Source organism: Tamandua tetradactyla, chromosome X (genome assembly GCF_023851605.1).
Source record: "Tamandua tetradactyla isolate mTamTet1 chromosome X, mTamTet1.pri, whole genome shotgun sequence".
Taxonomy (NCBI): domain Eukaryota; kingdom Metazoa; phylum Chordata; class Mammalia; order Pilosa; family Myrmecophagidae; genus Tamandua; species Tamandua tetradactyla.
In genome coordinates this window covers 147,899,393-147,971,481 of record NC_135353.1, presented here as the reverse complement: position 1 = coordinate 147,971,481, position 72,089 = coordinate 147,899,393, and the positions used below count along the sequence as shown (strand labels likewise).

The 72,089-nt window shown below is 39.9% G+C and overlaps 1 protein-coding gene and 1 pseudogene across 4 annotated transcripts; both read left to right on the top strand.

Moving 5' to 3' along the window:
- The first annotated feature begins 40,146 nt into the window (after nt 1-40,146).
- On the top strand, nt 40,147-40,498 carry LOC143672116 (large ribosomal subunit protein eL33 pseudogene; annotated as a pseudogene).
- Nucleotides 40,499-53,980: 13,482 nt separating this feature from the next.
- LOC143672203 (melanoma-associated antigen B1-like) lies at nt 53,981-56,582 on the top strand. 4 transcript variants are annotated; one of them, XM_077147093.1, is made up of 3 exons: nt 53,981-54,087; nt 54,845-54,944; nt 55,052-56,582. In XM_077147093.1, exon 3 carries the CDS (start codon nt 55,059-55,061, stop codon nt 56,091-56,093), a length of 1,035 nt encoding a protein of 344 aa, XP_077003208.1. In that variant the 5' UTR covers nt 53,981-54,087; nt 54,845-54,944; nt 55,052-55,058; the 3' UTR covers nt 56,094-56,582. The 4 variants fall into 4 exon arrangements, with proteins under 4 accessions (XP_077003208.1, XP_077003207.1, XP_077003209.1 ...); XM_077147092.1 differs by having other exon boundaries at nt 53,991-54,094; XM_077147094.1 differs by having other exon boundaries at nt 53,991-54,094; nt 54,845-54,965.
- Nucleotides 56,583-72,089: the final 15,507 nt, after the last annotated feature.

The window sequence follows — 72,089 nt, the reverse complement described above, 5'->3', positions numbered from 1 at the left end:
GTAATGATATATAAATACACCTAAAGTGAAAGCTTACAGAAATATACAAGATCTTTATGGAGGCAAATATAAAAATTTAATTACTGACATAGGTAAAAGAAGCCTCAAATAGAAGAGTATACATTGTTTATTCATTAAGAACAGAATATTGTAAAGCTGTCAATTTCATGTTTGTTTATAGATTTAGTACATTATCTGTAGCTGCCACGATGACATGACAACCAAAGCCAGGCTGCTGTTTTCTGAGCCCAGAATCAACCCTGGGAAAACTAAAGAAGGAACAACAAAGAACAATATCAACAGCAAAATGACAAAAATGAGAAACCTTGGAGAGACCCTAATTCTGTGTTGAACTGGCACCTGTGTATAGTCAGTTAGGGTCGCAGTCTGAGTTGGGACAGATCTGTAGCCAGCAACAGACAGCAGATGACAGGATTAGCTGGAGAAATGCTTTTAAATTTCTGCCCTTGTTTCATCCCAGTGTGTTTCCAGACAGTGGATTTTTGTGTGCATGTGTGTGTGCGATTTTTCTTTATTGTGAAATATAACACTATACAAAAAAAGCAACAAATTTCCAAGTACATTTTGACAAGTAGTTATAGAATAGATTTTAAAGTTTGGTATGGGTTACAGTTCTACAATTTTTTTTCCTTCTAGCTGCTCCAAGACACTGGAGACCAACAGAAATATCAATACAATGATTCAGCAGTCATACCCATTTGCTAAATCCCATCTCTGTTATTCTCCTCCTCCTCTTTAAATAACAAACATATACATCTGAGCAATAAATGTCAAAGTACATTGCAACAATTAGTTGTAGGACAGATTTCAGAGTTTGGTATGGGTTACAATTCCACAATTTTAGGTTTTTATTTCTAGTTGCTCTAAGGTGCTGGAGGCTAAAAGAAATATCAGCGTATGATTCAGCAATCATACTCATTTGTTAAACCTGACATTCTCTGTATAACTCCACCATCCCCTTTGATCTTTCTCCCTCTCTTTAAGGGTATTTGGGCTATGACCATTCTAACATTTTCATGTTGGAAGGGGCTGTTGATAATATGGGATAGGGGGATGGAACTGGTTGACGTTTTACAGAGTGTGGTCCCTCTGGGTTTCAGGACTTATCTGGCCCAGGGACCCATCTGGAAGTTGTAGGTACACATCTCTTTTTAGCTGAATCAAATGAGAAAGCAGATTTTACATCATCTACTGATAGTTGGCTGGATGTGAAATAGAAATGTCAGGTATTTAAAAGGAAACATAAAAAGACTTTTAAAGCATTCAAAAAATCAGTAATTTGAGGCTCCTTTTAAAATAAATGCACACAGCAACTATTCTATGTTCTGAAAAACTTATCTGGTCTAGTGACCCATCTGGAGGTTGTAGGTTTTGGAAAGTTATCCTAGTGCATGGAACCTTTGTAGAATGTGATATAATCCTCTAAATATTCTTTAGATTGGCAGGAATGGTTTTGGATGGGGTTTGGCAAGTTATGATAGGTAGCAATGTCTAACTGAAGCATGTGTAAGAGTGACCTCCAGTGTAGCCTCTTGACTCTATTTGAACTCTCTCAGCCACTGATACCTTATTGGTTACACTTCTTGTCCCTTTTTGTCAGGATGGCATTGTTGATCCCACAGTGCCAAGGCCAGGCTCATCCCTGGGAGTCATCTCCCATGCTGCCAGGGAGACTTTCTTCCCTGGGTGTCATGTCCCAAGTAGGGGAGAGGGCAATGGTTTCACTTGCACAGTTGGGCTTAGAGACAGAGATGGCTACATCTGAATGGACAGTGAATTTTGACACCTTCACTACAGAAAGCTGAGGCAGCATCTCAGAATATGAGTGCCCACACCATGGGGTAATATGACAACATAAAAGTTTGGAATAGATAAGGCAGTATGTCTCCAGAGACTGTCTGAAACCTCTTTAGAGGGTGAAGACTTGCCTTTTAATTTATTATTTTAATATAATATAATAAATAGACTAAACCAGAATAGCACCTCATTTCCTCCTTGGTCATTGCAGAGAGTAAGAGCTCTGTTCTGAGAGGACTAGTAACAGGGAAGAACTTAAGCCCTGATGAAGAGGCAAACTTTGGGCCTTGAGTGAGGAATGATGGAACCATCCATCACAGGGCTTCACCCTTCCTGTCACAGCATTCAGGCTTGTGAGCACCCGAACAGGTGTGGCCATATAAGGTGACCTTCACTTCCTCTTAATGGAGCTCATGAAGGGACAGGCCTTAGTGTGAAGAGATATGCCTCAGGTCAAGAGATAAAGGACTGAATCTACCTTCACTTCTTCATATCAGGTTTAAGGGATGTGAAATCCTTGGTATGAAGGAGAAACCACTAATCAACAGACAGCATCATTCCAGTAACTACATGGAACCAAGGTGAGGATGCTGAATCAAGCTGAGGACCCAAGAAGCCCAGAACTGGGAGAAATGCACAGAGGCGTTAGGAATGGGTGCCTCTGCTAGGGGTGGTGGACTGAGGTGCTCCCTTTCTTCCTCATGGTTAGCAGGAAGGTTTGAACTACCAACTTCAAAGCAGCAGACTGGAGGGGCCCAGGCCCTGTCAACATTCAGGATATAATGGTTCTCAATATGAACTGAGAAGCACCCCTTTCACCAATCCCAGAACTGTGTGCTTCCATTTCTAGCCTCTGCTGTCACCCCAGTAAGCCCAAGGCAGTGCTGGCAGGCTGCAGTTAAAGGCTGGATCTTAATTTTCTCTACAGCGTTCTCAGGAAACCGACTAACCAGAAAAGGAACTTTGTGGGCCTCTACAGAAGTGCCATTCAAGAAACCTGCAAAAGCAGTCTTTTTAAAGGCCAAAATAGTATCTTCTTGCTGAAGGTGTGTGTACCCTCTCATCCTCCCTCCTCAAGTGGGTAGACTTCACCTGTCCTCTTGCCTGCTGTCCCTGAACAGAGTCATCATGCATCAGGTCAGAAGAGTAAGTTCCATACACAAGAGAAATGCCAGCATAGCCGCGGTGAAACCAGAGACTTGGGGATACTCAGACCACTAAAGCAGAGAAAGAAGAGGCCCTCTCTGCCTCCTTTCCTGTTTTAGGGGGTATGCCCCAGGACTCCCCTGCTGCTGATGCTCCCCAGGGGCCTCAGAGAGCCCCATCCCCTACCACTCCCATGAAAGCTCTTTCATTCCCAAGATCTTAGAAAGGTGCCAAGTGCCAAAATGAGAAAAGTCCAAGTTCCTCTCAGGCTGCATGTTCCACTGAAATCTCTCACAAAGATCCTCTCACCAGGAGGGCAGGTATGTTGGTGGAGTTTCTGACAGAGAAGTATAAAACAAAAGGGTCATCTCAAAGACAATCATGCTGAAGACTGTCAAAAAGAAATACCAGAATCAATTCCCTGAGATCCTCAAGAAAACCTTTGAGCTCAAGGAGCTGGTCTTTGGCCTTGAGTTGAAGGAAGTGAATTCCAGTAGTTAGTCCTATTTTCTTGTCAGCAAATTGGACCATATCAAGGAAGGTTGTCGGGGTGCTGGACGTGGGATGGGGTGGGGGGGCTTGGCTTGCCCAGGATGGATCTTTTGATGACCCTCCTGGGCATATCTTCATGAAGGGCAACCATGACACTGAGAAGGAGATATGGGAATTCTTGAATGTATTGTAGGAGGAAGCACTTAATCTTTGGGGAGCCCAAGAAGCTCCTCACTAAAGATTTGGTACAGGAAAAGTACCTGGAGTATAGCAGGTATCTCATAGTGATCCTCCGTGCTACGAATTCCTGTGGGGATCATGGGTCCATGCTGAAACTAGCAAGATGAAATTCTTAGAGGGTTTGGCCAAGATCAGTGATACCATCCCCAGGTCCTTCCATGAAGAGGCACTGAGAAAGGAGTGGGAGAAGACTGGAGCCATAATTGCAGGCAGGGCTGGCAGGTCTGGCATGATGACCTTGGACAGGACACAACCCAGGGCCTTGCCCAGCAGCTTCTTCTGCATCAAGTGAAGTCTGAGGCATGTTCTTTTTTTTTGTAATGCCATTTTATTGAGATATATTCACACACCATATAATCCATCTGAAATATACAACCAATGGCTCATGGCATCATCATATAGTTGTGCATTCATCACCACAAGCAATTTTTAACATTTTCATTACTCCAAAAAAAGAAAAAGAAAAAGAAAACCCAAAACATCCCATATCCCTTATCCCCCCCGTTATTTATTTATTTTATCTATATTTTATTATTCATGCCCATATAATGGATAAAGGGAGTGTCAGTCACAAGGTTTTCACAATCATACAGTCATACCATAAAAGCTATGTAGTTATACAATCATCAAGAATCAAGGCTACTGGATTACAGTTCAACAGTTTCTGTTTTAGAGACTAAAAAGGAATATCTAAATACTGCATAAGAATAACCTCCAGAATGACTTCTCAACTCAATTTGAAATCTCTCAGCCACTGAAACTTTATTTGGTTTCATTTCTTTTTCCCCTTTTGGTCAAGAAGGCCTTTTTCAGTCCATGATGCCAGGGCCAGGCTCATTACTGGGAGTCATGTCCCACGTTGCCAGGGAGACTTACACCCCTGGGACTCAAATTCCACATAGCAGGGAGGGTAGTGAATTTATTTGCAGAATTGACTTAGAGAGAGGGGGCACATCTGAGTCACAAAAGAAGCTCTCTGGGGATGACTTCTAGGCATAATTATAAGGAGGTTTAGCTTCTCCTTTGCAGGAATAAGTTTCATAAGGGCAAACCACAAGATCAAGGGCTTTGCTTATTAAATTGGGAGTCCCTGCTGCTTGAGAGAATATCAGGAATTCCCCAGGTGGGGAAGTTTAATATTTCCACATTTCCCCCCAGTCCTTCAAGGGGACTTTCTGACGTATGTCCTTCCATTTGAGGTTGAAAAGGGCTGTCAAAATTCTGAGGAGCGGTGGTTGAGCAGGGCTGGTGGGAACAAACTGTATATCTACTTTGTGTTCCTGTTCTACATGAGTAACTTTTCTCTCTCCATATATGTATAGATAGATAGATAGATAGACAGACAGACAGACAGACAGACACACAGATAGATCTGGCATGTTTCAAATGTGATTCCTTCAAATATAGGTTTATTTTGCTTCAAAATATAAGTTTATGAATGACAATGTTCTCATATTCATTGCTGTTTATTAGGTTTAAGATTTAGAGTTTTGGTGTGTATGCAAAAAAAAATTTAAACCTTCATTATTTTTTTTATGATCCTGGACTAGATAACATGGCATGGACTAGGGATTTTGTTGAAAATATTTAAGAACCTCACAGTAAAATAGTTGTGATCATGAAATGAAAAAAAAAAAAAACAGTTTTAAAAAAAATAAAGGTGGTCAGTTCCTGATTTGCCTTATTTCTTTTATTCTTTCTTTACGTGCTATTAAATACTATATGTGTGGACCTGCTTACTTTATTCAGGATTGTTTGTCTAGAACATTTCATATCCTTTGATATGAACTGGATTGAAAAATAAAAACAATATCAAAATTAACTCCACTGGGAAGGCGGTATTTCCTGAGGTCCAAATTACCACATGCTAGCTACCATCCACTAAAGACCAAATATATGTCAGTCACAGTTCCAGGTGCTTTACATGCATCACATATATTCCAACAGCCCTACAACATAGGGCTTACCAGGGTCACTTTTCTTGTCACTACTCCAGAATGCATCTCAGGGAATAAAAGGTAATCTGTGCTGGGAAGGCCACGGGGGCTTAGTGGCAGAGTTCTCGCCTGCCATGCCGGAGACCCAGGTTCAATTCCCAGTGCCTGCCCATAAAAAAAAAAAAAAAAAGAAGTAATCTGTGCCAAAGCCACTGGATTAGAATTGAGAGCCAGAGCCATGAGAAGACCAAAATACCTGAGACATATAAATAAAGAAAGAGGTACTATTCAGTGATGATATGATCATCTATATATGTATTGGCAAATAACTCGAGGAATTCTAGGTACTGCCAGGAGAGAAGATGAGGACCCTAAGGACTGAGGGGACCACCCACTGAATCTCTCCCCTCACATCAGCCTTAGGAGAACAAGGGCATTTGTGGCCAGATGAGCAACTGTCACTTTCCTCCTAGAGTGTCTTAGCACAGGGGGATAAGCCCTAGGGCAAGGGAGGGAGGATTTGCTGCTCGAGGGATGAGTGAAGATTGAGAGGAACCCCTACCTGAAAGAAGGGGGACCTCACCAAATCCCATCACCCTCTCATCCCTGGGGAGCGCCAAGCAGGGCTAGCCAGATGTGGTTATCACTTTGTTTCTAGTCCTGCTACTCAGGCAGATGAGGGGACCTGGCTGAAGCTGGCAGACTCAGGTAAGCTGAGAGAGGAATCTCAGAAATGACCGGAGTGAGAACTAAAGGACTTGCTAACCACAGAATGGTGGGGTCCCATAGAGCTCCACCTGACTGTCAGCTCTCAGAGGCCCCTGTGGGTACTCAGGGTGGTATGGGTCCAAGGCTGGCTAACTAAATTAGGGAGAATTTCCAGGTTGTGGCAGGGGCCAGGGTAAGGACATTGAGGTCTGAGGGAAACTCGATTCCCATAATAATGTGGGCAATACATAATATCTCTCTTTTGTCAACCATAGGAGGTCCCAGCCATAGAAGTTAAGACAGAGGTACTTGGGTTCCCAGAGATGTCAGGACCTTGTTCTAAGAGGAATGGTCACAGGTCAGAACAGGGAGGAAATGTAGGCCCTTGTAGGGGTGAAAATGAAGAATCTGGGTGAGGACTAGTGGAAACACCCACCATATAGCCTCAGTCAGCCTGCTAGAGGTTTCACTTTGGGAGAATGCTGGCAGATATGGTCTTTTGGGTCTCGGGAAGTTGTGGGACTATGAGATAAGTCTCAGTTCAAAAAAAACCCTTATTAGGAGTCAAAACAGGACCTGAATGAGGACTTCAGGGAGAAGTGAACCCTGAATTGACTGGAGAGTCAAACTTGAAGAGGTTGTTAGGAAAGTCTTAGACACCTGCTAAGTGGACCTTGCCCAGCCCTCACCTTCCCCTGCCTCCTCTGAGGAAGACATAAACACAGGATAAACAGCCACCCTCTGGCCTTCTGCTATACCCACCTCCTTTTCTATTGTGAGTCATTCCACAACCTGGGGGAGATGCTAAGTCTAATGAAAAGGCCCAGCCAAACATTAAACCTGGAAACTGGGAATAAACAGCCCCAGATACTTACCAGAGCAGGATTTCTCAGTGGCAGGGACACCTACCCCTTGAGGTGGATACAAGCCATGCTCAAACACTATAGATTGGCCTTTCTTCTGGCTTATATGTACACCAGGTGGCAAATTTGGTTCGGTAATGATTTTGGCAAATCTGGCAGGACTGGAGAAAACTAACTGCCCAGAGCAGCTGAGCCGTGGCTGGATGGGTAAACATAATAATTGAGTCTAAGCAGCTACCTAAACCTGTTAGTCTAAAGGCTCAGTGGCCAGGCCTGCCCTGCCGGCACCCCAAACTCATTAGCACTTTGAATTTTCAAAGGCAGAGGCAGCTCCAAGTCCAATTGCCTGAGTGGGTGAGTAGGTCATCAAGGCAAAAGTATATTAGGAAGATAGTGTGGGGTTCAAGGCCCTAGGTCCCGCTTCCAGAACAAATCTCCCTTGCTCTGACCACTACACCTTTCTATTTCCCTTCATGGAGCAGTCTGTAATAAAACTTTTTCTCTCTTTGAAACTCCAGTGCCATAGATTGGCTTACATGCCCATCAGGCAGAGAATCCAATTCAGTAACAATTTTGGCAACTATTCTGTACAAGTTAAGTGTAATACCCTGATACTTTTCAGATTGTTTTGAGCATAAAATGAAAAATATAAAGTTCCTTGAGGGAAAACATAGAACTGCCAACTTCCCCACAAGGGGAAATTCCTACTATTCTCTCAAGCAATAGGGTCTCCCATTTTACTGATACTGCAATTAAAGAACTTTACGAAGTCTAAATTTTAGATCCAGTCCTTTTAGAAAACATAAATTATCCCCATTTAAACTTATAACAGGGGAGACCTATGAAAATAAACTCTGAAATATATGAATCCTGCCTAATAAAAGGAAATATGCCAGTAAGCCAAGCCTAATTATAATTAATGCCCAAGAGTCACCCACTGAAAACTTCCTAGTTGCTCAGATGTGCTCCCTTCCAAGCCAAACTTTGCAAATAAACTCATTAATGTCCCCCTGCCCCCATGTGGGACATGGCTCCCAGGGACAGGCACCTGGCACCGAGGGACTGATAACCAAACATTAATCAGCAATATTTTCGGAGAAAAATCTTGATCAAAATTGGGAAAAGAAACAAAATAAAATAAAGTTTACCAGGCAAAGAAATTTCAAATAGAGCTGGGAGGTCATTCTGGAGGTTAATATTATGCAGGTCTCAGCCATATTTTGCAACACTGCTACAGTATGGAAAGACCCAAGCCAAAATGTTCCTGAAAACCCTAGAGACATCTGGACACCATATATAAGCCACATGGCTACATAAAATTAACACCCTGGTTTCTCTCTGGGAATCTATGGAAACTTATTTCCCCAATGTGACATAGTTATATTCACTTGTAAATATCTTTCTACTCCTTTTATTTAAACCAATAATTTTCAATTTAGTTACTAACCTCATTTCTCAGAGACTTTAATAAAGCCTCCAAATCATTCCTATGACAGTTAAGCCCTGAAACCCAGGGGTGTTAGTTTCTCCAAGAAGGACAACCAGGAACTCATGACAATCAGGAACTTATGAATATCTTCAATTGCAAGTAAAACCTTTCTACTCCACATTATCTACACACCTTTTCATTATGAAGCAGTCAGAATAGTCATTACCTGAATCCCTCAAGACAGAGGAATAAACAAGAAAATGGGGGATTGTAACCCTGTAGTTGCTATTATCAGCAATTAGCCCATTTCCATGTGCAAGATTTTAATTGTCAACATAATTTTAGTTTACTTCCACTCCCTTATTTGTTATCTTATGTTTCAGAATACTGCTGAAACAGGTAACAATCTATTTGCCCCAGCCAGTCTTTTTTTTTGGTCAGTCCTTTGTCAACTTAGTCTCTTTACTCATTATCTTATGTTAAACTATTTCGAACACAACTGTAAATTGTAACTTACCCTAGTTCTTCAAAGAACTTCTTAGACTTAAGTTAATTTAACTGATTAAAATGCTGCTGTAAATTGTAAACTAATGCTTATCCCAGCTCTTCAAAGAATTTCTTAGACTTATGTTAATTATGTAAACTATTTACCCTTGCTCTTATCAGTCTTCAAACCCTTGCTTACAGACTTCCAATTAATGGTAACCAATCAGTGAACATATCAGCATTACTAACTCCACCATCCTTTGCCTAATTTCATAAAAATCTCCAAATCCTTATGACTTGGGGAGACAAATCTGAGGGCTTTTTGCCTCCTGTTTTCCTAAAGAGTGCACTCTGTTATAAAACTTTTTCTCTCTTTGAAACCCCTGTGTCATAGACTGGCTTACATGTGCATGGGACAATGAATCCTGTTTAGTAACATTGGGACTTCCTACCCTGCTCTTTTGGACTATGTAAGGACAAGGAGATTGCCCTTTCTGCACTCTTTATTCTATCTAACAAAGGGATCATTGGTTAAAAGTTTCTATTGTGCACTGAACCTGTGTTCCCACAATGCACCATCACAGTAATCTGCTCCACAGAGGAGGTCTTTGTTAAAGCCAAGGTGGTATCTCCCTTCTGAAGGGATGCCCATTTTCTCAACCTCCCTCCTCTGGTGGGACCGCAACCCTGGCCCTCCTGCCTACTGTCCCTAAGCAGAGTCATTAATCCTCATGGTCTGAAGAGTAAGTTCTGTGCCTGAGAAATGCCACCAGGCCTGAGGTGAGACCCAGAGTCTTGAGGGTGCTCAGGCTGTAACTGAGAAAGCAGGATTGAGGGGATGATTTTGATTACTGAATCATATAGATATTCCTTTTTGCTTTCTGGTATTTGGGAATAGACAGAAATCTGTACATTGTAACCCAGCTGCCTTGATCTCTGATAATGATTGTATGGCCTTTAACATCTGCCCCTGTGACTGTAAAAACCTTGTGACTAACCTTTATTTGTACCCAATTATCCAGTTTTACAACTTTAGAGTCTTGTAATCACTAAAGACAGCCCCTAATGTTTATTAATGAAGGGTCTCAGGTCAGCCCAGAACTAACCCACCCCAAGTCCAAATTTGTCTTGATAACTGAGACTGGACCTAACCAAAATGGGCCTGCCTGACATGTGCAGTAGCTAAGATTTTAATCTACAAGTCACCTATACCTCATTCTGCCATTTTCTTACATATGTTCTGTGACTAAGTATTAATCAATCTGCACATGCTCAATAATTAGATCACCTCTATATTATCTCAGGCCGTTGTGCTCATTATCTGAAATCTGTCCATCTTTTTCTCTAATAAAACTATTAGAATTACTGCAGTTCAGGGAGACAGATTTTGGGCCAATCGGCCATCTGGTCTCCTACTACATGCCTAGTAATTAACTTTTTCTCTTTTGGAAAATCCAGTGTCTCAAGAATTGATTATTGAGTGCATCAGGCAAAAGAGTTTAAAGCCTTTGTCCTGTAACAAGGCCACTGCAGCAGAGGAAGAAGAGTCTTCTCCTTCCTCCTCTCCCAGTTTGCAGACTACTCCCCAGAGCTCCTCTGCTCCTGCCATTTCCCAGGGACCTCAGAATGCTCCATCCACCATCACCCCTGCTATAGCTCACTCAATGCCCAAGATCTGATGTAGGTGTCAAGCGTCAAAATGAGTCCAACTCCTTCCTCTAGTTCCTTCTGGTTTAGGAAAAGTGCATAGAGTACTGGCAGATACAGTTACCCTGTTCACTATGAATTCCTATGGGGTCTAACAGCCTGTGCTAAAACCAGACAGATGAAAGCCCTGGAGGTTTGGGGTAGCACAAATGTTACTGTCTTCAGTTCCTTCCATCCTAGTAGGAAGAGGGCATGGAAGATGAAGAAGAAAGAGTCTGAGTCAAAGTTTCAGCCAGGGTTTACTTTGGGCAGGGATGAGGCTGTGGAGGTGGTAAGCAGGGGCCAGACATTCAGATGGAATGTCTCCGGGTTGAAAAACTAAGCTAAGAATGGAATCATTTTTTAAATATTCCATCAGTATTGTGGGTAAAGCACACCTGGGACACTAGTGGAAGGTGTCCTGTGCTTTGTCCTTATACAGTTGAACACTGCCCAAACTAGGTGATTAACGCATGTCATGCCAATGTTCGTTTTTTTTTTTTTAATAAATTAGGGTGTTACTATCTTGAAGTGAGATACGAAGAAGCTTTGCTAGTGCTGACAGATCTATGACATTAAAAGGACATTTTATTTTTGTTATCTTACATGGAATTTGCAAACTCTGGGGACTAGGTTTCAGTGACAGTGGAATGAATGCAAATAGGGATAGTTTGGATGGAAAGGCAGCTGGGGGGGGGGAAGTTGTTGGTCCCTGAAACAAATTCTAGGACCTCTATGCTCCATCCAGCTGCAGAAGACTCCCCCACTTCCAAATTTAAAACCATGCTCAAATGGGGGCGAAAATTTACTTAGTTTTACTTTCTGAGCATCATTTTGGTTGATTTGGTGTTTTTTTCTAGAGTGCTGCATATTCTCTGACATCTCCTGGATTATGAAACAATCCCAAAGTAGTTGATGAAAGTTTCTGGGGTCAAAATAATCATAGCAATAACTGCCATTAATTAATTAACTGCCATTAATTAAAGGCCCTATACTTGCCAGTCACTGTTCCAAGTACTTTACCTAACACTGTGTATGTTCCAACAGTCTTCAAACACATGACTTATCAGACTCACTTGGTAAAGACCTGTGATTATGTCAAATACATTTGGCTGGACGAGACCCAGATTTGAATTCATCTAGAATCCACAAGGTTCTACTCCTACCAGCCTGAGGCTGACCTTGTGTCTCTTGCTTCACACTGATTCTTGCTATTCCAAGACATAGTTCAAGACATACAAACAAGACCTTGTAGCCAAGTACTAAAAGCAGTCCTAACAAAGGAATGTTAATATGAGAATAAAGCATTCTCCAAGGATTGTCTGTGGGTTTCATTTATCGAGGGTCCTCCTGTCCCTACCCCCAGGGTTCCATTATAGCTGACTGCCCAGGGGTTGGCACTTTGTCCAGCTTCAGATCTATCCCACATTCCCTCACCCCTCCCCTAGGTCTTGTCCAGTGTGCCCTCCTGTCCAAACTTAATCCTGAGCTGCTGGCACACTTAGAGCATTCAACCTCCCTGATGGGCACTTCCTTCACCCTGGAAGCCCTCTTAAAACACAGACCTTTCCATACAAAAGGTCACGTTGGAAAGTTCCAGGAAGATGGTGGAAAAGGACAGGTCCAGTTCAACCCTGCTCCAAAGAACAGCTAGAGAAGGGATGGGAGGGCAATTCCAGGGTGTAAGTGATCTGGAAGAGTCTTCTACACCACACAGGGCAGCTCTGGTTGCAAATGCTGAAGAACTGAGAAGCAGAGAACCAAAGACCATCTGACTGGTGCAAACAGCCTAGCACAGAAGCCCAGAGCACTCAGGAGTACAAGACGGGTAGATATGGAATAGGAAGTAAGCCAAGCCACATTCCTTGAACGTGCTTCCCTCACCAGCACAGCCCCATGACCCGCGACTCATCCCATATCTCACGCATCTGAACCCCATTACCCACACCCCCCTCCCAGCGCACAAGTGTAGTCTCACCCCATGCATCCCGAGCCCTACCTCCCAATCCCTGCCAGCTGTTACCAGCACATAAAGGCTGTCAGGAATTACCTCCATATTCAGGCTACACCTGCCCCCAGCCCAAATAGACCCACAGCTCCACCCCGCCTAACTTGAGCTCTGTACCCCCATATACATCAGTTTATGGCACTCCCAGAACAATGCATGCACATTCACCCCAGCTCTGGGAAAGCACTGACCTGTGCAATCAGGCCACATCTACCCCTAGCCCATGCAGGCACAACACGGACCCACTGCCCTAGCTCTGCACATGTACACAAAGGGCCCCCATGCCCTATACCAGTGCACACCAGGGCCCAGTCCCCCAGACCCACGCATCCGTACAGTCACATCCTCCCCCACTGCTGGGAGCCCATGCTCACAGGCACCAGTGTAGTGTCCCCAACCTGCACCTATACCTGCCCTGCAACACATCACCACACTGTTGTGCCCCACCCCAGGCCCTGCATCCTGCTCCACCTCCATCCTGCCAATACAAGGCTTTAGACTACCGAAGGAAATCAACTTCTACATTAAACCAATCAAGAAATTTACATGCCACGAAGACAGTAGATCATTAAATTTATCATGATGCAGACAGAAATAGCTTCCTAACACCAGAGGAGAGACAGATGTTGGAACTAATCAAAGATGTTCATATAATTCTACTAAATAAAATTAATGGGATGGCTAATGACATAAAGAAGATCAAGAATTCACTAGAAGAGCATAAAGAGGAATTTGAAAGAATAAATAGAGAAATAGCAGATATCACAGAGATTAAAGATGCTGCAGACCAAATGAAAAACATACTAGAGACACACAATAGCAGATTTGAAGACACAGAAGAAAGAATGAGTGAACTAGAGGACGGGACCATTGGTTTTGAACACTCAAAACAGCAAATGGCAAAAATATGGAAAAATTTGAATTGGGTCTCAGGGAAATGATGGACAAACAAACAAGCTACACTGACTCAGGAAGAAATAGAAGATCTTAACAAACTAATCACAAATAAAGAGATTCAATCAGTCATCAAAAATCTTCCTGCAGGAAGATGGCCAAACAAAGCAGCTTGAGTTCAGCCCTGCTCCACAAAAAATTTAGAGAAGGGATGGGAGGGCAACTGTGACGGCGATTCAAGAGTGCAACTGGCCTGGGAGAGCCTTCTGCACCACATAGGGTGGCCCTGGTTGTAGAGGCCAAGGAACTGAGAAGCAGAAAGCTGGACTCTGGTGCAGAGGAGCGGAGCCCGTGAAAATGCACTGATGGGGAGCTGGGGACTAGGAAGTAAGCCAGGCCATGTTCCTTGAATGTGCCACCCTCACCAGCATGGCCCCAAGACCAGTGACTCACCCCACACCCCACGCACCTGAACCCCGTCACTGGCTTCCATTCCCAGTGCTCCAAGTGCCCCCAGCCCACAAGCCCCTAGCGCGTGTACCCACCCCCCACCCCCACCCCAAATGCAGCCCAACCCACCTCTCCTGCACCCCTCCAGAGCACTACTTTCCCCTCCCTGTTCCCTGCAGGCGGTTGCCAGTTCATAAAGGCTACCGGTGCTAACTTCCATACCCAGGCTACCTCTGCACCCCTGCCCATAGTGTCGCACAACCTCACCCCAACCGCCCTGAGCTCTGCGTATCAGTTTATGGCACTCCTATATCCTCATATGCACAGGGGCCCCCAATCACGTCCTTCAGCTCTGGTAACGTCAGTTTATGGCAATCCTAAAACAACGCATGTGCACAGCCCTCAGTCACACTTCCCAGCTCTGAGAAAGTGCCGACCTGCACTGCCAGGTCACATCTGCCCCCAATCCATGAAGGTGTAACGCCAACCTGTTGCCATGGCTCTACGCATGCGCACAAATGGTCCATGCCCTAGACCAGCACACACCAGGGATATACCCCTCAGACAGGTGCATCCACACAGCTACATCCTCCCTGGCCACTGGGCACCCACGTTCACAGGCACCAGCCTAATATCCCCAATCTGTGCCTATATGTGCGCTGCAATGAATCACTGCACTCTTGTACCCCTCCCTGTACCCTGATCCTTACGGCACATCCATCCAGCAAACACAAGGCCATAGACTCCTAAAAGAAATCAGCTCCCAAAGAAAATCAATCAAGATATTTACATGTGGCGAAAACAACAAAAGAGCACTAAGCATATCACAATGAAGAGAGATACAGCCCTGCCTAATGACCAAATTAGAAAGCCAGAGGAGACACAGACATTAGAACACCTAATCAAAGATGTTCATATAACTCTACTTAATAAAATAAGTGGGTTGGCAAATGACATAAAGGAGATCAAGAAGACACTGGAAGAGCATAAAGAGGAATTTGAAATAATAAACAGAAAAATAGTAGATATCACAGAGATTAAAGACGCTGTAGATCAAATAAAAAGCATAATAGAGGCATACAACAGCAGATTTGAAGAGACAGAAGAAAGAATAAGTGATATAGAGGACAGGATAACTGACTTTGAACACTCAAAACAACAAATGGCGAAAAAGACAGAAACATTTGAACTGGATCTCAGGGAAATGATACATAAAACAAAGCACGCATATATAAGAATCATTGGTGTCCCAGAAGGAGAAAAGAGGAGTAAAGGGCTAGGAAAGAGTAATTGAGGATATAATGGGGGAAAACTTCCCAACCCTTATAAAGGAAATAAACATACAAGTCAAAGAAGCCCAACAAACTCCAAATAGAATAAATCCAAATAGGCCATCCCCAAGACATGTAGTACTCTGTCAAATGTTGAAAAGAAGCAGAAAATTCTGGAAGTGGCAAGAGAAAAACAATCTACTACACATAAAGGAAACCATATAAGACAGAGTTTAGACTACTCAACTAGTAACATGAAGGTGAGAAGGCAGTGTATGGTATCTTTATGATTCTGAAAGAGAAAGATGTCCAGCCAAGAATTCTGAATCCAGTCAAATTGTCCTTCAGAACTGAGGGAGAGATTAAAGTTTTCACAGACAAACAAGTCCTGAAAGAATTTGTCAACAATGAGACCAGCCCTACAAGAAATACTAAAGGGAGTTCCGCCAGTTGAAAAAAGAAGACAGGAGAGGGAGGTCTGGAGGAGGGCACAGAATTGAAGAGTACTAGCAAGGGTAACATAAAGAATAAAAAGAGATAGAGGGAAAAGAATATATAGATCTGACAAATAAAATAAAAGATATAGGATGGCAGATTCAAAAAAAAGTCTTTTTAGTAATAACCGTCAACGTTAAAGGACTAAACTTACCGATTAAAATATACAAAGTGGCAGAATGGATCAAGAAATATAATGCAGCTCTATGCTGCTTACAAGAGACTCAATCTTAGACACAAGGATGCAAATAAATTGAAGGTGAAGGGATGGAAAAAGATGTTCTATGCAAGTTGTAACCAAAAGAAAACAGCAGTAGCTATACTAATATCAGACAAAATAGACTTTAAATGGAAAGACATCATAAGAGACAAAGAAGAACACTATATATTAATAAAAGGGACAATTCATCAAGAGGAAATAATAATCATAAATGTTTATGCTCCCAATTAAGGAGCTCCTAAGTACATGAGACAGACATTGGCAAAACTGAAGGAAGTAATAGATGTTTCAACAATAATAGCAGATTTCAATACACCACTTTCCTCTATAGACAGAGCAACCAGACAGAAGATCAAAAAGGAAACAGAGAAGTTAAATAACTTAATAAATGAATTAGACTTAACAGACATATATAGGTCATTGCACCCCATAACAAAAGGATATACATTCTTCTCTAGCACTCATGGAACATTCTCCAGGATAGATCATATGCTGGGGCACAAAACAGGTCTTTATAAATTTAAAAACATAGAAATTATTCAACGCACTTTCTCTGATCACAATGGAATGAAGCTGGATCTCCATAACCACCAAAGAACAAGAACTTTCACAAATACATGGAGATTAAATAACACACTCTTAAACAACCAATGGGTCAAAGAAGAAATTAATGGAGAAATCAGTAACTATCTGGAGATGAATGAAAATGAGAATAAAATGTATCAGAACTTACGGGATGCAGCAAAGGCTGTACTGAGAGGGAAATTTATTGCTCTCAACGTGTGTATTAAAAAACAAGAAAGAGCAAATATCAATGACTTAACTGCTTACCTGGAGGAACTTGAGAAAGAACCACAAACTAATCACAAAGCAAACAGAAGAAGAAAAATAACAAAGATTAAAGCAGAGATAAATGAATGGGAGAACAAAAGACCTATAGAACGAATCAATAAAACCAAAAGTTGGTTCTTTGAGAAAATCAATAAAATCGATGGGCCATTAGCAAGACTGACAAAGGAAAACAGAGAGAGGATGCAAATAAACAAAATCAGAAATGAGAAGGGGTGCGTAACAACAGACCCTGAAGAAATAAAAGAAATCATAAGAGGATACTATGAATAACTATGTGCCAACAAATCAGACAATTTAGATGAAATGGACAAATTCCTGGAAACACACAAACCAGCTACATTGACTTAGGAAGAAATAGAAGATCTCAACAAACCAATCAATAGCAAAGAGATTCAGTCACCAAAAATCTTCCTATAAAGAAAAGCCCAGGGCCAGATGGCTTCACAGGGGAATTTTACCAAACACTTCAAAAAGAACTAACACCAATCCTGCTCAAACTTTTCCAAAAAATTGAGGGAAAAGGAACTCTACATAACTCATTTTATGAAGCTAATATCATTTTTTTTAACTTTTTAAATTGTATAGTATAACATATATACAAATCAAAGAAATAAAAAGCAATAGATTGCAAAGCGCTCTTCAAAAAGTGGTTACATGACAGATCCCAGAGTTTGTCATGAGCTACCATACCATCCTCTCATATTTTTCCTTCTAGCTGCTCCAGAATACAGGAGGTTAGAGGGCCTAAATACTTTTTTATCATCACAATTGACTTTTTTTCCTTCTTTTTTGTGAACAATAACATACATACAAAAAAGCTATAGACTTCAAAGCACAGTACCACAATTAGTTGTAGAACGTATTTCAGACTTTCACGTGGCTTACAATTTCACAATTTTAGGTTTTTACTTCTAGCTGCTCTAAAATACTGGAGACTGAAAGAGATATCAATTTAATGATTCAGCATTCATATTCATTTGTTAAGTCCTATCTTCTCTGTATAAGTCCACTATCTCCTTTGATCTTTCCATACCTCTCCTTAGGGTTGTTTGGGTTATGACAATTCTAAATTTTTGCTATTAGAAGGGCCTGTCACTAATATGGAATAGGGAGATGGAACTATCTGATGTTCTGGAGAGGCTGGGCTAGGTTTCAGGACTTATCTGGACCAGGGACCCATCTGGACGTTGTAGGTTTCTGCAAAGTTACTCTAGTGCATGGAACCTTTGTGGAATCTTATATATTGCCCTAGGTGTTCTTTAGGATTGGCTGGAATGGTCCTGGTTGGGAGTTGGCAGGTTATGATAGGTAGCAAGGTCTACCTGAAGCTTGCGTAAGAGCAACCTCCAGAGTAGCCTCTCAACTCTATTTGAACTCTCTCTGCCACTGATATTTTATTAATTACACTTCTTTTTGCCCTTTTGGTCAGGATATAATTGTTGATCCCACGGTGCCAGGTCTGGATTCGTCCCTGGGAGTCCTCTCCCATGTTGTCAAGGAGACTTTCACCCTGGATGTCATGTCCCATGTAGATGGGAGGGCAACAATTTCACCTGCAGAGTTGGGCTTAGAGAGACTGAGGCCACATCTGAGCAACAACATAGGTCCTTGAAGCTAATATCATTTTAATACCAAAACCAGGTAAAGATGCTATAAGAAAGGAAAACAACAGGCTAATCTCCCTAATGAACACAGATGCAAAATTTTCAACAAAATATTAGCAAACTGAATCCAACAACACATTAACAGAATTATACACCATGACCAAATGGGGTTTATACCGGGAACTAAGGGATGGTTTAACACAAGAAAACCAATCAATGTAATACAGCACATTAACAAATCAAAAGGGAAAAATCACGTGATCATCTCAATTGATGCTGAAAAAACATTCAACATAATTCAATATCCTTTTCTGATAAAAACACTCGAAAAAATAGGAATCAAAGGTAGCTACATGAATAGGATAAAGGGAATATACGAAAAACTGATAGCATCATATTCAGTGCAGAGAGACTGAAAGTTTCCCCCTAAGGTGAGGAAAGAGACAAGGATGCCACCTGTCACCACTACTATTAAAAATTGTGCTAGAAATTTTAGCTAGAGCAATCAGGGAAGACAAAGAAACAAGAGGTATCCAAATTGAAAAGGAAGAAATAAAACTTTCATTATTTGCAGATGACAAGATACTATACTTGGAAGGTTCTGAGAAATCTACAGCAAAGTTACTAGTGTTAATAAACAAATTCAGCAAGGTGGTGGAATATAAAATTAATGTGCAAAAATCAATAACGTTTCTATACACAAGCAATGACCTAACTGAGGAGTCAGTTAAGGAAAAAATTCCATTCAAAATAGCAACTAAAAGAATCAAGCACTTAGGAATGAACTTAACTAGGGACTAAAGGACTTGTACACAGAGAATTACATAACATTGTTAAAAGAAATCAAAGGACATCTAAATAGGTGGGAAGACATTCCCTACTCATGGACAGGAAGACTAAATACAGTTAAGATGTCAGTTCTACCCAAATTGATCTACAGATTCAACACAGTACAAATCAAAATTCCAACAACCTACTTTGAAGACTTGGTAAAGCTAGTTACCAAATTCATCTGGATGGGAAAGAGAGCCTGAATATTTAAAAGCATCCTAAAAGAGAAGAACAAAGTGGGAGGATTAACACTCTCTGACTTGAAAACCTATTATAAAGCCACAGTAGTCAAAACAGCATGGTACTGGCACAAAGAGAGAAGCACTGACCAATGGAATCGAATCGAAAGTGCAGAAATAGACCACCAAATCTATGGTCAGTTGATTTTTGACAAGGCTTCCAAATCCTCTGAACTGGGACAATGTAGTCTTTTCAATAACTGGGCATGGAAGAACTGGGTATCAATAGCCAAAAGAATGAAAGAGGCCCTTACCTTATACCCTATATAAAAATTAACTCAAAGTGGATCAAACACTTAAATATAAGAACTAGCACCATAAAGCTTCTAGAAGAAAATGTAGGGAAACATCTTCAAGACCTAGTAACAGGAGGTAACTTCCTAAACTTTACACCCAAGGCACAAGCAACAAAAGAAAAACAGATAAATGGAAACTCCTCAAAATCAAATGCCTCTGCACCTCAAAAGACTTTGTCAAAAAACTGAAGAGGCAGCCAGCTCAATGGGACAACATACTCGGAAATCACATGTTGGACAAAAGTTTGATACCCTGTATAGACAAAGAAATTATACAACTTAACAACAAAAGAACAAACAACCCATTTATAAAATGGGCTAAAGATACGAATGGACATTTTCTGAAGAGGAAATACAGATGGCTCAAAAGCACATGAAGAGATTCTCATTTTCATTGGCTATAAGGGAAATGAAGATCAAGACTACAATGAGATACCACCTCACACCTATAAGAATGGCTGCTATTAAACAAACAGGAAACTATAAATATTGGAGAAGTTGTGGAGAAATTGGGACACTTATGCACTGCTGGTGGGAATGTATAATGGTACAAGCCCTATGGAAGACTCTTTGGTAGTTCCTTAGGAAACTAAATATCGAGTTGCCCTATGACCCAGCCATAGCACTACTCGGTATATACCCAGAAGAGTTGAAAGCAGCGACACAAACAGACGTTTGCACACCAATGTTCATAGCAGCCATTATTCACAATCGCCAAAAGATGTAAATAAACCAACTGCCCATGAACAGACGAGTGGATTAACAAAATGTGGTATATATATATACGATGGAATATTATGCAGAAGTAAGATGAAATGATGTCCTAAAGCACATGACAAGATGGTTGAGCCTTGAGGACATAATGCTGAGTGAAATAAGCCAGACATAAAAGGATAGATACTGTATGATTTCACTTTTATGATCATGGTAAAGGTCAATAAGAAGCTTATAATACAGAATATAGGGGACTGAGAGATACATAGACGCTAGAGATGGGTGAATGGTTAGCTAATGAGGTTGAACTCCAATGTAATGGAATAGATAGAAGCGAAGGTGGTTCTCTAGTGGGTCTATAAGTAATATTACCATATTGAAGGTGAACAACATTGAAAGTGGTTGTATAGATCTACATGTCCCACTGATTAACAGGAGAAATATAAATGGGTTCTTGTAGGAATTGCTTCAAGGTTTTGATTGGTATATGGGAGATGCTTGGGTCCAGGGTGTGGGGTTGGGGGTGCAGCTGTTGCATGCTATGGGCTGTGTTTAGCAGGAAAATATCAGTAGCACCACACAGGTAAATAATGAGGGTAGAGACAAGAGTTAAGAGAAGGTTTTGATTTCTTATTTGGTGAGGGTGTATTTATTGGTTTTCTTTCTCACTGGAACAATGAAATTACCTAAAATTGAGGATATTGATGGACTGTGGACTTTGGGCACTATATATGTTGACTGATGAATGCAGGTGGCTGAAGGATGCACTGACTAAGAAGTAGAGTGGTGAACGATGGTATATACTTATGAACGAAGGTTGTGCTGCTACAAAAAGGCACAAACTCGTGAGGCATGCAATGATGAAAATGAACATGTAGGACATTTGCTGAGGCAAAATAAGGCAGAAACAAAAGAACAACAATGGTATGGTCTCATTTAGAAAACGCTTATAAGAAAACAGGGGTCTAGATTGCAAGCTTTTACAGCAGACACATTAAATCTGGAATGATAATTATTACTCCTGGATTTCAAGAATATATATATATATATACAGATAGATAGATGAATAGATGGAGATATATATATATATATATATAGATAGATAGATAGATAGATAGATAGATAGATAGATAGATAGGTAGATGATAGATAATAGATAGATATTTAGAGATGAGAATGAAGCTGATCAGGTTCGGCTTAAAGTAATTCAGAACACAGTGGTAAGGAAGACACTCTATATTTTAGAACCACACATATTCTTTGAGACCAAAGGAAGAAAAGTTTATTTGGTCTAGAACTGAAATTTTCTATAGTACATAATCTAACTCAACCTATCAGTATAGCTTATTTGAACAACTGAGCACAGTGAGCTCAGAATAAAAAAGAGGTCTTTAACCCTGTATAGATTATTGTAATACCTGAATACATCCTAGAGTACATTAAGCAGATATTCAGAAAGTATTGGCAAATCCCTTGAGGGATGGGAGAAAGAATATGGAACAATTAAAACTCACCATCAGGGAATCCCTTGATACTGTGTCAAACTTTAGGGACACCCAAATCAATAGTCCATGCCCTCGATCCTGAGGTTTAATCTTATGACGTTTATGTAGGCAGCGGAGAAGGTTAGCCTACCTATAGGTATGTGTAAGAGTTACTTCTGGAGGACCGCTTTTTTGCTTAGATGTGGACTCACTCTCTAAGCCCAACTCTGCAAGTGAAATCTCTGCCCTCCCCCGTACATGGGACATCCGGGGTGAACGTCTCCCTGGCGGCATTTGGAGGTAACTCCCAGGGATGAATCCAGATCGGGCACCATGGGATCAACAATGACATCCTGACCAAAAGGGGAAAAAGAAGTGAAATTAATAAAGTATCACTGGCAGAGAGCATTCAAATAGAGCGAGAGGCTACTCTGGAGGTTGCTATTACGTAAGCTTCAGTTACACCTTGCTACCTATCATAACCTGCCAAACCCCAACCAGGACCATTCCAACCAATCCTAAAGAACACCTAGGGCAAGATATAAGATTCCACAAGGGTTCCAGGCACTAGAGTAACTTCCCAGAAACCTACAACCTCCAGATGGGTCCCTGGTCCAGATAAGTCCTGAAACCTAAAGGGCCCAGCCTCTCCAGAACATCAAATAGTTCCATCTCCCTACCCCACATTACTGACAGACCCTTCCAATATGAAAAATTTAGAATGGCCATAGCCCAAATACCCCTAAAGAGAGGGATGAAAAGATCACGGGTGATGGTGGAGTTATATACTAAAGATAGGATTTAACAAATGAATATGAATGCTGAATGATTAAATTGATATCTCTTTTATTCTCCAGTATCTTAGAGTGGCTAGAAGTAAAAATCTAAAACTGTGGAATTGTACCCCATGTCAGATTCTGAAATATGTTCTACAACTAACTGGGGTTCTGTGCTTTGAAATTTGTTGCTTTTATGTATATACATTATTGTTCACAAAAAAAAAAAGGAAAAAAAGTCAATTGTGATGATAAAAAATACTTAAGCCTTCTAGCCTCCTATATTCTGGAGCAGCTAAAAGGAAAACTTGAGAGGATTGCATGGTAGCCCATGACAATCTCTGGGATCTGTCCTGTAAATACTTTTGGAAATGTGCTTTCAAAACTATTGCTTTTTTATTTCTTTGCTTTGTATATATACTATACTATACAATAAAAAAGTAAAATAAAATGAACTTCCTACAAAGAAAAGCCCAGGGCTAGATGGCTTCACAGGGGAATTTTATCAAACATTCCAAAAAGAACTAACACCAATCCTGCTCAAACTTTTCCAAAAAATTGAGAAAAAAGGAACACCACCTAACTCATTTTTTGAAGCTAGTATCATTTTAATACCAAACCCGGTAAAGATGGCATAACAAAGGAAAACACTGGCCAATCTCCCTAATGAATATAGATATAAAAGTTCTCAAGAAAATATTGGCAAATCGAATCCAACAACATATTAAAAGAATTATACATCCTGACGAAGCAGAGTTGATATCAGGAATTAAAGGATGGCTCAACACAAGAAAATCAATTAATGTAATACAGTACATTAACAAATCAAAAGGGAAGAATCACATGATCATCTTGATTGATGTGGAAAAAACATTTGATAAACTTCAACGTCCTTTTCTTATAAAAACACTTCAAAAGACAGGACTCAAAGGTAACTTCCTCAATATGATCAAGGGCACATATGAAAAACCAATAACCAGCATTGTACTCAATGGAGAGAGACTGAAAGCTTTCCCCCTGAGACTAAGAACGAGACAAGGATGCCAACTGTCAGTACTATATTCAACATTGTACTAGAAGTTCTGGCTAGAGCAATCAGGCAGGACAAAGAAATAAAAGGCATCCAAATTGGAAAGGAAGAAGTAAAACTTTCATTATCTGCAGATGACATGATATTATACTTGGAAAACCCTGCGACATCTACAACAAAGTTACTGGAGCTAACAAACAAATTCAGCAAGGTGGTGGGATATAAAATTAATGTGCAGAAATCAGTAACATTTCTATACACAAGCAATGACCTAACTGAGGAGTCAGTTAAGGAAAAAATTCCATTCAAAATAGCAACTAAAAGAATGAAGTAGTTAGGCATGAACTTAACTAGGAATGTAAAGGACTTGTACACAGAAAACTACATAACATTGCTAAAAGAAATCAAAGGAGATCTAAATAGGTGGAAAGATATTTCCTGTTCATAGATAGGAAGGTTAAATAAAGTTAAGATGTCAATTCTACCCAAATTGATATACACATTCAATGCAGTAACAATCTAAATTCCAACAACCTACTTTGAAAACTTGGAAAGGGTAGTTAAAAAATTCACGTGGAAGGGAAAGAGACCCCAAAAGGCTAAATGCATCCTCAAAAAAGAAGAACGAAATTGGAAGATTAACAATTCCTGACTCTAAAACTTATTATAAATCTATAGTGGTCAAAACAGTATGGTACCAGCACAAAGGTCAAAGTACTGACCAATGAAACTGAATCGAGAGCACAGCAATAGACCACGAAATCTATGGTGAGCTGATTTTTGACAAGGGCCCCAAATCCACTAAACTGTGACAAAATAGTCTTTTCAATAAATGGACATGGAAGAACTGGCCATCAATAGCCAAAAGAATGAAAGGGGACCCTTACCTTACGCACTATACAAAAAGTAACTCATAGTGGATCAAACACCTAAATATAAGAACTAGCACCATAAAGCTTTTAGAAGAAAATGTAGGGAAACATCCTCATGAACTAGTAATAGGACATAGCTTCCTAAACTTATACCCAAAGCGTAAGCAACAAAAGAATAAACATAAATGGGAATTCTTCAAAATCAAATGCCTCTTCACCTCAAAAGACTTTGTCAAAAAGGTGAAGAGGCAGCCAACTCAATGGGAGAACCTACTTGGAAATCACATGTTGGACAAAAGTTTGATACCCTGTATAGACAAAGAAATTATACAACTTAACAACAAAAGAACAAACAACCCATTCATAAAATGGGCTAAAGATACGAATGGACATTTTCTGAAGAGGAAATACAGATGGCTCAAAAGCACATGAAGAGATTCTCATTTTCATTGGCTATAAGGGAAATGAAGATCAAGACTACAATGAGATACCACCTCACACCTATAAGAATGGCTGCTATTAAACAAACAGGAAACTGTAAATGTTGGAGAAATTGGGACACTTATGCACTGCTGGTGGGAATGTATAACGGTACAGCCACTATGGAAGACTGTTTGGTGGTTCCTTAGGAAACTAAATATCGAGTTGCCCGATGACCCAGCCATAGCACTACTTGGTATATACCCAGAAGAGTTGAAAGCAGCGACACAAACAGACATTTGCACACCAATGCTCATAGCAGCATTATTTACAATCGTCAAAAGATGGAAATAATCCAAATGCTCATCAACAGACAAGTGGATTAACAAAATGTGGTATATACATACGATGGAATATTATGCAGAAAGTAAGATGAAATGACGTCCTAAAGCACATGACAGGATGGTTGAGCCTTGAGGACATAATGCTGAGTGAAATAAGCCAGACATAAAAGGATACTATATGATTTCACTTTTATGATCATGGTAAAGATCAATAAGAGGCTTATAATACAGAATATAGGGTACTCAGAAATACATAGAGGCTAGAGATGGGTGAACCGTTAGCTAATAAGGTTGAACTCCAATGTAAGGGAATAGATAGAAGTGAAGGTGGTTCTCTAGTGGGTCTATAAGTAATATTACCATATTGAAGGTGAACAACATTGAAAGGGGTTGTATAGATCTATGTGTCCCACTGATTAACATGAGAAATATAAATGGGTTCTTGTAGGAATTGCTTCAGGGTTGTGATTGGTGTGTGGGAGATGCTTGGGTCCAGGGTGTGGGGGCATGGGTGCAGCTGTTGCATGCTGTGGGCTGTGTTTAGCAGGGAAATATCAGTAGTACCACAGCAAACAGCAGGGTTAAATAATGGAGGTAGAGACCAGAGCTAAGAGGTTTAGATTTCCTATTTGGTGAGGGTGTGTTTATTGTTTTTTTTTTTTTTGTCCTGGGAACAATGAAATTATCTAAAATTGAGAGTGTTGATGGACTGTGGACTTTGCACCTTATACATGATGCCTAACAAATGCAGGTGGTTGAAGGATACGCTCACTGAGAAGTAGATTGGCAAAAGATGGCATATACATATGATCAGATATTGTGCTGCTACATAAAGGAATGAAGTCGCAAGGCATACAACAATGTGAATGATCCTGTGGGACATTTGGTGAGGTAAAATAAGCCAGAAACCAAAGAATTATTACAGTATGGTCTCCTTCAGAAAACGCTTAAAAGAAAACAGGGGCCTAGATTGTAAGCTTTTATAGCAGATACATTTAGTCTGGAGCGGTAATTATTATTTCTGGATTTTGAGAGGTTGTTTTATATATGTATAACCTGGTATTTAGAGATAAGAATGAAGCCAGTTAGGTAGGGATTAAGGTAATTCAGAATACAGGGGTGAGGAAGACAGTGTCTGTGTTTTAGAACCGCATTTACTCTGAGACCAAAGGAAGTAAGTCTACTTTGTCCAGAATCTAAATTTTCTGTAGCACACAATCTAACTCAACCTGTCTGAATAGCTCATTTGAACAACTGAAACACAGGGAGCCCAGAATAAAAATGAGGACCTTTAATCCTGTATAGTTTAATGTAGTGCTTGGATACATCCTAGAATACAATAGTAAGCAGATAATCAAAACTATTGGCAAAGTCCCTTGAGGGATGGGAGAAAAAATATGGAACTATTAAACTTTACCATCAGGGGATACCTTGATACTATGTTAAACAATGGGGACACCCAAATCAATAGGCTATATCCTTGATCTTGAGGTTTGCTCTTTTTTTTTTTACATGGGCAGGCACCGGGAATCGAACCTGGGTCCTCGGGCATGGCAGGCAGGCAAGCATTCTTACCTGCTGAGCCACCATGGCCCGCCCATTGAGGTTTGCTCTTGTGAAGCTTATGTAGGTAGCAGAGAAGCTTAGCCTACCTAAAGATATGTCTAAGAGCTACTTCAGGAAGACCTCTTTTGTTGCTCAAATGTGGCCTCACTCTCTCTAAGCCCAACTCTGTAAGTGAAATCATTGCCTTCACCCTATGTAGGACATGACACCCAGGAGTGAAGGTCTCCCTGGCAACATGGGAGATGACTTCCAGTGATGAGTCCAGCCCTGGCACCATGGGATCAACAATGCCATCCTGATGAAAAGGGGGAAAAGGTGTATAACTAATAAAGTATCGGTGGCTGAGAGAGTTCAAATAAAGTCAAGAGGCTACTCTGGAGGTCCCTCTTAGGCAAACCCCAACCAAAACCATTCCAGCCAATCCTAAAGAACACCATTGCCACTGCCAAATCCCAACCAAAACCATTCCAGCCAATCCTAAGAACACCTCGGGCAATATATAAGTTTCTACAAAGGTTCCATGCACTAGGTTAATTTTCCAGAAACCTACAACCTCTAGATGAGTCCCTGGACCAGATAAACCCTGAAACCTCGAGGGGCCAGCCTCCCCAGAACATCAGCTAGTTCTATCTCCCTACCCCACATTATTGACAGCCCCTTTCAATACGAAAAATTTACTATGGGCATAGCCCAAACACCCCTAAGGAGTGGGATACAAAGATCAAAGGTGATGGTGGATTTATACGTAGAAGGTAGGGTTTAACAAACGAATATGATTGCTGAATTATTAAATTGATATTTCTTTTTGTTTCCAGTATCTTAGGGCAGCCAGAAGTAAAAACCTAAAATTGTGGAATTATAATCCATACCAAACTCTGAAATCTGTTCTACAACTAATTGCTGTGTTGTGTTTTGAAATTTATTGCTTTTTTTGCATATATGTTATTTATCACAAAAAAGAAAAAAGTCAATTGTAATGATAAAAAATTATTTATTCCTTCTAGCCTCCTATATTCTGGAGCAGCTAGAAGGAAAAATCTGAGAGGATGGTACAGTAGCCTATGATAAACTCTGGGCTCTGTCCTGTAACAATTTGTTGAAGAGTGCTCTGAAAATCATTGCTGTTTTCTTTTTTTGTTTTGTATATATGTTATATTATGCAATAAAAAAAGTTAAAAATAAAGGTCACTTTGGTCATTGAGATCTAGACTCATTGGGTGACTCCACCACACTCTCAAAATTTTTTCCATATGGGCTGGTAGAATTTGATTTGGCACAGAATCTACTGGCTTGGGAATATAACCCTGTAGATTGAGAGTGAGTTTGGAAACCACCCGGTTTTTGCAGTAGCATTTTAATGGTATGACTTTTTCAAGACAGGCTACTGATCACATACACCAGAGAGGGAGCTTGCCTAGGTGTTCAATAAGCAAAACCTCCCTCATAAGTTGTAGGTGAAGGAAAACCATGAAAATCATTGTGTAGCATGCATCTACTAAGGCTGAATTCCTGCAAACACTGAGTTCATCTAAGAGGTGAAAAAAATTGACCATAATTCTTCTGCCTCTTATCTCAGCTCTGGCTCCAGAAGAAAACCTGCATTTTTCTTGTGCCTACTTGAACCAGAAAAACAGTTCCGCCTGTCAGTCATTTTGAGGGTAGCAGGGAGTCACAAGTTAATATATTGCTCATGCACTAATAAGGAGAACATTCTCATCCTACTGAGATTCTAAAAGTTAGTGCAAAGGTCAGTGCAGAAAAGGACTATTGAGTGAAGATGGTAAACGTTTCCTGCTGAGATTTTAGAGGATCCTTTTTAAAATTAGAGGTGATCCTGTATTACAAAGCTCTTGTCACTAGCAGGCTCTGAAAAAAGTTACAGAATAGCAAGGCAAATTTAACCTTTTCAGAAACACTACCAGGAAACACGGTTGTTTCCATAACAAATTCCAATACCTTCTCTTTACTGGGCACCTGCTATGTAACAGTTGATGCGAGGCAAGGGCTCACCTACATTTGGTGGTGACTTCCTTTCTGAGTTCATGGAGACACTATATTTCCAAATCACTTATAGTTACTAGAATCACATGAGTACTTTTGGCACTGCAATATGAGCAAAAGCAATGTTTGTCTCTTAAAGGCCAAGGCCTTTGAGAGCCAATACATTATTTCTCCCATGCTTTCTGTCTATTCAGCAGCAAATGTGGAGATCCTACGTTGAGATATGGAACCAGATGATGGAAGCAGCCTAGATCCGAGGGTCAAATATAGGAGAGGGCCCCTGCCTTGGTGGATTTTAGGTGTACAGGAAATAAACTTTTGCTGTCCTAAGCTGTTCAGATTTCAGATTTTGTCTGATGCATCAGCTAGCAGGTACTTTTATCAAATGCACAGCTACTATTATTTCTGTTATTAGGCTTATTTACATATTTTAATTTCAAAGATAATGGTGCATACATTCTTGTAGCAGAAACTTCTAACAATACTGAGAAATCACAATTGCCCTCTATTGAACATTTGTACTAAATTTAGCAACCTGCTCAGTGGTGAACACAACATCTGGTGTATATTATTCTAAAGCTGATTCTAGTTTCCTTCATACATATATATGTATGAAATATATGTAATTTTTCAACTGACATGGGTTCAATTTTCTTTTCTTCTGCCATGGCTACTCTGCCATTAGTCCACACCAGTGTATATTTTTATCTTACACGCTGTAGTTTGTACCTTGTGAAAGTCATTTTGGGTCTTTTTTACATCTTTAAAGTCTGTAATCAACGTGGTTATTCTTTCCTCTTGTTTCTTGAACATATGGGATATAGTTATCATAACTCTTCTGCTGTTATTTTCTACTTTCTCTATTGTCTGCATCATTTCTAGATCGGTTGTGATCAATTAATTTTCGCCTCAGTATTGGTCATATTTTCCCAATTCTTTGCAAACCTGGTAATATTTGAGTGGAAGTTAAAGATTGTGAATTTCGCCTTGTTCACACTTACCCAGCACACTTGGCCTGGATTTGTTTTTAATTTAAATAAACATAATCTTGTGCTTTGTTCTGGGGCTCACAATGAAAATTTAGGTTATTTTAAGCTTTGTGAGGTGTACTACATCAGCATAGCCTAGGGCTGATCTTGCCTCACTACAGAGACAAAACCTATCTGAGTATTCTCCCTGAGGTTTTCGGACAAAGAGGTTCCCACTCTGGTGGGAACAATATGTATCCCAGCACTGTATGCGCTCTGGATTTCTCTGTGCAGCTCTCTCTTCTCTGGTAATTTATGCAGTGAACTCCAGCCGCCTCCAGGCCCTGGGCTCCATCTCTTCAACTCACGAACACTGCCAGGTTTCACCTGTGGTCCCCTGCTCTGTACTATGGGCTCCTGGCAACCGGATGGGGCAGTTATATACTGAACTCAAATCTTTCAGGGGTCACTTTCTGATGTCGAATATATCGAAAAACGTTGCTACATATATTTTGTATTTTATCTGTTTTTTCAGTTGTTTCAGGCAAGTGATTAAATGTGGTCCCTCTAGTCTATCTTTACCAGAAAAATACTATAACCCATATGAAAAATTAAATTATTGCAGCATGCAAATGTCTCAAAAGTATAAACCATTTTAAATGCATTTTAATTAAAAGTAGGATTGAATGACTGTGGGCTACCCCCCGCAACCCTCCATACATGTATATATAGACATACATAGAGAGATATTTATATTTAAATATAACTTGGAGAATACAAACCTGTACAGCAAAATATCAACAATGTGCCTTTTGTTGGTGGAAATTTATGTGATTTCTTTGTGTTCTTATTTATGCTTTCAGTATTTTCAGTATTTTCCAAAAATGCAGAAACATATATGCATTACCTTCATAATTATAATAAACATAAAGTTTGTAAATGTGATACAGAGACCAAAAAACCACACATCTTCTCTTGTTTTTCGTCTCCCCACCCCAATGTTGTTCAACCTCCTACCTTATTCTTTTCAGTCTCTGGTTTACCCCTTTTTTTTAAGTAGGAGAGAAATTTGAAATCCAAGTGGTGAACTATATTGTATTCAACCAACTTAAAAGTTCTTACTCTAGAAAATCAAGTATTAACTAATATTTTAAAAGTAGAAATTATATTACTAGCAAAAACATATTCTCCCTGAGGTGACTGGATACAATATAAAGGACTGCATGCAGGCAATATTGGCAGCAAGAAATAACACCGACCACTTTCTGAACTGCAAATTTTGTGCTTATATGTTTCTTGTCAAATCTCATAATAAACAAACTATGTTATTTAAAAAATGTTCTTTCTTCATTGCTGCCATTAATTTCAAGTCGTGGCTGAAATCCACTTTTATTTAAACGTTCCTTGATTTTCATAAGAACAATGAGCATTTTCCTTCATAGGATACACGCAGTATTTCTTAATTTAACATGAGTACCTTTCACAAAGTGAAAACTTTATAAACAGAACTGAGATTCACGTCTACCATAATTCTTCTCTAGTGTAAATGCTGTCACATTCCTAGTTGTTAGCAATATCTTGCACACTTATTTTCTGTATTAACAATTCCTCTAATATAATGTTTTCATTCATATGTTTTTCTGCTAACAAAGTTATTAATAATCTCACTCACTTTGAAAAGATTCCATATTACTTTTGTACTGAAGATATTTTCTGCCCATGGTATTATCTATTCCAAGTTCACTTCTTTTCCTTTTTTAGATGAACCACATATTCTCTCTCTTCCTGTGAACATTCTTTTTTTGTTTTGAATCCTGGCCCTCTTTCCAAAATTCATTAAACCTGGAGTTTTACCAAATGCTTTTGATTGAGAGTTAATTCTGCAGATTATCTGTCATAAAAGGCATGTACATCTTTTTTGCAGTACAATTATCTTATGTTTATTTTTCCTTTGTTATTGTTTTTACTTTTTAAAATATGGGTTTATATTCTCCAAAAACAGCAAAAAGAATGAGTAAATAGCAGTATTTTCCCAATACTGTTTTATATTTCAATGAGCATTTCGCCCTTGTAAATACTTCATTTCTTCTTCTTCAACTTTATTGTCTTGTTTCTTTAACATGAATTTGCTGTAGATATAAATGATTTGCTGGCTGTTCCTTACTTTTAAACGTTACACATTACTACTAGATCATAAGGCAGTAATTATTATTTTACATGATCAACTATGTGTTTTGCCATTTTTGCTCTTTCTGAAAACCCCTTTAGCATATATCTCTTGCTGAACAGGGACAAATTCCTACACTTCTAGTTGTGTCCAAAGCCACTTCTGTTCAACATTCTATTATTTTAATTGCTTAGACTGACCTTGCTTATTCAGCTTCTCTGCCCCGGCACATCTAAATCTCCACAAGCAAATTTCCTAACTCCTCTACATTCTACTCTGATTTGATCATCAACATATGGCAAGTTTTGCACCATCTAACATTACTTTTCCCCAAGCCCTTTTTATGCTGTGTTCTTTGAAAAGTGTTTCTATGTCATTTTCTCTTCCCTTTATTTATTTTATATTTATTGATTTATTCATTAATGTAGTTGTACCCCATTTCATTTCATCCATAAACAATTTGAGGAGGTTTGCTTAAAAAGCATACTGTATAGTAAGATTATATAAAATTTTAAAATATGAGTGATGAAAAATAAGATAAGAATGAGTGTAGAAACAGTAGAAGCCAACAAGGTCAGGACACAAAGAGTTTGTTTCTATTGTTTCTAACATGGAATATCAAAAAAACCACCAATATTATAAATAATTGATTATGCCTGTAAGACAAAAAACAAAGCTGTTGCTGAGTGCAGCTTTTCTGGGTACTACAAGTAGCAGGTGAAAGACAAGAGACAGAGACAAAGAGGGAGGGGGAGGAAAGGAGGGAATGAGAGAGAGAGAGAGTGCATTATTCAGTGTACAGAGTTCTCAATCCTACCCTTACGATAATATGACAACATTTTGGTAAATATGTCAAACTTTTCACAGGTATCCCCAGGTACATAACCGTATGTTGGACTGTCTTGTTTTAGTGGCTCAGAGGAATACATGGACCACGTTAGGTTTCAAGCCAGCCTCCCTCCGGTGCACGACATTTCTGCTCTGCCAAGCTTTTAATGGGACTCTCTTAATCTAATGACTCTTTGCTTTGCTTTTCTTCTTCTTGTGTCCTCTTATGTTGTCCCTATTTTGTCTCCTTTTGGGAGAGCTCCTGATGATTTCTCTTCTGACAGGTAAGTCTACTTCCTGCCCTAGAGTTCTTTAATTGTTTCAGTACGTGAAGGGACCTAGACTTGATTTTTTTCACGCTTCTAAGTGTACAGCTTGGGAAATTGCATCCCAGAGATCACGTGCTTTTGTAAAAGTACACATCAAGCTCTATCTTAATTATAGTAATAACCCAAGCTTGATGGAATTGAAAATAAATATATATATTTGGAGCCGGCCCCTAAATTGTCACATGATCTATAGTAAAATGTGAAACAACTTTCACTGCTTGAGAGGTTACTGTAGAATATAGAAGTGACTTGTGTTATTAAAAATATTTTATCCACTACTGGCAAGGTCCATGATGAGATAGATGAACAAGAAAATTTGCAAGCAATGTTGTTTATTTCTTTGTATTATTAGAAACGTTGGGATATTCTCCCCTTAAGCAGATTTTTTCTCTCTATCCTTTATTTTCTAACTTTTCCACCAATCATCACTCCAAGATTGCTCATAAGCAATACTGTCATATCCCACTGCCTTTTTATAGCTCTGCATTTTATTTAAATCACTCTTTCTATGATATACATATCAATTTCAGGTGGCCCAACGAATGCAAGGTGGCTGAGAAATGTCTATGAGGGAAGAATAACAAGACATCAGTAGACACTACTAATTAGTATCACAATTTGAAGCCTCCCTATTTTATTTTAAGCATTTATATTTTAAAATAATTTTAGACACATGGAAATTGTAAAAATAGGGCGGGCAATGGTGGCGCAGTGGCAGAGTTCTCTCCTGCCATGCCAGAGATCTGGGTTCGATTCCAGGTGCCTGCCCAGGCCAAAAAAGAAAAAAAAGAATAGTACAGATACTCTTGGTGAACCTTCACCCAGCCTCACTCACAGACATCAGTTAACTTAGTGACAGTACATTTATCAAAACTCATAAATTGGCATTGGAACAATATCGTTAACTAAATTACAACCTAAATCAGACTGCAAGTTTTAACACACACTCATATGATATGGGGGGAGTGGTTGTAGGGCTACCAAATTTTTCCATGTGTATAGATTTGTGTAAACATTGCCACTATCAAGAGATAGAAGTGTTCAATCATCACATGGAAAGCCCTTCATGTGCCCCATTTAGAGTCACACTTTCCCCACAAATTTAACCCCTAGCAACCACTGATCTCTTCTCCATCACCATAATTTTGTCCTTTTGAGAATATTATTTAAATTGAATTTAAGATTTGACTTTCCAATTGGCTTTTATCACTCAGCACAATAACCTTGAGAATTATCCAAATTGTTTAGTTGTTTGTGTGTTTTTAAGGGCTGAGTAGTATTCCATTGTATGATGTAACTTATCCATTCATTCACTGAAGGGCAATTGGGTTATCTTCAGTTTTTTGGGGTATTACAAATAAAGCTGCTTTAGCATTTCCTATGTGGTGTTTCAAGTGAAAATATGTTTTTATTTCTCTAGGGTAAGTTCTCAGAAGGGGCTTGTTTGATCATATGTTAAATGTATGCTTAACTTTATAAGTAGCTGCCAAGTTGTTTCTAGGAGATCTGGACCATTTTGCATTTCTACTATCAATGTATGAGAGATGATTCAATTGCTTCACATCCTCACCAACACTTGGTATTTACAGTAATTTTTATTTTAGACATTGTGGGTTGTGTGTAGAGGCATCTTATCACAACTTAAATTTACATTTCTCCAAAGGATAATAATGTTGAATATCTTCTCACCTGTTTCTTTGCTATCAAAGAATCCCCTTTGGTTAAATGTCTTATGTCTTATGTCTTTATTTCTTACATTTGAGTTTAGAGTGTTCTTTCTTAAATTCTAGGTACAATTATTTTATCACATATGTGATTTGCAAATACGTTCTCCCCAATTATGGCTCTTATTTCTTTTTACCCTTCTCTTAACAGTGTCTCTATACAGAGCGAAAGGTTTTAACACTGATGAAGTACAATGTATTGATAGTTTCTTTATGGATCTAAAGTCCACTCTAAGAATTCTTCATAGTGGAGGGAGGAGAGGCACACCCTGAAGTTGAGGCAGGTGGTCAGCAGGCAAAAGGAAGCAGATGTCTGGGTTGGTTGGAGCAGAGATTTTAAAAGTTTGTCCTTGTTTCTTACCAGGGTGCCTGGGGACAATGAATTCCTACTATTTCAATGCAGGAATCTGAGAAAGTACCTCACATGATGGGTGCCCGTATACATGAGGTCATATCAGCATAGCACAAAAATTTGACTTGTTTGAAGCTATATGACTCCAGCAGATACAGTAATAATCATCTGAAAAGTCGTTACACATAAGTACTGGCCATTTTCATTAGTATTTTAATAGAATATAGTGAATAAACTAAAAAACCAAATAGTGAATATCAGAGTGGATCACATGTAGTAGGGCTATTTTTAAAAACATTTTTTATTATGAAAGACAACATACATAAACAATAGCAACAAATTTCAAAGTACCTTGTAGCAAGTAGTTATGGAACAGGTTTCAGAGACTGGTATGGGTTACAGTTCCACAATTTTAGGTTTTTCCTTCTAGCTGCTCCAAGACAATAGCAGCTAAAAGAAATATCAACATAAGGATTCAACACACTCTTTTGTTAATCCTATCTTCTCTGTTATAACCCCTCCTTCTATTTGATCCTTCTCCACATCTTTAGGGGTGTTTGGGCTCTGCCCTTTCTAACATTTTTACTTTGGAGAGGGGTGTTGGTAATATGGGATAGGGGGACAGAACTAGTTGATGTTCTCGGAGAGGATGGCCCTTTTGGGCTTCAGGACTTATCTGGCCTAGGAGCCCATTTGGTGTTTCTGGAAAGTAATCTTGGTGCATGAAACTTTGGAGAATCTCAGATAGAGCCCTAGGTGTTCTTTAGGATTAACAGGAATAGTGTTGGTTGGTGTGTCAGTTTGAATCTGCTGTGTATCCTAGAAAAGCCAAGTTTTTTAAATACTCATTCAATAGCACTGGGTGGGAACATTTTGATTGTTTCCATGGTGATGTGACCCACCAAATTGTGGGTGGTAACTTTTGATTAGATGGTTTCCAAGGAGATGTATCTCTACCCATTTGACATGGGGTGGCTTACTGGAGCCCTTTAAGAGGGAATCATTCTGGAAAAAGCTTGAGAGCCCACACAGCCAGAGATCTTTGGAAACGAAGAGGGAAAATACCACTGGGGGAGCTTCATGAAACAAGAGGCCGGGAGAGAAAGCTAGCAGGCTTCCCATGTGCCCTTGCAGCTGAGAGAAACCTTGAACTTCACTGGTCTTTCTTGAGTGGAAGCAACCTCTTGCTGGTGCCTTAATTTGGAGATTTTCATAGCCTTGCCTTAATTTTGACATTTTTCATGGCCTTAGAAATGTAAACTTGCAACTTGATAAATTCCCCTTTTTAAAAGCCATTCTGTTTCTGGTATATTGCATCCTGGTAGCTTGGAAACTAGAACAGTTGGGTTTGGTAAACAGTGGTAATTAGCAATATCTAGCTAAAGCTTGTGTAAGAGTAGCCTCCAGAATAGCCTCTCAACTCTATTTGAACATTCTTAGCCACTGATACCTTATTGTTTTATATATCTTCTCCCACTTTGGTCAGGAAGTTGTAGTTGATCCCACGGTGCAGGGTCAGGTTCATCTCTGGGAATCACGTCCCACCTTACCAGAGAGACTTTCACCCCAGGATGTCATGTCCCATGCAGGGGGAGGGTAAAGATTTTCCTTGCAGAGTTGGGCTTAAAGAGAGAGAGGGTCCACATCTGAGCAACAAAAGAGGTTTTCTGGAAGTAATTCTTAGGCATGACTACAGGTAGGCTCAGGTTCTCCACTACATAAATAAGCTTAACGAAAGCAAACCTCAAGGCTTTTGGACTACTGACTTAGGGGTCCCTAATATTTGAGACAATCACAGGCTTTCCCCAGTGGTAAAGCTTAATACTGCCCTATCTTTTCTTCCATCTCTCAAGGGACTTTGCCAATACTTTTTAGTTAACTGCCCAACATACTCTAGGATGTATCCAGGTATTACCTTAAGCTATACAGAATTACAAGTCTTCATTTCCATTCTGGGCTCCATGTGCTTAGGTTCTTTAAATGAGCTATCCAGACAGGTTAAGTTAGATTATGTGCTAAAGAAAATGTAGGTTTTGGATAAAATGAACCTCTCTTCCTATCATCTCATACAGTAGGTGAAGTTCTAAAATACAGACAATGTCATCCTAACCCCAGTATTCTGATTCACCTTAATCCCAACACATTCAGCTTCATTCTTATCTCTAATTGAAGTGTGATCTCTTTTTCGGTTTCTTTAACAGCTGCCGTATGCAGAAATGCTGACTTTCCGAGCTGCAGAACTCCAACTCTGAGTCCTAGGTGTCACACAGGTACCCAAAGTTCCAGGGAGATATCAGCTTATACATATATAGCACAGCATCTCAGAATCTAGAAATAACTTTAACAGCTCTGGACTAATGTAACTGCTATGACAGTTTACAATCTAGGCCCCAATTTTCTTATAGGTATTTTCTCAAAAAGACTGCACAATGTTTGTCCTTTTGTTGCCAGCTTATTTTGCATCATACAGTCTCCCCAAGGTTCATTCACCTCATTGCATGCCTCACAGCTTCATTCCTTTCTGTAGCTGCACAATATTCAATCATATGTATATACTACACTTACCATTCTACTTCTTAGTCAATGTATCCTTAAGCCACCTCCATCCATTGGGCATGATATATAATGTCCAAAGTCAACAATCCATATCTCACATTATCCTCATTTAGTTTTACAATCATCAAAATTCTCAATTTTAGACAAATTACATTGTTCCAAAGAGGAAAATAACTGTTAAACACACCCTCACCAAATAGAAAGTCCAAACCTCCCCTGCACTCTTGTCCTTTCCCCCAAGTTATTCATCCCTGGTATTGCTGTGGTACTCTTGATGTCTTCCTATTAAGCATAGACCATAGCATGTGTCATGGCCAGGTGATGGTGTCCAGTTGTCTTGCCAGTCAAGTGCTGGCCTGTTCTGCTGCTATGAGGACATTTCATGGACTTAAATTATGACCACGTTGGCTGTGTCCACAGCTGACTGCATTTGCAATCAGCTAAAGGGTGTGTCTTCTGCAATCAGTTACACTTAATCTAATCACCAGGAGGCTTTTAAGGAGGATTCCAAAGAGACAATCACTCTTCCTGCTTCAGCCAGCCAGCCTCTCCTGAGAGTTCATCTAGGACCTTTATTGGAGCTGCCAGCTCGTGGTCTGCCCTACAGATATTGGACTCTTACATTCCCAGGGTTATGTGAGACACTTTTATAAATTTTATCTTTACAGATATCTCCTGCTGATTCTGTTTCTCTGGAGAACCCTAGCTAATAAACAGCATACAATACTAGTTTCCCCCATACCCCTCTATTATTGACTCTTTGTACAAGATTCACACTTTTGAAGTAGTTCATGCAAGAACTTATTTATATTTGTAGTGCTAATTGGTTGGATACATCGTGCTATACAACCCCTTTCATTCATGTTCACCTTCAATATGGCAATATTACTTATAAACCCACTAATGAACTGTCTTCACTTCTATCCATTCCTTTACATTTAAGTTCAACCTTTCATTAAGGGCTAGATATTTTCTTGGGACTTTTGAGATTATGTATATGTACAGATATATAAATATAAACAAAAAATCACTAGCATATACACTTGGTGTGTATTTCCTATGGCAAATGAGACTTTAAAAATGTCACTGTGCTGGACTCTGCAATGTTAGATACTGTCAAAACATCAGAGACACACAGAACCATCTCAAGATGCTAAGTCTGCCTGGTGAAGAGAAGGAGTAGATCAGCATGATTTTCTCTTACAGCCCATCACCTATTCTGGGACCCTTGCCTTGTGCAGCAACTTCCCCTTCTGACATTTACCCTGTGATTATGACCCATTTGCTATATGGGATGTTGTTTGGCAAAAGTCAGAGCATGCAATGAGGTGATAGTACCCACACAGCCTCTAATCAAGGAGCATGGATCCTAGATGGGGACTTCCATGAGGGAGGACTGGGAGAACCAAACTCCAAAACAGAGAGGGCCCTCACAGCTTCACCCCATTATTATCCCTGAGATATTTCAAGCAGCTTTGGGGAGATTTGCTGAGTTGATACCCAGGGCCTAGGGAGTCTCAAGGCACAGACAGCAGCAGAAGCACCCTCTTCCTCCTCCTATCTTTTCAATTGTACTTCCCAGGTTTTGCCTCTTGTTAGGCCATAGAATATTCTCTAGGGCCATTCAAATGCCAGATCCTCCACCAATAAGGCCGCAGCTGTTTCATGCACAAGAACTAATAAAAGTGCCAACAGCAAGCACTTCACAGGCCACAGCTATCACTGAGCACTCATGCAGAGACCCTCTAACCAGGAAAGTGTGAAGATGGCCAGGAACATATTCTGATCATTTTCCCCATGATAAGTTGTGCACTGTAACTATTTCACATACCATAGGGCTGTAGAAGTCCACTAGTTAGTTCTTGTAGCCTAAAAAATACTAAAACAGTATTTGCATGTATGTAAAATACTGCGTAATAAAACTGTTCATTATTTCTTTGTTCATAACAGCGAAATACTATCAATATACCAAATGTCTGTGAAAGGCACAAAGACTTCTTTTCACCATCTTGGAGCCTGTAGGGAATCATGCTGGAAAAAGGACTTCTGAAATGGCAAATATGTCTGGAAGACCATGTGGTCCAAGGCTCTTTTTGCTGACTGTAAGTGGGGTCTCTAGAACTAGCAGGAGTGCACGGTCTTCTTAAAACTGAAGGTATTTATGCCCAAGGTGAAACTGAATTCTATCTGGGCAAGACATGTGCTTATGCATACGTAGCAAAAACCAACACAATGACTCCTGGCAGTAAAGCTAACAAAACCGGAATAATCTGGGGAAAATAACTTGTGCCCATGGAAATAATGGCATGGTTTGTGGCAAATTCTGAAGCAATCTTCCTGCTAAGGCCATTGGACACCAAATCCATGTAATGCTGTACCCCTCAAGGATTCACACTTATTGAAAAACAAATAAAATTGAAAAAAAAGCACACAGATTTAAATTATAGCACCTCCAAGCAATGAAAATACTTTAAAACATTAAAATCAATAATGTAGATCTATACATATGATACGGAAAGATCTCCAAGGCTTCATACACTATATATAAGACCCAAGACATGATAATTTTTAATACACGCAATTATATATGGGCAAGAGCACATATGTGTGTATAGGAATACATATAAATATACATATAAATATAGATATATGCTATCACATCTAAATTCACAGAAAGGGACTAAAATATTAACATTTGTTATCTTTGGGTTGTGGGTTGAAAAGGAAAGAAGGTGAAGTGGATAGTCTCTTTCACTACTGCAAATAATTGTGTTTGCTTGAATCTCTTGCATGCAAATGTAGTCATGCATCATTAGAATAATTTAAAAAAATGAAGACCGAAATAAGAAAAAAAACAAGGACCCCTTTTCTGAGATCCTCTAGGGAGCCTGTGAGCAAATGGAGCTGCTCCTTGGCCTTGACCTGAATGGACTAGACTCTACCTAGCACTTCAGTATTCTCATCAGGAAAGTAGACATCACAAATGATGGGGATTTGAAGGGTAAGAGAAGTTGCCATACACTGAACTTCTGACAGCTCCACTGGGCATGATTTTCATAAGAATGAATGTATTTTACATAAGGTAGGAATATTAACCAATGGAGACAGAGAGAAGACTTTGAAGGACAGAGTCCACCGTGGCCCAAATGACACTTCCTCCAAGTGGCCATGCCCTGTGACTGGCTATCTTTAAGGATGGGTAGTGCCTGTGATTTGATTCTCATCAACAAATTATGGCAAAGATAATGGAATGTCTCTCTAGTTATTGATTGTATTACATGTCAAAGGAGAGATGTTACTCTCCTGATTAAGACATTATACGAACCACGATTTTGCCAGAAGATAGATTCTTGCTCTCCTGTTTGCCTTGAAGAATAAACATGCCATGTGTGAACTGCTTATGGAGAAGGCCACGTAGCACAGAACTACAGGGAGCATTTAGGAACTGAGACTGGCCTTTAATTAACAGTCAGACAAAAAAAAAGTTGTAGTCAAATAGACAAATGAAATGAGATCTGCCAACAAACTGAGTGAGCTAGGAGTGGATTTTCTCCAATTGAGTCATTAAGAGAGAACACACTGAACTTGAACCAGATTGCAGCCAGATGAGATCCTAAAACAGAGAACTTAGTCGAGCTGTGCCTGAACTCCTGACACACAGAAACTATGTGCTAATAAATTTGTGTTTATTTAATCTTTAAGTTTTTGGTAAATTGTTATGCAGCATTGAAAACTAATACAAGAAAACAAAGTGTATCATTTCTACCCAGATATTAACTCTTTATTTTAGTCTTTCTCTATTCCTAAATTCCAAGATTCCAAGATTCTAAGCCTAAAATAGTTATGGAGTGACAGGCAGAAATTGGTTCATGAAACGTTTGAGTAAGAGATGCTCATTAATCTTAAGGATGATGGCAGCTGGAAGGAAATACGTGGTGGGAACACTCTTTGTTCTGGGCTGAAAAGTACCCAAGGTTGACAAGATATCTAAAATATGGCTGATCCTCCTCATATTCCCCATCAGTTTATAACTCTGTGGACATATTTTTGGGTGACCAAAACGTTTTAACCAAGATCCCCAAATAGCATTTAGATGGTGGAGAGTTCTCATTTAGACACTTCCAGGACACATCCTACCCTCATTTCCCTGGGGAGGAGGCCCTCCCAATGGTATCATTTGAAGTTGTCTGCCAACTGACTTTGAAATTAGCTCAGGATCACATTAACTTCCTGACCTCTCTCCACTCAGAGTATCCCTGATGTCAGCAGAGAGAGAGAGAGACTTCTTTCTTGCTACATTAATTACTCCAAATTCTGGTTGTGGGTCTATATCAGAGGGTTTCCCTGCTATGCAGCATAACTTGCAGGAGACCTCTACATAACCAAAATAGAGGAGAGGTCTAAACTTTTCTTACACAAATGGAGTACTCATCCTGGTGTACAAGAGGTAGGATACTGCTCCCATTGCATACTGGACAAGCTGGAACTCTTTGTCACTAATGTCTTTTTGGTTCTTATCAATGTATCTATAGTGAGTGAAATATCTCTGTTCCTTACTCTCTGGAATGGTACTTTCCAGGTTATATGTCTGGAGGTTCAGAGATCTACAATTCAAGAGGGTTAGTGGTGTGGAGGTAGATGTAATGGACAGATCATTGTCACAGATAGTCTTCTCTGAAGTCAGCACAAAGTCCCATAGACTACTCTTTTAACATGAAAGCCCATGAGGTAACTGGGCCAACTTGTAGAAGACAAGGGGGCTTACACAGCTGCCGTTTTAAGAAGGAATTGCCCTTCCTTTTCCTCCTCCTTAGCTTCTATGATTTCTAGCTCTCCTGTCACTCAAATGATCAGTGTCCCCAGTCTCTTTCAGTCCTTTGCCCTCCAGATGCCCTACTTGATCTATGCTGCTGGCTCTCTATCTGGTAGATACACAAAGACACTTTATTCTATTCTCTATTGTTATATAAGTTTGAATATTTTGATAATAAAAATTTAAAGAATGTGTTTAATCCACAAGTGAATGACTTTTGTGTATAGTGTGAGGAAGGGTTCCAGTGAATTTTGTTTATACTATGTGCATCCAGTTGTTTCACTGTCATTACTTAGTGAAAAGAATGTTCTATCCCCACTTCTCTACACTGGCATTTTTAATAAATCAGAGATCCACTATAAGTGGGTCTGTTTTGAGATACTTTATTCAGTTCAATTGATCTATCTGCTTATCCCTAAACCAATACCACAAACTCTTAATTTCTACAGCTTTTTAAAAAATAATTCTTAATATCTGGTAGATTAAGTTCTCATATGTTCTTCTTCTTTCTCAAAAGTATATTGACTGTCTATTTGACCAAAAGAGGGGAAAGAAATGGAATAAAATGAGGTATCAGTGGCTAAGAGATTTCAAATACAGCTGAGAGGTTATTCTGGAGGTTACTCTGATGCAAGCTTCAGGTAGATATTCTTAATTGCCATGGTATGCTAAGCCCCAAACAATAGTATTCCCGTAAACCCTAAAGAATACTCAGGTCTCTAGCTGAGACTTTATAAAAGTTTCACTCACTAAGTTTATTTTTCAGAAACCTATAACCTCCAAATGGTTCCTAGGCCAGATAAGCCCTGAAACCCAGAGCTACCAGTCTCTCCAAGAGTATCAACCAGTTGCATCCCCTACCCCATAATGTTGACACCCCTTTTCACCATGAAGAAGTTAGAATGGCCATAGCCCAAATATTTCGAGAGATTGAGAGAAGGATCAAAGGAGAAGGAGGAGTTGTAACAGAGAAGATAGGATTTAACAAATGAGTATGAGTGCTGAATCATTGTATTGATATTTCTTTTTAGTCTCCAGTATCTTAGAGCAGCTAGAAGGAAATACCTGAAATGGTGGAACTGTAACTCATACCATACTTTGAAATTTGTGTTGAAACTACTTGTTAAAATGTACTTTGAAATTTATTACTTTTTTGTAAATATATTATATTTCACAATTTAAAAAAAAAAGTTAAAAGTATACTGACTCTGACGGAGTGCTAATTTTTATTTTGCATGGCCAGCCACCACCGTGGAACATCTTCTCCTGTCCTGCCCTAGTAAACATCTTCCTACAGTGGGCTTCAGTTGTAACTCATGCCCACAGTGGAACCCAATACTGGGTTTGCATGGACTTGCCATTTTCAGGCGCTACTGGCCTTCCTCGGACCATGAGCCCCTATGAATTGGAGTGCATGGAATATCCTGCTGGCCTGGCAAAATCCAATGCATCAGAAAATCTGAAAATGAATTTTCCCATTTACAGGATGTTGTACGTGGGAACAGTCCCATGTCCCCACTACCTCTAGTAAGTGGGAAATGGTTTAATTCCTTTTCTTGGCCATGGCGGCATCTCTTTGTGGGGTTGTTATCTCTGTGTGGGGTACCCCTAGTGTTCTGTTTTCTCTTATACTGTTGTTGTGGAATATGGATGCAATGTCTGTCCCATGGTCAACACAGTCTGCTGCGTGGGGGTGGACTGGAGGGTCCAGTGCCCGGAATTCCCCTCGATACTGAGAGCATTCCCCTCCATACTGAAGCAAGTCATTGCACATAGCTGCCTATATGAATGGGCCAGACATTAAAGGGCATCAGACCTCCTCAGCGGGGAAAGAAGGTATATATAGTATCATAAAGAAGACACTGAAACTTCCCTCCCCTGATCACTGCTAGTAACAAACCTCCAAACCCCTGTGTCACGAGATGCTGTTGAAACTCTGTCGTCACACCCTATGAAATTTCTTTGTTCTAAAACCTTATAAGCCCCTGTATTCCTTTCCCCTTTTACGGAGCACTAACTCTTATTTTCCAGAGCCTGTCACTACCATGGAAGATCTTCTCCTGTCTATAAGTCCTAATAAACTCATGCCTAACTCCACATACACACACAAAAGTATATTGACTGTACTTGGAAATGTGCTTGTCAATTTCAATATTAGAATCAGCTTGCTAAATTTCACACACTCATGCACATTTAGACAGACATTCACACACAAGGCCTATTTAATTTATTGGTGGGGATAGGGATTACTGTTTGTGCTGCTTTGAAATGATGTATGTACCCTAGAAAAGCCATGTTTTAATCCTATTCCCATTTTGTAAAGGCAGCCGTTGCTTCTAATCCCTATTCAGCATTGTAATCCAGAGTGGTTGTTAAACTGGATTAGGTGACGACATGTCTCCACCCATTCCGGTGAGTCTTGATTAGTTTCTGAAGTCCTATAAAAGAGGAAACATTTTGGAGAATAAAGGAGATTCAGAAAGAGCAGAGGATGCTGCAGCACCACAAAGCAGAGAGTCCATGAGCCAGTGACCTTTGGAGATGAAGAAGGAAAACTCCTCCCAGGGAGCTTCATGAAATAGGAAGCCAGGAGAAGAAGCTAGCAGATGACGCTGTGTTCACCATGTGCCTTTCCAGATGAGCGAGAAACTGTGACTGTGTTCGCCATGTGCCTTCTCCCTTGAGAGAGAAACCCTGAACTTCTTTGGCCTTCTTGAACCAAGGTATCTTTCCCTGGATGCTTTTGATTGGACATTTCTATAGACATGTTTTAACTGGGACATTTTCTCAGCCTTAGAACTGTAAACTAGCCATTTATTAAATTCCCCTTTTTAAAAGTCATTCTGTTTCTGGTATATTGCATGCTGGCAGCTAACAAACTATAATACTGTTATCTGTAGATTAAATTTTGGGACAATTAACATGCTTACAATATTGAACTTTCCTGTTCTCAAACATATAATATTTCTCTGTTTAGTTAGGTCTTTATTAATTTCTCTAAATAACTAATGTATATTTTTTCCAGACATTCTATACTTCATTTTATTTGTTCTTTGGTACCAGGTATTTTGTTACAGTAATTCACAATCTAAATTTTCTCTAATTTCATCTTCATAATGTTTGTTGTTCCCAAAGTTTACTTTTGCATATTGGTCTTATACCCAGCAACTTTGAAAAATACTTTTATTTATTTAAAAGTTTATTTTCAGATTTTTCTTCATATACCCTCTAAACATGTGTTAACGAAAGTAGCTATGTTTCTTTTTTTTTGATACCTAACCCTTTGCATTCTTCTGATTCCCATTACTGCATTATATAGTATTTTCATTTAAATATTGAATAAAAATGTTGAAAGCAAGCATTATTTTCTACTTCCCAATTTTAAATGAAAACTCTTCAATATTTTCACATTAATTAAAATGTGCACTATTGGGTTTGTTTTAGATAACCTTTATCTTCTCTGATAACATCTTTTCTTAGCATGAATGATTTCTGAATTTTATAAAACACTATTCTGTTAATTAAGATATGACTTTTTTCATCTAATTCGTCCATGAGATATACCAGTCCTGGCCCCATTTGCCCTTTGATATATTCCTCATGTTTCACCTTCTCTGTTCTCTACCATATAGGACAGACTCCCAAATCTTATTCCCCACAAAATGTGGAAGCCAGCTTGGTTAAGTTAAGATGTGGCAACAACAGGAGATTACAGCCCAGGAGATGAAAAGTACTCAGAGTTGTACTCCTTCTCTCTGTATATCTATTGATTTCTACTTCAATGGCTACTCTTCTCCATGACTAGATCCTCCATCAGACTGACTCATCGTGTCTGCAGATTCTCTTGCTCTAAATTCCCCAGGCTCCAGTAATACTATCTCTTCTCTTTGTCCCTTATGCACTAGAGGTTGGAGTAACTTCAATATATGCTAAGTATTATTTAGCCCAACTCACCCTAGATTGTCTTACCTATCACTTAAGTAATCAACTTCCTGCATTCAATTCCTCTGAGTTATACATTTAGAGTGATTTATGTTTCCTGGATAATCCCTGTTACACTTGGTCAATTACATCGATCATTTTTAAAAGGGAAAACCTTCTTTCATTCTGAGAAAAAACTCAACTCTATCTCTAGCAGCTAAATATGCTCACATCTCTTCTATCATTAAGAAGTAAAATATAACAATGCAAAATACCCCATGGATCCTGAAATCTGCTCTAAATCTACTCTGCTTCTCTTCTCAAAAATAAATTTTTACACTCACTAGAGTCTGTGTATGTATGTGTGTGTGTGTGTGTATATATATATATATATAGGTATAGATAGAGACAGAAATATAGATATATAGTATAGATACATAAATTCAAGAATTCTAAGAGTATAATATATAGATATATTCAAATTTTAAACAATTTGCATACTACAGATAAAAGTTTATAACACCACATGTGCAAAAGAACCCAGGTGGTTCTCAGAGGAATATCTCAGATATCATATAGATTTATTAGAAAAAATATTTAAAGCATCCAAATAATCCAAGAAGTTAAAGAATAGTATATTAAATGCAAAGAAATAGAAGGTTAGAAACAATGAACATACATGTAAAAATGCTGAATTAGGAGACACTGGAGTCAACTAATGAAATCCAGCTCATTAAAAAGATGTACATAATAATTCGTATAAGTATCACCAATTACTAAAGAAAGAAGGATATACAGTTCACTTTAGGTAAATAAATTGCATGAGATATAGGTGCAGAAGAGCCTTAAAGATTAAAAGAGTACTATAAACAAGTTTTACCATTACCTCAAGATAACAAATGGCAACAAAGAAGACAGAAGAATTTGAAGTAATAAACTCAAAGAATGATAGAATCAGAGGATTAGCATTCTGTAGCCCTTAAAGAATTAATGGATAAAGGTGAGGATCTTAAATAACAATTCATACACAGACATTATTTTTGTCCTAACTGAAGTATACAGCATCACCTCTGGAGTGACTCTGCCAATAAGACAAAGAAATAAATGAATAAACCTTAATCTGAATGAGCTCCTATGTAAAACGAATGGGATTTTTCATGCTGAGTGTCCAGTACCTTGGATTCATTTTTCTATACTCTGTACTGGTGTATATGTTTGAGAAATTCTATAACATAAAAGAATTTGTTTAGTAAATATCAAGCCTTCCAATTTGATAACCTACATGAAATGGAACAATTTTTAGCAAAATATACATGACTAAATATGTCCATAAAGAAATAGAAAACTTTAATTTAACAATCCATTTAAAACTCTAGTTTAAATTTCTGGAAGCCTCAAAATATTCCAGGTCCAACCAGGTTTGGAGGCCTGTTACATGAAATGGTCAGGGGAAAACGCCTCAACATCTTATGTAAATTCTTCCAAACTATGCACAAAGATGGAAAATCACACAACTACTTTAAATAACTAGCTGTCCTTGATCCAAAGACCATATAAACCTGCCTCAATAAAGAACACTTCAGTAAAAATCCCTCAGATAGAGACAATTTTTTTAAAAATTCATAGCTGTCTTAGTTTCCCAGCTGCCATCACAAATACCATGATGTGGGTTGACTTAAACAGTGAGGATTTATTGGCTCGTGGTTTTGAGGCTAGGAGAATTCCAAAAGAGTTGTCAGCAAGGTGACGCTTTCTCCTTGAAGACTGTGGAGTTCGGAGGCTGACTGCCAGCGATTTCTGGGTCCTTGGCCATTCCATCTCATGGCAATGTACGTGGCAGCGTCTTCTCCTTTTTCTTTCTGGGTTCATTGACTTCCAGCTTCTTGCCTCCTCATGGCTTTCTCTTCTTATGTCTGAATTTACTTCTACTTATAAAAGACTCCAGTAATTTGGATTAAATCCCAAACTGATTCAGTAGGTCTCACCTTAACTAAAAATAACATCCTCAAATAGTCCTATTTATAATGGGTTCACTCTCACAGGAACAGATTAAGATAAAAAACATGTTTTTCTATGGTACATAGTTCAACCTACTATAATAGCATATCCAATATAGTGGTGAATTAAATGAAGAAATATGATGTATCCAAGGGATGCAAAGATGATATCACATTATAAATACCGTCAATTGGAAATCACTACATTAGCAGTAAAAGGAGGAAAAACAGTTGATAATCTGAACGTGCAAAGAAAAAGCCTTTGATAAAAATTCTCACCAGTTCGTGGCAATAACTTTAGCAAACTTATATCAGAAGGGGATTTCCAATTTGTAAAATCTACAGCAAACACACTTAAGTGTGAAATGTTACAAACAGAAGACAGACATATGACACCACCTCTTCTGCTGAAAACTGGACACACATTTTTCTGCTCTCTCTTATAAAGAGCCTAGAAGTCATTACTCCCATGTTAACAACCAGAAAGAGCTGAGCACACTGAAAATTAATCACTCCTTAGATTTATCAGAGAATTGAGGTCACGGGGTAAACCAATACCCTGAAAGCCAGAGAGATGGGCTAATACAGAAAATCACAACTTATGAGGAGCAGAAGCCGCTAAACAAGTCGGAAAACTTAACCTGCAATCACAAACTGTTGGAGACTGTGAGTGGACTAGCTTGAAGGTTAAAATTTCCTGTGGGCTCAATCTTTGGCCCCCAAACTTTCATGAGCTTTACCTCCAAGAGTCCCGTGTGAGGTTTTCACGATGAAGTATGGAGAAAATTCCCCTTGTGCTGCCAGCAGGGGAAAGAAAAAAGGAAGAATTCGAAAAATGACCAAGGCATTCTGTTTTCCACCTGCATTCAAGGGAAACTACTTCTCCAGAACCTAACAGATACGGGTAAGAAAGAAACATCAACTTCAGCTCCCTCTACCTTTTCTTTCTCACCCAATGGGGAAATAGTATTACAAAACACTTCCTTTTCTACCACACCACATTTCCGCATCAACAGGGATCCTAGGTAAAAACAGAAAATAAAGCTTATACTCTATTTAAGAACTGATTGCTAGGGAAATTCAGAAAACACAATGGGAAAGAAAAACAAGGATACTGGAGGAAGAAACTGAATCCTTAGGTACCTCAATTACAAAAAACAGTAACCATGGAGTAAATCCTAGCCAGACAATCATAAATTCTCACACTAAAGGCCTATTTAGCTTGGTAACTATTGGCTATTACACCATGTCCACTTTGTGGCAGAAAATTACAAGGCATGCTAAAAGGCAAGAAAAAACACAATCTGAAGAAATGAAACAAGCAACAGAACCAGACTGAGGTATGGCAAGGATTTTGGAATTATCAAACTGAGAAATTTAAAATAACTATAATAGAAATGTTAAGGGCTCTCATGGAAAAAGCGGCCAACATGCAAGAACAGAAGGATCATTTAAGCAGGAAGATGGAAACACTAGTAAAGAATCAAAAGAAAATGCTAGAAATTAAAACCATTTTAATAGAAACAAAGACTGCCTTTGGTGGACTTACCAGTAGGCTGAATGCAGCCAAGGAAAGAATCAGTGAGCTTGAACATTTGTCAATGGAGGCTTCACACACTGTAATGGAAATAGAAAAGAGAATTAAAAAACAAAAAACAAAACCAAACAGAATGTCAAGACAATCACTAAAGGGGTAACATAGGCATAATGGGTATACTAGAAAGAAAAGAAAGCGAAAAACCAAACTAAATAGCTGAAGTAACAATGGCTGAGAATTTTCTCTAGTTAATGACATACCAAACCACAGATCTGGGAAGCTCAGAAAACATCAAACAGAATAAGTGGCTAATATAATAATGAAGAACAAAGTCAGAGGACTGAAACTATTCGACTTCAAGACTTACTGTAAAGCTACAGTGACCAAGACAAATGTGGTAATTGGGAACGAATAAATAAATACATATGAATAGAGAGCTCAGAAACAGAACCATACAAATATAGTCAACTGGTCTTTGACAAATGGACAAAGGATAGTTTTTAAACAAATATTGTTGGAAAAGATCAACAACCACATACAAAGAAATGAATCCAGACACAGACATTATACCTTTCCCAAAAATTAACCCAAAATGGATCACAGACTGAAATACAAAACTTAAAACTATAGAACTTCTAGAAAATGAATAGGAGAAAATCTAAGTGATCTTGGATTATGGTGATAACTCTTTAAGTGGAACATATAAAGAACAACCCATGAAAGAAGAAAAATAAGTTAGACTTCATTAAAACTAAAATTAAAAACTTCTGCTTTGTGAAAGACAAGGTTAAGAGAATGAAAAGACAGGCCACAGACTTAGGAGAAAATATTTGCAAAATACCTATCTGATAAAGGACTTGTATCCAAAATATAAAAAGAAATCAATAGTAAGTAAACAAACAATTCAATTAAAAATGGGCAAAAAAAATATGAACAGAATCTTCATCAAACAGATGGCAAATAAGCACCTGGAAAAATGTTCAACATTATATGTCAATAGGGAATTTCAAATTAAAACAACAAAGAGATGCCAATATGCCTATTAGACTGAGTAAAATCCAAAACTTTGATAACACCATTCTGTAAGGGATGTGAAGGAACAGGAATACTCATTCATTGTTGGTAGGAATGCAAAAAATGGTATAGCCACTTTGGAAGAGAGTTTCGAAGTTTCTTACCAAGCTAAACATAGATCTACCCATTGATCCAACAATCACATTCCTATGTATTTACCCAAATGCACGGAAAAGTTATGCCCACACAAAACCCTACACAAAAAGGTTTATAGCAGCTTTATCCATAATTACCCAAAACTGGAAGCAACCAAGTTATGTTTCAATAGGTGAACAGACAAACGAAGTGGTACATCCATACAATGGAGTATTATTCAACAACGTTAAAAATGACTTATCACGCTACTTAAAGACATGAAGGAACTTAAATGCCATATTGCTAAGTGAAAGAAGCCAGTCTAAAAAGCTATATTCAATATGATTCCAACTATGTGACATTCTGGGAAAGGCAAAACTACAGAGACAGTAAAAGATATGTGGTTGCCAGGGCTTCTGGGTGAGGTGTTAGGGGGATGAACAGGTGGGGCAGAAGGCCTTTCAAGGCAGCAAAACTATTTTTTCATGATACTATAACGGTGGATACACTAAATTATACATTTGTCAAAACCCATAATACTGTGCAACACAAAGCATGAACCCTATAAACTACGAACTTAAGTTAAAAATAATGCAGTAATAGTGGTTCATCAATTGTAACAAAATGTACCAACTAATGGAAAATGTTAATGGAGGAAACTCTGAGTGGGAAGAGAGGGGGAATATGGGAACTTGTGCCGTTTGCTCATTTTCCTGTGACTCTTAAACTGCTTTAAAAAACCAAGTCTCTTAAATTAGAAAAATAGGAAAAGCAAACAAACAAACCTGGAGACTATATAGTAAACACATTGCCATATGCAAGAGTGTCAACATAAATATGTTTTCACTAACGAAAAGAAGGAGATAATAATTGTAACCATACGATCCTCTTATTTTAAAATGCACGGGAATAGGCACAGAAGATACTCAAATGTATAAGGAAATTCAGAGAGCTGATGTATAGATCACTATAGTAAAATCAGGCGGTTGTCTCACAAATCACCAATTAAAACTTGTAATGGAAAATATACAATCCACACCAGCAAACATATCCAAAATAAATCTAAAAAGAAATCTAAGCAAAATGTATCTGATTTTTATGGAGGCAACTATAAAAATTTACTGATAGACTTAGGTAAAAGAAGCCCCAAATAGAACAGTATACTAAGATTATTCGTGGGGCAAACACGATGTTAATTTTTAATTTATTTCTCCTTTAATTCTACTTATTCACAGATTTAGCACATTACCCATAGCTGCCAAGATGACAACCAAACCAGGACTTCCGTTTCCCATGGAAACAGAAAACAATCCTGGGAAAACTAAAGAAGGAATAACAAAGAGCAACATCAGCAGCAACAGCAAAAAGACCAAAATGAGTAACCCCTGAGGGACATTAAGTCCCAACTAACACCTGTGGGCAGGTGGGGGCATGCCCTGAGTTGAGGCAGGTGACCTGCAATAGAAGGTAGGTAACAGGATCCTTGGGAGAAAACTTTCAAAGTTTGGCCCTTGCTTCTTCCCAGCGTTCTTGGGGCAATGAATTTTGATTCCATTGGAAAAAGCTCGAGACCACAGGTGCAAGAACCATGGAACAATATCAGGACAGCACAGTAGTTTGGGTTGGTTAAGGTTGACTCCAGGAATTGTGGTCATAACCAATGGAAAACCTTTTAGTGGATAAGGACAGGTCTTTTATTATCATTTTAATAGAATATGAGGAACATACTAAAATAGAATAGCAAGTATCACAGTGAATCATAAACAATTAGGAGAGGGGCTCATTTTTTTTAAGCTTTTGAGGACTGCCTCTGATAACAGCCAAAGGAGTCCCCAGGAAGAGCTTTCAAGTCAAAGACCCCTCTCAATTTCTCCTTGGGGGTCTTGATGGCCTTGGTTAGGTTGGGGTTGACTTAAATCAGAAAAGGGAGAAATCTTAGGCCCTGCCAGATGACAGTATGAGGTTCTTCCACAGACCAGGAAGAAGGGGACCCCACAAAGTCTGCAACCCTTGCCTGCAATCAGCTCTGATAGGCCCAAGCAGAAACAACCATATGAGATATACCTGTACTTCCACATCAGAAGACTCAGGAAGTCGAGGTTTTTGATCTGAAGAGACAGCAAGGTATCATGGCATGCTAATCCAGGTCTGAGGGAAATCTTTCCCCTCCCCCTCCATAATAGAGAACGCTCCCAGAGAGCCCTGCCCCTACTGTCATTCTTGTGAAGCCCTAGGCACTGCTGCAAGGCTCAGGATCTCTATTTCTTCCACATGGAGGCATCTCAGGAAGCGAGAGCTTTAATCTGAGCATGGTTGACTGGGTTCAGCAGATGAAGTCCCAGAGCCAGCCAGGAGTAAATGAAAGGCCTGTGTGTGGGTTGGGAAAATCTCTTTCTCCCCACCAAGAGTGCGGGCGGCGCAGAGCCCCGCCCTTCCCATCAGTCCTAGCAAACCCCAGGTGGGGTGACCGGAAGTGATTTGCCTGGACTTCCGCCTTGGCCAGCGGTGGGCCTCGACACCTTTGCGTGAGAGGTGCGGCCTCCGGTCAAAGGGAGGAGCCCCAGGAGAAAGCAGGTGCGAGGTGAATATCCTGAGTTAGAGCTGCGGAAACCGGCCTCACTCAAGAGCTGAGGCCCCACAGGTCCCCGTGTAGTACTGCTCCCTGCCTGCCCCCGTCCCACCCCAGGGCCCACCGGAGCCATGACTGTTGAGCCCAACGGTCCTTCACTTCCGACTCTGGGTCTAGGGGAATAAAAGTGTTTGTTTGAGACTGGTATATTCAGGTCAGCAGAGGAAAATTTCCCAGATGGAAACAAGGAGGGGACCCGGAGTGAGGACTTGGGGGGTACTTTATATCTCAATGCGGAAGGGACGATAAAGATCCCCACCCCACAGCTGCGGGAGGCCCCGGGAGGCCCCGGGAGGCCCCGGGAAGGTCGGCGAGGCTGCAGGATTGAGGCGCCCCTTACTTTTTATCGGGAGTCTCAGGGAGGGGGAAAACATTGGCTAAGGGTGCGCCTGCCAAGGGTGTGGGCTGAGCTGTCTCTACACTTCCCCCTGACGTGCCTTAGGGAATTTCCAGGTGTCAATGTCAAAGCAGCAGTGGGGAGGGGTACCAAATCCTGCGGACAACTGATAAGATTGTATGTGAACTGAGAGGATCTACACATATGCGCGCGCACACACACACACACAAACACACACACACACACACACACACTCTGTACCCTCCATAGCAGGGGTCTTACTGCCTGATTTTTGCTGTCACCTGAATAAGCTCCAATGAGTTTGGCACGCTGCAGCCTAAGACACACAGCAATTACTTCTGCAGGGTCCTCAAGGGACAGGCTGACCAGGAGAACGAGACCTTGAGGGTTCCTAGAGCAGTGACCTCAAGGAAACCTGCACAGCTGGTTTTCAATACAGACCAGGTGATTATCTTCCTGCTGAAGGTGTGCACATCCCCACATCCTTCCTCCTCCAGTGGGCCCACACCCCTGTCCTCCTACCCACATTCCTGCCTGTTGTCCCTTACCAGGTTCATCATGCCTCGTGGTCAGAAGAGTAAAATCCGGGCCCGTGAGAAACGCCGCCAGGCCAAAGGTGAAACCCAGGGTATTGAGGGTGCTCAGCCCACTCCAGCAGAGGAAGAAGAGTCCACTCCTTCCTTCTCTCCTGGTTTTGGGGGTACTCTCCAGAGTTCTCCTGCTGCTGGCATTTCCCAGGGGTCTCAGGCAGCCCCATCCCCTACCACTTCCACTAAAGCTCTTTCTTGCCCAAGATCTGATGATGGTGCCAGGTGCGGAGATGAGAAAAGTCCAAGCTCCTCTCAGGTTGCATGCTATGATGTGAGCTCGCATAAAGATCCTCTAACCAGGAAGGCGAGTATGTTGGTGGAGTTCCTGATGGAGAAGTATAAATCGAAGGAGCCCATCACCAAGGCAGCCATGCTGAAGATTGTCAACAAGAAGTACCTGAATCTATTTCCTGAGATCCTCAGGAGAGCCACTGAGCGCCTGGAGCTGGTTTTTGGTCTTGAGTTGAAGGAGATAGATCCTAGTGGTCAGTCCTATTCCCTTGTCAGCAAATTAACCCTCACCAGTGAAGGGAGTCTGAGTGGTGAGGATGGCTTGCCAAGGACGGGTCTCCTGATGACCCTCCTGGGGGTGATCTTTATGAAGGGCAACCGTGCCACTGAGGAGGAGATATGGGAATTCCTGAATGCATTAGGGGTTTTTGCTGGGAAGAAGCACTTAATCTTTGGGGAGCCCAGGAAGCTCCTCACCAAAGATTTGGTGCAGGAAAAGTACCTGGAGTACCGCCAGGTGCCCCACAGTGATCCTCCACGCTATGAATTCCTGTGGGGTTCAAGGGCCCATGCTGAAACCACCAAGATGAAAGTCTTGGAGGTTTTGGCCAAGATCAATGATACTGTCCCTAGTTCCTTCCCTGACCTGTATCAAGAAGCTTTGAGGGATGAGCAGGAGAGGGCTGGAGCCAGTCTTACAGGCAGGATTGGCACGATGACCCTGGCCAGGGCACGGCCCAGAGCCTTGGCCAGCGACTTCTCCCACAAGTGAAGCGTGAGGGAGATATTTCAGTGTGGGGTTGAAAAGAGCAGTCAACCTTCTAAGTATTGGAGGGCCAAGGTTGGGCTGGGGGGATCAAAGTTAATCTTCTTTATTTTCATCTTCTGTAAGAATAATTTGTTGGTTTATCTTTGTTCTTTGTCAGATGTTCTTTTTAATAGAAAGTTTATTTAGCTTTAGAATTTAAGTTTGTGAATGTAATGGATAATACATTTATTGCTATTTATCAGTTTTAATACTGTATGTTTTTGCGTTTGTGAAAAAAAAATTTGAACAACCTGCAATGCTTTTTGTTGTTTCAGAACAGGATAACCTGGCATTGATGTAGGGATTTTCATGGAAATGTGAAAGGATCCCACAGTAAAATCGTGGAGATCACAAAATGGTGAAAAAAAGAGTAATTCTTAGTCTGCCTTATTCATTTTATTCTTTGTTTGTTAAATTAAAAGATATATATCTCTTTTTGCCTAACTTATTTAAGGATGTATGAGAAATGAAATCTCAATAAATCTTAATAAATCTTGCTCACTGTCTCTTTTATTTTCCAAACTTAAATGGAGGAACTGTTCTTTGAAAAGCTTCCTGCTGTTACTGGGAATGGTAAGAAAAAGAAGTCTGACCCACAGCCATAAAATTTTAGTCCTGATGCAGAAGTCATATGGGAAAATTTGAGATATTCTTTAGTATCTGAAAGAAAAGTAAAAAGAATGGGTGAAGAAATGGGTGTTTCAGATGAGAATAGTTAAGTGTAAATTCCCTGAAGCAAGGCAATTTGGGGTTGTATGAAACTGAAAGTCCCTGAGGGAGGGCATTTTAAATTAAGCTGGGTGGTGGGTTAAGTGAGGCCGGGGGAGTGGTGGGCAGGAGTCAAATCCTGAGATGGTGTGTCTCAGAGTTGAGAGACAGAACTCCGTAATGGCAAACTGCTCTTAGAAGTGATTTGGGAACTGTAGATAAACTAGGAAGAAACCTCCACCTGGAGCAGGATTGGAAGGTCCCCTTTGCCCTTGTCCCAGTGCACAAATTGGATGCTATATGACATCATCTCCAGGGGGTTTCTTAGATAGTGGAGGTATGTTCCCTTGAAGTGAGATGCTCAGAAGCCACTGGGCTGCCTCTTTTTGCCTGGTCTGGTAGAACCAGAACCCACATCACTAAAATTTCATTTAATTAGGATGTCTTGAGTGTGATTTGACACACTCTAAGAGAGCCTCAGTTTTGACTGGTGATGAAAAGAATGAAAATAGGGGTCATTTGGATGTGAAGGCAGCAGGAAAGAGGGAAGCTGTGGATCCTCGACCCAAATAGGAGCTTCGATTTGCATTCAGCTGAAGACAGCTCCACACCCCATTAAATAACAGATGCACTAGTCTCTGCCATTCATTAGAGACCCCAATATTTGCCAGTCATCTTGCCAGGTACATTATATACAGTACATATTTTTTCCAAAAGTCCTACAAGATAGGGCTTATCCAATTCCCTCCACAGATCCAATAGCTGGTATGTGACAGATCTGTGACTAGATAGACCCATGGTTAAGTTTGTCTAGACCCCACTCTGTTCCACTCCTTTCAGCCTGAGGCTGACTACTTCTTAATTCCTCTTTCACTACTCCAGCATGTTTTACACAAGGGATAAAAAGGACTCCGTTGGCCAAAACACTAAAGAAGGAAGGTTAATATGAGAAATAAAATTGTGGGGATTGTCTGTGAGCTTCATCATCTAGGATTCTGCTGCCCTTAGCCCTAGGGTTTCTTGAGAACTGTCTCTGCCCAGAGGCTGGTATTTTGTCCAGCTCCAGCTCTGTCCCATATGCCCACACCCTTCCCCTAGGGCTTGCCTAGTGTACCCTCCTGTCCAAACTGGACCCTAAGCTGCTGGCCAGCTCTTCACTGCCCCCTCCTCTGAAGGATGTGCACTGCTCCCAGGAGAACAGACAGCCCAGCATCACCTGCCCTTGATCTGACTCAGAGCATTCCACCTCCTTGGCAGGCACTTCCTTCACCCTGGAAGCCCTCTGGTAACACAGACCCTTCAACATTGGTCATGGAGATCTAGACCCACTGAGTGACTCCACTACAATCTCAAAATATTTTCCTTATGGGCTAGTAGGTAGTTTGATTTGGCACAGAATCTACTAGCTTGGGAAAATAACCCTGTAGATAGGGAGTGGAATTGAAAACCACCCTGGTATTTGTAGTAGCGTTTTAAAGGTGTGCCTTTTCCACAATAGGCTCCTGATCACATACACCAATGAGTGAATTTATGCAGGCGTTCAATAAGCAAAAACCTCCCTTGTAAGTGGTAGGTGAGGGAATGCCATGAAAATCACTGTGTAGTATACATCTACTGAGGCTGAATTCTTGAAAACACCAAGTCCTTCTACAAGGTGAAAAAAAAAAATGACCATAATTCCTCTGCCTCTTATCTTAGTCCTGGCCCCAGAAGAAAACCCTGAATTTTTTGTGTGTGCCTACTTGAACCAGAAAGAGTTCTGCATGTTCAGCCATGTTGAGTGTAGCAGAGAGTCAGAAAATATATTGCTCCTGTACCAATAGGAAGGAGAACATTCTCATCCTACTGAGATGGAAATTTAGTGCAAAAGTCAGTGCAGAAAGGGACTATTGAGTGAAGATGATAAAGATTCCCTGCTGAGCTTTTAGAGGAACCTTTTGAAAATTCGATGTGGTTCTATATTAGGAAGCTCTTGACAGGTGGTAGGCTCTGAAAAATGTTGCAGAATAGCAAGGCAAATTGAGATTTCTCAGAAACAGGAAATAAAGAGATTTGTTTCCATAACAGATTCTAATACTTGCTCTTTATCTGGCACCAGCTATGTGACAGTTGATGGGGGAGAGAGCAAGGGTTCATCTACCTTCTGTCTTGCTCTCCTTTCTGAGTTCATGGGGACACTATATTTTCAGGTCACTTGTAGTTACAAAGAGTCATGTGACTATGTTTGGCACAGAAATATTAGCAGAAGTGATGTTTGTCAGTCAAAGCCAAGGCATTTGAGAGCCACTTAGTCATCCCCATGCCTTCTGTCTGTTCAGTAGCAAACATGGATACTCCATATTTAGATGTGGAACCACACGGAAGCAGCTTAGATAAATCCCTGGGTTACTTGGGCAGAGAGGCCCTGAGCCTGGGTGCATTTTAGGTGCACATGAAATAAGCTTTTGTGGTGTTAAGCTGTTCAAATTTCAGGTTTTGTCTGATGCATCAGCTAGCAGTTACTTTATCTGACTAACACACAACTACTGCATCTGTTGTCAGGCTTATTTAAATATTGTGATTATAAAGACAACAGTAGATATATACTTGAAGCAAAAACTAACAATATTGAAAAATCACAATTGCCTCCTTTTAGTGTTGCTAGCAAATTTGGCATCCTCCTTAGTGATGAACACAATTAGCATCTAGCGTGTATTATTTTAAATCTGATTTGGGGGTTTTTCAAACTTTGATACTATAAAATATATGGTGATTTTCCAACATGTATGGTGTCAGGGAAAATCACAGACACCTGTTAAGCTGCCATTGCCCAGCCCGCACCTAGCCCTACCTCCTACTCTGTGGAAGTCACAAACACAGGCTAAGCGGCCATCCTCAGGTCTTCTGCTGCCTCCACCTCCTTTTCTATTGTGTGCCATTCTACAACCTGGGGGAGATGGTAAGTCTAAAGAAAAGGCCCTGCCAGACCTTAAACCTGGGACAAGCAGCCCCAGATGCTTTTCAGAGTAGGTTATCTCAGTTACAGCACCCACCGCCACCTCCGCCACCTTCCCCCTTCGCAGGTGGATAAAACCCACACTCAAACAGTCTAGACTGGGGTCTCTTCTCTGGGAAATTGAAGTGCGGGGAACTGCCAACTCTCTACCAGGTTGACCCCAACCCAGGGGCGATTTCGGCCAGCCCAGAAGACTGACCATGAGAGTCCTTTCCCCCTGCTTCTTTGGCCTCTTTGTGTTAGGTAAATGACAAGGAGATGGCCTTTTCTGGACTCTATTCTGTACAATTAAGGCATCATTTGTTGAAAGTTTCTATTGTGCCTTGAAAATCCACTCCACATATGGATTAATTTTTCTTTTTTTTCTGTCTAAAACGGTATATTTTTCATCTTAGACATTGTAATTTGTACCTCTTGAAGTTCCTTTTGGATGTTTTTTATCTTCCATGTCTCTAACATGGCTAATCTTTCCTCTTATTTCCTGAAAATATGGAAAACAGTTGTAATAACTCTTTAGATGTCTTTGTCTACTCATTCCATTCCCTGTAGCATATTTAGATCATTTTTGATCCATTATTCTCTTCACTATTTGATATTTTCTTGCATCTCTGCAGGTCTGATAATTTTTTATTGGGTGCCAAATATTGTGAATTTTGCCCTGTTCACACTTATTCAGCACTCTTGGGCTGGATACTCTTTTTTTCCATTGCATACATGCCCTTAAGCTTTGTTCTGGGGCTTAGTTAAGTTACCCGCAAACATTATGATCTTTTTCAGTTTTTGCTTTTTTTAAGCTTTGTTGGATGTCAACACTTTAACACAGGTCTAGTACAGAGGCAAGACACTTCAGTGTACTCTTCCTGATGCAATAGGAATGGTACGATTTTCCACTCTGACTAGTGGGAATAGAAGTATTTTCAGCCCTGTATGGGCTCTGACGTTCCCTTTATAGCTACCCTCGGGTACTTTGTGCTGCGAACTCTAGCTGCCTCAAACTCCTCAGGCCCTCAGCTCCAATCACCTGTTTTCACCTGAGTTCCCCCTCACTGTGTTTGAGCTCAAGGTAAAGCGGGACAGCCCCAGGAGTTCTCAGAGAAATTGAGACCTCAGTGAAGGGCTGGTGCTGTGAGGGTTCTTGGCTTAGTCTCAGGAAAGAATTCAAGGACTAGTCAGTGTGTCCAGCCAAACAGTTTAATAAGCTGGATACTGGAGAGCTCCGGGAATTCTCTGCTGGATGCCAAAAAGCTCAGGAATTCTCTGCTGGATGCCAAAGGGCCTCCTATTCTAAGAGAAGTCTAGACCCCGCCCAGGGGCTGACACCATGAAGGCTCTGGAGTCAGCCACAGGAAATTCAGCCACAGGAAGGAATTTCAGGACTAGCCGGTCCTCGAATTAAATACAGCTCAAAACTTTAATGCATAACAAAGTACAAGCTGGAAGGGGGTGAGCACTGGCATTTTCCAAAGGAGGGATCCTTCCTTCTTTGATGAGCTGCATTTTATTTTTTTTATTATTATTATTTTTTGACATGGGCAGGTACCAGGAAGCGAACGTCTCCAGCCTGGCAGGCGAGAACAATGCCTGCTGAGCTGCAGGTTTTGATTGGTTCTTTTCAGGTGCCAACCTAAGTGATGTTTTCCAACTCCCAGGGAACACTTCTTATTTTTTCCTGATGTCCAATAAAATGAAAATATTGTCATATATATTTTGTCATTTTGTCTGGATTTTCAATTGTTTCTGGCATGTGGTTAAATTTGGTCCCTGTTATTCCTTCCATCTTTGCCAGACATAGCATAACCCAAATTTAAATCTAAATTATCATGGCAGGCAAATGTCCTAAAAGTGCAAACCAACGTGCATTTCAAACACATTTGACTTAAAATTAGGATTGAAAGACTTTGGGACACACACATATACATATGTGTTTATACATAATTAGGAGATTATAAACTTGTACAGGAAAATATCAACAATGATCCTCTCTTGCTGGTGGAAATTTATGTGATATACTTATTAATGCTTTCACTGTTTTACAACACTGCTGAAACACATATGTACTACTATTATAAGTATAAAATAAATATTTAAAATGTCATTTAAAGAACAAAAATAAACACACATCTTGGTGTGTTTTTTTTTTAATTGATCAGTCTCTTGCAGATTTCTCTTCAGCTACTGCTTTATTTACCCCTTTTATAAATAGGGTAAAAATTTGAAATTCAAATGTTGGGCTACGTGTATTCAACCAATGTAAAACCCTCCCTTCAGAAAAAGTATGAACATATTTTAAAGGGGGAAATTATGTTTCCATCTAAAACATGTACTCCCTGACATGACTGGATACAATATGAACAACCCTATGCAGGCAAAATTGGCAGCCAAAAACAACCATAGATCACTTTTAGTATTATAACTTTTGTATTTATATGTTTCTTGTTAAAGCTTATAATAAAGAAAATGAATTATTTCAAAATATCCTCTTTCTTCATTGCTGCCATTCATTCCAAGTTATATCTGAAATGCATTTTTATTTTGAAAATCTTTGATTTAACAAGAACAAGGCAAGTTAAATTAGCAATTTCCTTCATAGATTATTATTCAACACAGAGTGTTTTTTAATTTAATTGATTTAATGTTTGAGTATGTTTGACACAGTGAATAGTATGTAGACAGAAATGGATTAATGCCTGTCATAATTCTTCTCTAGTGTAATTGCTCTTACATTCCTGGCTGTTAGCAATATCTCGTGCACTTATTTTCTACATCTCTTTTATGAAGTTTTCATTCGCACATTTTCCTAACAAAGTCATTAATAATTTTGCTCACTTTGATAAGACTCCATATTATGTTCGTATCTAAGAAATTTTCTTTCCATGGTATTTTCTTTTCATTTTTAGAAGAACCACACATTCTCTCTCTTCCTGTGAGCATTTTTCTTTATGTTTTGAACCCTGGCCCTCTTTCCAAAAGTCATTGATCCCTGAATTTTTCCATATGCCTTTGATCCAAAGGTGATTCTGCAGATTATCTGCCATAGAAGGCATGCGCGTTATTTTTTTTACAGTGCAATTATCTTATAATATTTTTATTTTTTCTTTCTAGAATATGGATAATTCTCCAAAACAGATGAAAAGAGATGAGTAAACACCAGTATTTTTTCTATTACTATTTCTATTTCTCTTTCAACCAGCATTTCATCCTTGCAAATAAGAACTGTTCATCCTTTTACCACTTCATCACCTTCATTCTTTAACGTGCATTTGCTATAGATAGAGCAGTGGGGCTGAGAAATGCTGTCCTGTGAGGGGAGGAGACCCATCCACTGGTGAAGACTTCTCATTTGAACCATCATTTGCAGCCTTCCTGGTTTTTTGTTTGTTTGTTTTGTATGCTGTATGGTGGGGGGGTCACATTTCATTCTTTTTTTTATGTGATTATCTCCTTATTGCAGCACCATTTGTTGAGTTTTTGTTTGTTTGTTTTGGGAAATGCATGGGCCAGGAATCAAACCCAGGTCTTCCGCATGGCAGGCGAGAATTCTACCCCTGAGCCACCCTCGCACCCCCTCCTCCTTGTTTTTTTCTTAAACACTTTCTTGTGAAATAATTTTAGACTCACATAGAAATTGTAAAACTAGTACGGGTGCTTCTGGGGACCCCTTCACCCAGCTTTACCCAAAGATACCAATTTACAGCGGTGATAGCACATTTATCAAAACTCAGAAATTGACATTGGTACAATATTCTTAATTCAACTGCCATCTAATTCAGATTGCAAAAGCTTTAACACGTATTCATACAGTAGAGGGAGGGTTTGTTTTTGTGATTTTTTCCCCAGCAGCAAGATGAAAATCCTGGAATTTAGAACAAGGCCAATGATACCATCTCCAGGGCCTTCCGTGATGAAGGGCTTTGAGAGGAGGCAGAGAGCTGCCTCAGCCAGTGCGCCTCACACACCCTCATTACAGGTTCTTTTGCCTCTAATCAAGGCTGAGGCAGGTTCTTCACTTTATGGTTAAAGAGGTCAGTCAATCTTCTAAATCGTGGAGGGTAGTTTCGGGCTGAAGGAACATCTTTGAATCAATGTATTATGTGGCATACTGGAAATTTCACTTTTCTTTACTTCTCCTTCCTGCCTTCCTTCCTTCTCCCTCCCTCCCTTCTTTCTAGTTAGTTTTTAATAGGCCCTTTTAATAGAAAGCTTAAATGACTTCAGAATATGTATTTATGAATTGTTTTAGTTATGCATTTATTTTTCTGAATCGTGGTAAGAGTATGAGCTATGTTGCTTTGTAAAACAAATTGGGAAACCATCTATCTTACATATGATCCAGAACAAGATAAGGTTACATTCAAGTAGATGTTTCCTTGGAAATAAGAAGGGACTCAGCAGTGAAATGATTGTGCTCAAGAAATAGAGATAAATAAATTGAAAGACGATCAATTCTTACCTTCCCTAAGACTTTCAGTCTGCCACTATGTAAAATAGAATACAGACACCTGTATTGCTTAATTATTCAATAATTCTAGAGAAATTAAATATTAATGAATTAGATATCATATTCATTGCCTCCTTTATTCCCTAAACATTAGTTGAGTATCTGCTCTTTGGAAAACAGCATGCTATTGCTGGAGATGCTGGGAATGTTGTGATATGAGTATGTGGATGTTGGTAAAGTGTCACAATAGCCTAGAGGGACAATTAGAAAGGAGGTGGGAGGAGGTGGGGGGGGTCTAGTTGAGAGTAAATAAGTGTAAATGGCCTAAAAAAAGTCTGTTAAAGCATTTGGGAAACTAAAGTTCTTCAGGGGGACTGAAGTTGTAATTTAGCTATATGGTGGGTGAGGTAATGCTGCGGAAGTGGTCAACAGGCAACTGAACATCAGATGGTGTGTTTCAGAGTTGAGAGACTAAAGTCTGAAATGCAAAATGTCTCTTAGCAGTTACTCTTGAACCCTAGATAAACTAAAGAGAAACTTTTCACCTGGAGAGGCAAGATAGGTGCCTAGTTGCTTGTGTGTACTTGTCCAATGCAGTTGATGACAGTTTGCTAAGTAATTGTTTACATTCTCAACTCTAAACTCATGCTGCCTCCCATAATAAAGAAAGGATGACTCAGAGGGTGAAATCAAGAACCCACAGGATGTGATTGTAAGAAAGGGTGTAAAATTGTAATAATAAAATGCTACGTTTACAAATAATAATAAAAAAAAACACCACAGGACAGAGTTAACAGCTAGGATAATTATTTCCATCTTTTGCAATTTAATCAAGGAACTGACATTTCTCGAGCAGGATCTCAAAACTGCTATTAGCCAGTGCCTCTTTTCTATCTCTCATTCTGACTGTTTTTAAACAGGAATGACTATAGATATTATCCTATTTCTGATCCAGCATTGTAAATTGGGTGTTTTTACTGCTGTTGCCCCACCTCTCAGTCAGCACAGGCATTTTTAATAATTCAAAAGTCCATACATAGTCCTGCTTTGTTCCATTGGTCTATTTGCTTTTCCCTACACCTGTATCACAGTATCACCTCATAATTACTATAGTATATTTAAGAAAAAATTTTCACTTTTTGGAAGGGTATAGGTACTCATATGTTCGTTTTTCTTTGTCAAGAGTACATTGACTATTACTGAAAATTTGCCAATCAACTTAAATATTAGAATCAACTTGTCAAGTTTCACACACTCATGCACATTTACTTAGAGCCTACTGGTTCTTTTTGTGTGTGTTTGAGGGGTTACTTTTCATCTGTAGATTTAATTGGGTAAGAATTAACATGCTTACAATACAGACTCTTCCTATTTATGAACATAATATTTCTCCAATTAGGTCTTCATAAATTTTTCTAAATAAAAGATGCATATATTTTCCATACTGTACTTACAGCTTTTTATTACGTGTATTCTCAGGTAGCAGGTATTTTGTTATGGTAATTCAGAAGTCATGTTTTCCTTAATTTCATCTTCACAATGCTTGTTGATGCAGTAACAAAGTGGATATTCTTGTGTTTATCTCAGCAACCTTTGAAAACATTTTCTGATTTAAAAGCTTATTTTTAGTAGATTTTCTTCATATATATTTGACTCATCTGTTAATGATAATAGCTGTTTTTCTTTTATTCTGATCCCTACCCTTTTGATTTCTTCTGGCTTCCATGCCTGCACTATACATTATCTTCATTAAAATGCTGAAAAGAAATGGTGACAGCAGCCATCTTTGTCTACTTCCCAACTTTAAAATAAAGATTTCAACATTTCCATCTTAATTGCGACTTTTACTGTCATTTTTTGGTAGATATCCTTTTTCTAGTCTGATAACATAATCTTTTTTTTTTTTTTTACCAGGAATGAGCGTAGATTTTTAAAAAAATGCTTTTCTGTATCAAATTATCAAATTATTTAATCTGCCCATGAGGTCCTGTAGCCCTGGAACCATTTGTGCTTGGATCCATTCCTCAGGCTTGCCCTCCTCTGTTCTTTACTATACAGTGTTGACTCCCATTCCTATTATCTCCAACCTCTGATGCCAGCTTTGTTCAGCCAAGAGATAGCAACACCAGGAGATTAGAGCCCAGGAAAATGGGAGTGCCCAAGTTTTTCTCTTTCTCCCTCTCTGAATCAGATAGTTTCTATGTCAATGGCTACATCTTCTCCATAGCTGCAGCCCCAGCAGACCAGTTCACCAGGGATGTACCCTAACTACTAGGCTTCAGTAAAACCACTCTCTTTGAACTTCTAGCTTAGAGGTAAGAATGACTTCCTCAAGTTGCTAGATATTTGCTCAATTCTCCCCTGATTTCCTTCTCCACAACTGGTATAACCACTTTCCTGCAATAAATCTGGAGTTTGTGTTTTGGGTAGTCCCTGAATGTTGCAATTGGCCAAGTATGCTGATTGATTTTCAAATGTTAAAACATCCTTCCATTCCAGGGTAATCTCAAATCTGACACTAGCAGTTAAATATTGTCTCTTTTATTAATAAGTAAATCATGACAAAGTAAAAGACCCCACAGACCCTGAACCCTCCTCAAAATAACTCTCTGCTTATATCCTTATATCCTCAAAATATTTTTTACATTCACAAGTGTCAAATATACATAGATATATTGAAAAATTATAAGAACATAATAGAGAGATATATTTAACTTGTAAAATGTCCACACACTACACACAAAGCTCTATAGTACTACCCGTTTTACACAGTTGAAGTGGTACTGAGAAGGATATTTATAGCCTTAAATATATTTATTGGAAAAGCATGTTTAAAACATCTAACATTCAAGAATCTAGAGAAAGAATAGCATATTAAACAGAAAGAAGCAGAAAAATCAGGAATAATGAAAATAAATGCAGAAGTGATGAATCAGATGGTGGAGTCAATTAATGAAAGAAAATTCTTTAAAATAAGTGTACAACAATTTTTATAAATATTAGCGATTACAAAAGAAAGAGGCAGAAATAATTGATATTAGATAAATAAAATTTTACAAGATAAGGTATAGAAGAGATTTAAATTTCATCAGAAGACAGTGTAAATGAGTTTACCAGTATCTCAGGACAACAAATGGTGGACAAGGAAAAGTTTCTAAATATAGAACAACTTCAGGTAATAAAAGCAAAGTAATGATAGAATTAGAGAACTACCATTCTGCTGCTTCTAATAGATTAATGGATAAAGGTAAATATCCTCAAAGTTTCCCTATGTCATCACAAAGGGAAACAGTAGATATTATGTATCTCCTGATGGGAGTGTAGTATCATCTCCGGAGTCTCTTGCCAACAAAAGAAAACAAATGAATAAATAAATCTTAATCTGATCAAGCTTATTCCTATAATATTGAAGCCTGTTGATGCTGAGTGTCAGGTATATTGGGGTCATTATTTTCTGTACTGTTATATATATCTATATATTTGTGCATGTCTATAATATAATTATTTTATTGTAAATCTCATACCTTTAAATTTGAAAACCCAAGGTGAAAACTAACATTTTTTTTAGAAAAACATGCATGATTCTATATGTCCACAAAGAAACATACAGAAAAACACTTTAACTGAACAATACCAAATGAAACGGTAATCCAAACACCCCCAAAATGCTCCAGGTTTGGAGGCCCATCACATCAAACAGCTGGAGGAAAACTACTCAACTTCTTATGTAAATTCTTCCAAACCATACAAAAGATAGGAAATTATTTACCCACATGGGCAGGCACCGGGAATCGAACCTGGGTCTCCGGCATGGCAGGCAAGAACTCTGCCTGCTGAGGCACCATGGCCCGCCCTACTCACCCACTTTTAACAGTCTAGCTCACCTTTACCCATAGACCAGATCAGGTTGCCCCAAGGAAAGAATACTTGTGCCAAGTTCACTCACACAGAGACAAATATCCTAAAGAAATTCATAGCATATTCAATATAGAGGAAATAGACTGTCTTCTAGGGCCGCAAAGACTCTTTTACATAATGAAAGACAGTCCATTGGAAATCATTGAATTAGCATAAAAAGAAGAAAGAATATTTGATCATGTATGGGGTAAGAGAAAGCCTTTGAGAAAATTTCAACACCCGTCCATGGTAATAACTTTTAGCAAGCTTACATAAGAAGGAAATTTATATGGCATGAACTCTGCGGCAAGCACAATTATGGGAAATATTATAAGCATGCCCAATAAATTCCAGAACCAGACGCAAATAGATGCTACCAACTCTATTTTTCAAAACCGGAGAAGAATACATAGGCATTACACAGCCGTGCACAAGAATATCAAAATAAATAAGAGGTATGAATAATCTAAAGACATAGATAATAATAGTACCAATTTAATAGTCTACTTTAAAAAATCTAAAGTAAATGGTACAGAAAATATTCAAATGTATGAGGACCTTCAGAAAGCTGGTGTATAGAAAATCACTATAACATAAACAGGACTCTGAACACACAAAAATCAATAGTTGATTAGAACGTAGTGGAAAATACACCATTCACAACAGCCGCAATAGCCAAAATATACCTAAACTGAAACCTTTTAGGAACAATATCTTTATGGAGTCAAACATAAAATTTTACTGATAGATTTACGCAAGAGAAGTCTCAAATAGGGGAGGATACTATGTTTATTGATCAGACTAGACACTATCATGCAGATGTTAGTACTTGCTAAATTATTTATAGATTTAGTACCCAAAGACGACAACCAAATTCTGTTCCTGTGCCCCAAATCAACTGAGGAGAAGCTAAAGAAGCAATAAAGAAAGAATAATATAAATAGAAGCAAAAGGAGAGAAATGAGAACCCCCTGGACGCCAATTCTGCGCTGAACTAGCCCCTGTGTATGGGCAGGTGAAGGCATGCCCCGAGTTGAGCCAGATCTGTAAGCCAGAAATAGAAGGCAGATGACAGGCTCCCTTAGAAGAAAGCTTTCAAAGTTCTGTCCTTGCTTCTTAACAGTGTCCCTTGGGACGATGAATTTTGACTCCTTCACTACAGGGAGCTGAGGCAGCATCTCAGACTGGGTGCCAGTGCTGTGAGGCAATATCAGGATAGCACAAAAATTGGGGTTGCTCAAGGCAGTAGGACAATAGAGATTGGGTTAATAACCAAAGAACTGGCCTTCTGAATGATCGTTTTAATAGCATATAAGGAATGGATTCCAAGAGAATAGCGAGTATCACAATGAACCCCACATAATAAGAGTAGGAATTCTTTCCTGAAATCTTTAAGCACTGCCCCTGATATCAGTCAAAGAAAGTCCTAGGCAGAGTTGTCAGGCTAAGGAACACACTCACTTTCTCCTGTGGGGTCTAAGGGACTCGATGGGTGGAGGGTATAGAAGTTGGAGCTGAAATCAGAAAGCAAGGAATCCTAGATTTTGGCAGGAGCCAGTTTGAGGTTTTTAAGTGAGGATTGAGGGGCTGCATGTCCTAGAGGAGAGGGGACCCCAGACAGTCTACCCCCCACCACAGACACACCTACCCAGCAGTCAGTTCGTTGAGGCCCACGCAGAAGCAGCCATATGAGGTGTATGTGTGCTTCTCCATCAGGAGCCTCAAGGATTCCAGGTCTTTGGACTGAAGTGGCAGCCTCAGGTCAGCAGAGGGGAATTGTTACAGCACCTAACAGGCGTTAAGGTAAGACATGGAGTGAGGAACTGAGAGTACCACTGATCCTAGAACACAGCCTCACCCCAACTGTCAGTGCTGGGAAGTCCCAGGCATGGCAGTTGTTTCCAGGCTCCCCCTCTCTTCCTCTTGAGGATTCTCAGGGAAAGGAGCACTTTGGTATGGGGCTGGCTGACTCAGCTCAGCAGAGGGAGAAGTCCTAGGCCAAGCCAGGAGTCACGAAAGGCCTGTATGTTCTATGAGAACTCCCCTTCCCACCACCAACAGAGGGAGCTGTACAGAACCCTGCCCTGCCATAGTCCTGGGAGACCTCAGGTGGGGTTGATAGAAGAGACTCACCTGGACCTCTGCCTCTGGTGGCTGTGGGCATCCACACCTGTATGTGAGAGTTTTGAGGCTTGACTCAGCAGAAAGAGGAGTCCCAAGACCTATTTGATATCAAGGTGATTATCCTGAGTGAGATCTTCAGGGACAAATCACAATGTAGATAAAAGAAGGCCCCATCAAACTTAACCCCACCCCACCCCTACTGCCAGCCTGGAAGGTCCCAGACATGGCTGTTAAGCCCAATCCCTCCAACTTCCACCTAGGGGTCTCACGGAATAAAGCTTTTGGCCTGAGGCTGGCAGACTCAGGTTGTCAGAGGGAGAAATCCCAAGCCCAAAATGGAGTTACAAAGGAGGGATTCAGAGGGAAGACTGAGGGAACTCTATACCCCAATACGAGGACTACATAAAGCGCTCACCCCACTTCTGCTATAGGCCCTGGGGAGGGTACTTGTGGTCAGGACTACAAGGCTACAGGGCCAAGATGCCCTGTCACTTTGTCCCAGGGAGTCTCGGGTATCTATAGGACTTTGGTCTAAGGAAAATTGTCCCTGCTTGCTAGGAATCAGAGTGAGGGCCCTGAGAACTGAGGAGTCCTCAAACCTTATAATAAAGGGAACATATCGGAATCCATCCCTTATTGTCAGACCCAGGAGGCCAGGGATAAATGTCAGCAAAATCACACCTTGGTTCCTCCTCAAGGATCAGAAAGAAATGAGGGATTGGTCCTAGGAGAGAGTCAAAGATCAGGGAAGACTCCGGCCCACTCAGATGTCAAACTAAGGGCCCGGAGTGAGAATGGTTTGACTATCAACCAAAAGGTAGGGCGCCAACTTACTTTCCACTAGTTTCACGGTTGGGAGAAGCAGGAAAGGTATGATCCGACAGGGTGACACTCACTTCCTCCTGTTGGGGCTCAGGAAGGTGCAGGTCTTAGCACAAGGAGGCCTCAGGTCAAAACATAGAGCAGCCCCTGGCGCTGCCAGGGAGGACCTCAAGTGAGGAGTGAGACAACCAGCAACTACTGAATACAGGAGACCACAAAAATTCCTGACCCTGCCTGTGCTGCCACCTTTGACAGGCCAGTATCAGGTGTAAGGGTGGGGAGATCTTTATTGTGAAGGTGTAGCCCCCCGTGAGCAAGAAGGGAGCCTCTCAGGCCCTATGTGGAGTCAAGGGGAGGACTCTTGAGGGATGGCCAAAGACTCCAAAGAGCCCAGCACAGAAAGGGTCCCTCAGAACTGTCAATACTCTCCTGCAAACAGTGTGGGCTGAGCTGCCCCTTCACATCCAGCCTCCAAGAGGCTGGAGCTGTCAACATCAAAGCAGCAGAAAGGTGGGGTCCTAGATGCTGCCAACAATTGAAATGATGGTCCTATGCATGAACTGAGAGGACCCCCACCCCCACCCCACAGGCACAAACACTGCAGCACAGAAAAGCCGGCCCGCCAGACTGCTGCTGTCACCTAAGGCCCAGCACAGCTGGCAGGCTGCTGCTGAAGACACAACCTAATTCTTCTACAGGGTCCTCAGGGGATAGGCTGACCAGGAGAGCAGGAGCCTTGAGGGTTCCTAGAGCAGTGACCTCAAGGAAACCCGCAGAGGCAACCTTTGTTACAGCTAAGGCAGAGTGCTCCTGCTGACGGTGAGCACCCTCTCATCCTCCCTGCCCCAGGGGGCCCACACCCATTGCACTCCTACCCACACTCCTGTCTGTTGTCCCTGATAGGGGTCATCAAACCTCAAGGTTAGAAGAGTAAGCTCCAAACCTGTGAGAAGCACCATCAGGCCCAGAGGGAGAG

Bases quoted from the DNA above. Each gene is read 5' to 3' on its own strand.
- LOC143672203 (XM_077147093.1), top strand. From the start codon at position 55,059: ATGCCTCGTGGTCAGAAGAGTAAAATCCGGGCCCGTGAGAAACGCCGC.